We start from the raw sequence: 71,708 nt of genomic DNA, 5'->3' as shown, positions 1-71,708 counted from the left end.
ATCTTCACTTTCTTTGGGGTAGATTTTTCTTTTAATCTTCCCCTTACACCCTCTGGGTAGTTTGCTGCCACCAGGAATATATTATTCCAAAATATTTTATTCAAATTTCCCCTTTGGTAACGTGTTTAAGCGTCAGGCTCCTTCGTGGTTCTATGTGGCCCTGAGGATATGAATGGGATATAGCAATGACAGCTACACTGGGATATAACGAAACAAAATAAATGGTTATTTTTCAAGAAGCGTATTGGTTTCATAAAAGTAGTTCTTAGTTCTTAATGTTACTTCATTTAAACTCATTCACACAGATCTCTTGTAAGGCTTCATACACACTTAGCTTCTTTCTCTAGGCTCTGTATTTCTCTCACATAAAACTCCTCAGGCAGCACACAGCTAGCCTCTCTTTCTCTTATTCACAGAAATATTAAACCTGCTCAGGCAGCACACAGCTGGCCTGTCTTTCCCTGACTGAGTGTCCTTTCACAAACATGCTCAGTTCAGGTTCCACACAGGTTATATTTCTCTCATGAAATATCTTCTCCAGCTTTCGGAGCTGGAATGGCTCCCACGTTCTTTCAGTCCAGCTGTGGTCCACTCAGTATTCTTGGGTTTTAAAGAGCTGATGGTGTTGGTCTGAGTTGATATGTGGATTAGGAAGTCAAGCTTCGAGAGCACCAGTCCTGGCTGCTCAAAAATACTTTCCACTGTTTTAGCAGTTAGGAAAGAAGGTTCGCTTAGCGTATTATCAGCATGTTTGACATTTCCTACATCTTCCCTTAAAGAGGAGGAAGGGTTTTCACATTCATCTACAAGCAAACTATCACTTTGGGAGACCTCAGAGATGGGAGATAAAGCTGCAAGTCAGTTTGAGGTAAAAAAGTTTATATGTGGGAGAGTTGGCAGCAGGAAAGAAGTCTCCAGTCTTGCTTTGCTTTGAAGTGGGGGGGGGAACAGGGAGGAGAGATTGTCACCTGAATCAGACGGGCGCTTTTGAACCCCCGTCACTTCACATACTTTGTTTCCAGTACAAATGCCCCTCCTAAGATGAATCAATGCAGCACTGCTAGAGAAGTGTGAAAAGAGAATGCAAACAATGCAAACAGCTTATTCAGAAATTCAGATGTCAGGAATGTTTGAGGTTCTCTTGTTATAATGCTGCAATATTAGCTGTGAAGTCTGAAGCTAACTCTTGGCAATTAAGTTCAAGCAGCAGTCCGAGAAGACAGCTGAAGCTGGAGAAACACCCGATTTCTAAGCCCAGGGTGGACACGTCCGGATTCGATGTCGATCTCCTTGTACTGAATGCTGCGCTCCGGTACCAGGTCACAGCGTGTCTTCCAGTTACTCAGAATAACAAGGCCAGGGGAAGTTCCAAAGTCAGCTCATTCAGGCTGAGGTGAGGTCTTCCAGCAACAAGTCTCTTAAAATAACAAGCCAGAGAGGGGGTATCTGAAATTCAGAGTCGTTCAGGCTGAGTTCAGGCCGTGGAGCAGTACCAGGTCATTGTGGTTCTCGAAGCATCGCTACAGCATTTGTCAGTTGCTGTGCCTGGCCTTGGAGTGCTTGGTTCTGGGCATCCAGGTCTGCTAGGGCTGCAGCTGCGTTTTACATACTGCTGCTATGTGAGGTGGCTGCAAACTGCGGGTTGCCGGGCTCCAGAATCAGGTTGCAGTGTCTCTTCCAGTAATTCAGAATAACAAGGCCAGGGAAGTTCCATGGTCAGGTAGGTCAGTCTGTGGTCAGGACTCCCAGCAATCGGTCTTTTAAAATAAGCCGGAGAAGGGGTATCTGTTCAGAGCCGTTCAGGCTGAGGTCAGGTCTTCCAGTAACCAATCAGGAAGTGTTGGCAGGTCAGTGTCTCAATGTACAGGTTGCGTCCATGCCCAGAAGCATCTCTCTGGAGGCTTTATAGTGTGCACGCCCATATGTCATGCACCTAGCTGGCTTCTCAGGCACAGTCCTGTAAAGCCTCATCTTCACTGTGGGCAGGCAGATGGCGTCAATCCAACAGGCCCACACGGTGCCTTCTTGCCTGTAATTCTGCTCTTAGTCTTCTTCATACTCTCTCCAGTTGACCAGGTAATGGAAGCACCCATGTCGTTTTCAGGAGTCCAGGATCTGGGCCACTTCAAACTCCTCACGCCCGTTCACCAAGATGGGCGGCAGAGCTCAGGATGGGGGTTGGAGCAGATCTGGAGGAGCTGCGAAGGCGGAAGAGAACGATGGAACACTGGATGTATTGGGAGGGAGGGAGGGAAGAAGGGAGGGAGGGAGGGAAGTGTTCGGCCACAGGGTTCACTTGTCCTGTGACTGGGAAAGGTCCCATTAAACTGCTCTAGCACACTGGTTACGTGGTTCAGCTGTGAAACAGCACTCTACTGGTTTGAATCCCTCTACTGCCCTGAACTCAGTAAGTGGCCTTGGATAAGCCACTCCTCTGAACTCCAGCTCCCCAGCTGTATTGAGGGGAAAATAATAACACTAACTTGTTCACCACTGCGGGCTGAGACCCTAATCTGTCTAGAAGAGTGGTATATAAGTGCAGTTATTATTATTATTAACCGAGCATCTATCATCTGGGAGAGACATTGGCTCTGGAGGTAACGTATGGAAAGCCAAATCTGATCTCGAAGGTCCTCACTGGCTCGACATCTCCGGTCTAGGCCCACTTTATACACTTGCTTTGCCTGTAGCAGTTTTTCCCGGAGGACGGTGGACAAGGCCTGAAGTTCACCTACAAAGTCATTGGCAGCAGAGACGGCTGAAGCTGGCAGGAACTGTGGGTGCTAGCCATGATTGGCCCTAAGGTGTGTCTGGAGATTGGAAGCCTGCATTGCATTCTTATACGTGAATTTGGCATTCTTATATGTGAATTTGGCAAGGGTAGCTAGCCTGACCAGTCATCCTTTTGGTGATTCACATAAAACCGGAAGCATTGTTCTAACGTGAAATTAGTCCACTCTGCCTGACCATCTGATTGGGGGCGGTGAGCCAATGAGAGGTGCACTCAGGTACCCAACAAGGAGTGTAGCGCCCTCCAGAAGTGGGGTGTAAACTGTGCCCTATGATCTGATACTAGGTGTGCCGCTAATCCATGGAGTCAGAAGATGTTCTGCAGGTGCAGCTGGGTGGTTACACATGGTGTGGGAAGGCAAATGCATGGGATGAAATGAAATGGGACAGAACAGCCCCAATCGCGATACTGGAGGCACCCGTTTCCATCATGAACAAGTAGGCTGGGGTCTAGGAGGCGCAGCAGAGGCTCGGTGGCAAACCTTCCTTTTAGATCCTGGAAGGCCTGCTGGGCAGCTGGTGTCCACTGGAATGGCTCCTGAGGCTCCTGTAGCAGCCTGGTTAGGGGCACCACTAGGGAGGTGGTAACCACAATGCAATCATTGGCAAAGCTCAGGAACAGCTGGGCATCTTTGGGGTGGTGAGGAGCCTGCCAGGACAGTATTGCCTCTGCTTTGTTGGTGCCATCTGAATTCCCTGCGGCGAGATGCAGTGGCCAGGTGATTCCACCGAGGACAGGTCAGAGGCCATGTTCGGCATAAAGGCCATGTTGCCACAGGCGTCGCAAAACTGTCCAGACGTCTTCAGGGTGCTTCGCAGGATCCTGGGAGTATATCAGGATATTGTAAAGGTATATGATGACAAACAGGTCCACCAGGTCTTGGAAGATATCGTTCATGAACCTCTGGATCATACCAGGGTGCTGGACATGCCAAAATACCAGGCATTCAAAATCCCCATACTGGGCGCAGAATACAGTCTTCAACTCGTCCCCTGCCCGTATGCCCGGATCAGGGTGTAGGCCCCACAGAGATCAAGTTTGGTTTAAACGGTGGCCCCTTCAGTTGCTTCTGCAACTCCGGAATCAAGCATAGCGGTCATGGACCGTGGTCCTATTAAGAGCCCAACAAGCGTTGCACAGGCGCAGCTCTTCACTCTTCTGTTCACGAACAAGACGGGTGCCGCCATTGGGGAGGTTGATGGGTGTACAAAATTCTGCTGTAGGTTCTTGGTCAAGAAGTCCCTCAGTGCCTCTCATTCTGGCCCAGGCAGGGGATAAAAGCGCCCAGCAGTCAGGGGTGCTCCTGGTACCAAATTCATTGTGCAGTCCTAGGGTTGATGTCGGGGGAGCTGATCTGCCCCCTTCTCCTTGAAGACCTTCTGGAACTTAGCTTGGGTTTCGCCCATGACAGGGCAGAACCCGCCCGCCAATGTCCTGAACTTGCATGAGGGTCTCTTGGCAGTGTAATGGGACCTCGTGTTGTTCAGCAAAATTGGCATCCTTATAGGCGCGCGATGCCTCGGAGTCCAGCAATGCGTGTATCAGTATCCAGCAGTCTTCAGGGGAGCCTTACTGGGACCAGGAGGGGTCGAGGACCTGAGCTGGGGGGAGGCGCTTCTTGATTCGGCTGCTCTCCCTCCCCACGTAGCATGGCCCGTGCCAACTTGGGGCGTGGAATTTAACGCTTGCTGCTGGGACTTCTCTTTCTCAGGGCAGCAGCTTGCATGGTGCCCTACGCCTCTACAACATAGACACAGATTCAAGGAACGGCGCCTCTCCTTCTCCTCCCTTGAGAGCTGCAGTTGAACAGCTCCCAGCTGCATGGGTTCCCCTGCTATCTCCGGGGGCAGGAGCAGGCACAGGGGCTGAGGGAAGCCTCTGCTCCACTGGTCTAGGGTGAGTCGCGAAGGGGGCCTGTCTCTGGTTCTCCAGGCTCCCGTCAATTCGCATGCAGGTCTGGATCAGAGTAGCAAGAGTTGTGGGGGGTCCCCTGAGCCACTTCAGCCAACACCTCCTTGGACAGCTCCTCTAGGTACTAGTCAGTCAGAGCAGCCTCATTCCACCCCACGTCTTGGGCCTGTGGCTGGAGTTCCGTGGGATAGTCTGCCACCGAGCCTCTCCCCTGATGTAAACGTCCTTCTGAGGGTCGGCGAGGTCTGCACTCAAGTGGTTTAGAAAGTCTGAAAAGCTTGTCAGCACTGGGGAGCTGGATCGAAGCAGCGGAGTGGCCTGATTGGCTCCCTTCCTCTTTGAGAAGCTCAGAATGAAGCCGACCTTGGTGTTATCATTAGGAAAACGCCTTTCCTGAAGCTTAATGTACAGTTTGCACTGTGTCAGGAAAGCAGAAAATTCTTCTTCAACACCACCCCCAACTTCACTGGGGGGGCTAATGGGGTATTTTCCTTGGGGGGGTGCAGCAGGAGCTGCAACAGAAGCAGCAGCCCCAGGCCCAGGCCCAGTAATAGCACCTTGTTCTTGAAGCACAGCTACAGCATCCGTCAGCTCCTGTATTCGGCCTTGTAGTGCTTGGTTCTGGGCAGCTGCATTTTCCATACTGCTGCTCAATGAAGTGGACGCAAACTGCACTGGTTGCCGGGCTCCAGTATCAGGTTACAGGGTCTCTTCCAGTCTGCCTTAATAGCAAGGCCAGGGAAAGTTCCAAAGTCAGGTCATTCAAGCTGAGCTCAGGTCTTCCAATAACCCGTCCAGGTAGCGCCAGCAGGTCAGCATCTCAATGTTCACGTTGCCTCATCCGGAGGCTTTATAGTCCGCATGCGCATACATCACGCAGCTAGCCAGCTTCTCAGGCACCGTCCTGTAAAGACTCCTGTTCACTGTCGGCCGGCAGGTGGCGTCGAGCCAACAGGTGTGCCCTGTGCATTCCTGCCTGTAATTCTGCCCTGTCTTCTCCTATAGCCTTCTAGAGTCACTGGTGTTCCCGGAGGGCTGGGAGTGGCCAGCTGGCCGTCACCTGTTGGGCAGAGCTAGAAGATGGAGGTGCTTCTGACCCAGCTTCTGGCTGTAGGTCCTGGCCTGCCTGTGCCTCCTCCTGCTGCTGACTGGCTCCTGTCTTCTCTGGGCTGGTTATCTAGGCCCCCTCCTCCTCTGAGGAGCCCTTGCGTTCACTGAGCCCTAGCTGCACATGACACTCCTCCCCAGTTGTTTTCAGAAGGCCTTGCTAATAGAGTGGTTGATGTCTCCAGTATCTGCATGTCTGCAAATCCCAGGCAGGCAGCTTCTTACAGCCACAAACACAGGATGAAATAGCCTGTCCTCAGACACTTCCTGGATGGAAATATTTATCCACGGTCTCTCCACAACTTTTGTTAGGAGTGTTATAGGTGTTCTAAGAGTGCGCTTGGAGAATAAACGTCCATCATCATTGCTGGAGCTCCGCCCTCCCTACTACTAAATAGCTATTAAACGGGGGACAAACTACTAAACGACTACTAAATAGCTAATTAAAGGGGTTCAAACTACTAAACTACTAATAAAAAACTTTAAAATACTACAAACTACTATACTGAGAGCCAGTTTGGTGTAGTGGTAAAGAACACGGGACTCTAATCTGGAGAGCCGGGTTTGATTCCCCACTCCTCCACGAAGCCAGCTGGGTGACCTTGGGCGAGTCACAGTTCTCTGGAGCTCTCCCAGCCCCACCCACCTCACAGGGTGATTGTTGTGGGGTAATAATAACACTTTGGAAACCGCTTTGAGTGGGCATTAAGTTGTCCTGAAGGGCGGTATATAAATCAAATGTTGTTGTTGTTGTTATACTAATACTATTGAAGCACTAAATCTACTTCTAAAATATTTTTTTATATTTTTTGTTTTATTTTATCCTAAACACTAAAAACTAACTACTACTAAATCACTAAATCTACTTCTGAAACATTTTTTTTATTTTTTTTATTTTTTTTATCCTAAACACTAAAAACTAACTACTACTAAAGCACTAAACCTACTTCTGAAACATTTTTTTATTTTTTTTTATTTTTTTTATCCTAAACACTAAAAACTAACTACTACTAAAGCACTAAATCTACTTCTGAAACATTTTTTTTATTTTTTTTATCCTAAACACTAAAAACTAACTACTACTAAAGCACTAAACCTACTTCTGAAACATTTTTTTATTTTTTTTTATTTTTTTATCCTAAACACTAAAAACTAACTACTACTAAAGCACTAAACCTACTTCTGAAACATTTTTTTTATTTTTTTTATTTTTTTTATCCTAAACACTAAAAACTAACTACTACTAAAGCACTAAACCTACTTCTGAAACATTTTTTTGTTTTTTTTACTTTATTTTATCCTACTTCTAAAACATTAAAAACTACTACTATTAGAAACTAACCACTTAAAACTATCTACTTCTAAAACTCTAAAAACTAACTACTAATCCTAAAGGGTTTTTTATTTTTGGGGGCCAGGGAGCCACTCCATTTCTTCGGGATTGGGATTGGGGGTGGGAAAAGAGAAAAGGAGGGAAGGAAGGGGTGGTGGAGGGTTGGGTTGGGGTCCGGGAAGCCACTCCATCTCCTCCTCGGGGTGAAGGGGGAGGGTGATGTGGGCAGAGGGGGTGGATAGTTGGGTGCTGGGATTGGGATTGGGGGTGGGAAAAGAGAAGAGGAGGGAAGGAAGGGGTGGTGGAGGGGTGGGTTGGGGGCCTGGGAGCCATTCCATTGGCTCGTCTTTAATGGGCCGCCATCTTCTTTTCTGTTGGGACATAAAATTGGAGAGGAGAGAATTGAGAAGACCATGGGACACAATGAGTAAAGATCACCTGCAAGGAGAAAAGCTCTACCGTCCCTCTGCCTCCCTATCTCTCCCATCAGCCCACCAGACATATTTCTGCAAACTTCTTGAGATCTCCTGCCTACGACTTCAATTCACAAAGCTGAGGCCTAGCCTGCTTCATCACAGGTTATGCTGTAATACTTCCTCCAAAATTATCTGCATGGACATACCTGAAGAGAAGCCCTTAAATGCTTTGAGATTATTTCAGGAAAACTCTTCTTTGGGAAAACTCTTTATTTTGTGTATGCTTTCCCCACATAGAAATTGACCTTGGGACTTGTCCTAGACCAGTGGAGCAGAGACTTCCCACAGCTCCTCAGCAGGGCAGGCGAGTAGCGCAGACGGCCTCCCACCCTCCTTGCCATTCGCCTGCCCGGCTGAGGGGGGGGCCAGCTTGACGTACTCCCTGTCTTGCGGGGCAGGTGGATGGCGCGGGCTAGCCCTAGGGTTGCCAGGCCCCCTCGGTCTCCCAGCAGGCTGTTACCTTGCAGGAGCTTGTGTGCGCACGCGCAAAGCGCGCATGCGGGCACTCCTGCAAGCGTGATGACGGCACTTCTGGGAGTGACGTCATCATGCAGCCCCCATTTGGGTGCAGATTGGGCCCGCTGTGGGCTCCTGTGCTCCGCAGGGGCCCCGATCCAGGCCAAAACAGGCCTGATCCTGGGGCTGCTGTGCGCGGGGCCGTGCAGCACTGCAAGAGGGCGCGCATGGAAGGTGCGCACCCCCCTGCTGGCCAGGTAAGTGCAGGGGAGGTCTGGCAGCCCTAGCTGGCCCCCACCTCAGCCAGGCAGGTGAATGGCAAGGAGGGCTGGGAGGCCGTCTGCGCTATTCACCTGCCCCGCTGAGGGGGCTGCTGGCTGGCTGTGCTCTCTGTCTTGCGGGGCAGGTGAATGGTGCGGGCAGCCTCCCAGCCCTCTGCGCCATTCGCCTGTCCGGCTGAGGGGGTGGTCGGCTTGCCGTGTGCTCCCTGTCCTGCTGGGCAAGCAAGTGGCACGGAGGGCTGGGAGGCCGCCCGCGCCATTCGCCTGCTTTGCTTGACTGTGGAGCACACGGCGGGGAGGTGCAGGCTTATGCCTGCACCCCTGCCATCTCATTTGCCCACCGGTGTCAGGGCCGAGGAGCTCCTCAACCCTGACAATAGCAAGGCAAACAGACCACCCGTTGGGGAGGCTGCAGTCTCCGACACCGGCAGGCAAATGGGGCAGCAGGGATGCAGGTATAAGCCTGCCCCTCCCCGCCATGTGCTCTGCAGCCAAGCAAAGGTAAGGGGGGGCTGGGGGGCTGCGTGTTGTGAGGTTTTTAAAGGGCCTTACGGCTTGCAAGTGGCAAGACAAGGCCCTTTATACTATCAGCTGCCAGCTGATAGGGAGGGAGGGCTAAGTGGGGGGAGGTTGGGAGTGGGTGTGGGTGTGGGTGCTGGAAAACCCGGCCCCCGGAATCATTTTGGAATGCTCCGAATATTTACGGAGCATTCCGAAGTGATTCAAATACCCGAATCCGAAGCGGTGCACACCCCTAATTCAAATCCTCTGACAATTCAAACACCATTTGAGTTTTATAAGGTTCTCCATTAAGAAGAGAAACACAAAAAGGCCACATACCAAGAGGTCTCTATACCTATATGAAAACGGAAGGGCTGGCGGAACGGGAGCCTGATCAGAAATAACAATTACATCTGTGTCTCAGGCTACAACCTGGGGCAGCAAAGAAGCCTAGACAAGATCAGAAACAAACGAGATGCGGCAAGAAACAAACGTCTAATCTCTGTCCCTTGGGTGCAAAATACGCCAAGCATCCCTCAGACAAGAGCAGCTGAAGGTGTGTTTGAAAACACACGTTGATCCAGGCACTGGTCCCTGGTTGCATTTGTCAAAGGAACGCATGTTGTCTGTCTTGTAGAAAGAGGTGTACGCAGGGGCATGGCAGGGTGGGCCTCACTCAGCCCTAACACTCCAGGTAACTTACAGATCTCCCACATCTGGGCATCTTGAGGAACTCAGTCAAAAAATCCAGCCAACGTTTTCCCTAGTCTGTAGCTCCTCTGAGCCCAACGGTCAACGGAAGCATCTTTCAGAGTTCTCTGTCTCCGTGGAGGCCGGAACCCTGGCATTGTGACCTTGTGTCCAGGGAACGTATCCTCTGGAGGGAGGGATCTCTGAGATCAGAGGCCGTGAACTGAGTTCTTGGGAATCAAGCGGGGTGACGATTGCATCCCTACGTGAGGAATGCAATGGAGGTGGTTTGCTGTCTGCATCCTGCTTTCTCTTGGGCGATGTGGCTAAGCTCACTGAAGTGACATGGAACCATTTTGGTCAACACGTGCCATTGGAGATAGGCCTGCTCTCTGCCTATGGCCCACTGTGGTCCGGGCCAGAGTGCATGCGCTGGTTGACCTGGACATTGGGTGGAATCACGGTCTCTGGACTGTCCTGCTTTGGGAGCAGGCGCTTGGGTCAGAAAGTGTATTGCTCCTTTCCCGTCCTTCTTAGAAAGACTCTAACAGCAATGCTTCATTGGTGAGGGACTTTTTCTTACTGCAAACCGGCATTTTGTAAGAAGACAGGCGCTGCCTAAACCTGCAGCTCTTTTATTTCTTACAGCAATGAAGCTCTTGCCTTAGTGCTTCACTACACGCTGCAAAATCTTTGAAAGGTTTGGTTCTTGTACACCTCCTTGCAAATAGAAAATAAGCAGCAAAAGAAGAAGACCTTTCAAGCACTCACACCATAAGGTTGCCAGACTCCAGGTCGTGGCTGGAGATCTCCCAGAATTACCATAGATCTCCAGGCCATAGAGATCATTCCCCCCCCCCCTGTAATGATTTTAAGTAAATGTGCGCATGTGCCATTAAATGCTTGGTGTGATATAGGTGAAGAGAGGGGGTGAAAGAGGGGGGTGAGTGAGTGATATGATTGGTTGATGACTGAGAGGGTGGGTGGAGTGAATGCAGTTTTTAATGACTGAGAAAGGAATATATGTAGTCAGGGCAAGAGAGGCAAGCCGTGTGCAGCCTGAGCATGTTGAAGCATTTCTGGGAGAAATATTTAGTCAGGGGAAAGCAGGCAAGCCGTGTGCAGCCTGCGCTTGTTTCTTCTGTCTGAGAGAAATATAACCTGTGTGGAAGCCTGAACTGTGTGTTTGTGGAAGAACATCCAGCCAGGGGAAAACAGGCAAACTGTGTGTGCGCCTGAGAAAAGGTCTTAAAAGTGAAAGATGAGGAGGAATTCCTTGTCGCACTGGGAATGATGTCAACAAGGAAATCTTCTGGAGCACATGGGGCACACTGTGGGGTTTCTGGACCCATTTCCCCATGTCTTTCCCCCCACCGGCCGGGTGATCTGTGGTGGGGAGGAACCAGCAGGAGGTATGGCACCTTTCTTTTCTACTAGAAAATGACTGCTCTGCAGGGGGTCATGGCCTAGCAGGAGAAGCAGCTGAAGCCCCCTCCCCGACCCATGAGCTGAAGACCACCATTCCACTGCACCTTTTCAAAGGCTCACAGCACCCTAGTCAACCCTCATGAACTGGGTTACAGAAGGCTTGTCATGTAGACACAACCTTGTCCCCGTGTCAGGCTCCATGATGCACAGTGGGGGATCAGCCACTTAAACGTCATTGTCAGGGAGGACTTGAGAAATCACAGTTCCTAGAAGGCAGCTTGGAAGAGGCTCCACGTCAAAAGTCTGCCACGTCCCGTGTCCTCCTTGGCGCTAATGAGGCTTTGTTCAGCTCAGCAGATGCTCCCTTGCGAAGAAAACTCACTCGGACTCTGTTCCTGACCGGCACACGATGAGCTCTCCGGTACACGTCCATCAAAATCAAGCGGAGAAGCCGCAACTACCTTCTGCCTCTTAGAATCACACAAGGGGCCATACAGAACCATTGGTAATGCTGTACCTTGATTTCATTTTGCAAATGCTCTAACCGTCACTTTCGTTTCTCTTGCAGCCTGAGAACACAGCCGTCTTATCTCTTTTCTTTGAAGCTCACAGAAGTGACCTTGCACTGTCCGAAATGTTACAGTTTACTCTCATGCATTCCTAGACCATTTCCCACGCAACACTGTGGTCTAGGTGCGAGGGGGGAAATGAGTGGGTATTTAGAGGTGTACTTTCTTCAAGTTTCTATTCCTATCAAGGAAACGTGTACTGCTTAGATGGTCTTTTGCCTCTGAGTAATTCTATGGACATACATATGGAAAGGATTGGATTTCTGAATAAAACCATTTAACCAAGAGCTTGGATTTCTTGTTGCAATGGTGCAGAGACCTGTCTACCATATCCTGTCATCCATAGCCTGAGAAATAGCTTGCTTTTCCTGTCCCACCTTTTGGGGCTGGCTGTCCACACTCCTAGCCTGGGAAGGGTCACGGTCGTGACTGTGGCACCCTCTCTTCACTATGAGCTGTAAATTTTTCCCTAGGCCTAGTTTGTCTTTAAAATGAAAGAGATTTAGTTGTGATTTGGACAAGGGTTGAGTTCTTTCCACGTGTTTTTTCTTGTTCCTGTACTTCCTCAGAAAACCAAATGCGTCCGTTCTCAGGTGTTGATACGTTCTCGTGCTGGGAAGCTGCACTGCAGCACAACCTCTGGCATATGGGCCAGTATTAAAATGCAGCTTGCAATGAATTTGGTACTCTCCGTGCAAACGGCGTACTGAAAGCAGCTTTATGCAGGTCAAACAAGACAGCGTACCAAAAGGGGAGGGGGGCTGCACCTCCCCCAATTCTGTTGGTGGAACGACTGTTCCTTTCCCCGTCCCCAGACTTTCTTTATGCTGCTTTATATTATCCTCGAAACCACATCCTACTCCAGGCATCTGCACAAGGTTCCCAAGTACCTGCTGGTGGTGGGCAAACTCCTGGGGATTTGCCCCCTCATCTGCCAATCACCCAGCAATTGGTGGGAGGGGGCAAATTCCCGGAGCTTGCCTGCCAACGGCAGGAACCTCAGGACTGCACACCATGTGTGTGCTCCCACCTGGTGCGGCGACATCTCTTCCCTAAGTAACATTATTGCATTGGCCGCAGGAGTGTCCTTGCACTCTGTTTGCAGCCGATTTGGGCTGCAAACTGGCTGAATCAGAGCCGTGCGGAGCGTGGGAGCGCTCTTGTGGCCAGCTTGACGACATCACTTCTGGAAGTGACGTTGCTGCCCCCTCCATATGGTGACATCACTTCCGGAAGTGACATCATCATGCCAATGGGGGAGCACGATGATTAAAACTAGACCTGCAATAGATAACTGCCAGGTCCAAATACTCTTGGATGGAGGGTCCCCCGCTATCAAGCCCCCCAGACCTGGCAACCCTAGATCTGCAACACGGTGCCTGTAGGCACAATCGTGCCCGTTAACACCTTTTGTGCTGCCCCCCAGGGTTGTCAAAAAATGCGTGGGGCCAGGGGGTGCTTCTGGAAAGAATGACTTCAGATTGACCATTGGACTATTGATTGGCTGTGCAGATTATAAAAAACATTGCTTTGGTGGAAACTGCTTCCACAGCACAGGCATCTTCATTGTGTGACTGAAGGCAAGCTGTAGCAGCCATTTTGTGACTGGCTCCACCTCTGGTAGCAGCCATTTTGTGGCAGCCATTTTGTTGCTGAGCCCACCACACTGTGTCAGAATTCCAAATATGCCCACAGGCTCAAAAAGTTTCAAAACCCCTGCCCTACTCCATCTCGTTGGAATTTGCTGTGTTCCCCACCCCACAGTTGCATATTAATAACATGCATTTTTAGAGAAAAAATTATTTTAAAATGGTTGGAAAATAAAAGTTGTTTTTTTTAAATCCAATAAAACCTGACATTTTGCTTGGGTTTTTAACGTTTCTGTTTCTCCTTACTCTCTGAATCTTTCATATAAAACTGACATTTTATCCAGCCCTATTTTCCAGAGGGGGCAGAGGAAGAAGGTAGCTTTGTGAATCATCCCAACCTTCCGTTAGATGACCCTTATCTAGGGAGAACGTGGGGACGAGAGTTGGGGATTTTGTCGGTGCTGGTTAGGAACCACCTTGTCTCCTGCACCATCTGTGGCCACCTGCAGATTTATGGGCCATTCCATTCCTCCTTCCCATTGTGGTTCACTTCCCACCTGTCACAGCCACCTTCCCACCATCTCCTGCCCCATTGTGGACAGAGGAAGCTGCCTTATGCGGAATGAGCGCCTCGGTCCATCATCGTCGGTATTGTCTACTCAGACTGGCATTGGATCTCCAGGGGCTCAGGCCGAGGCCTTTCGCATTGTCTACTGCCTGATCCTTTCAACTGGAGGTGCCAGGGATTGAACCTGAGGCCTTCTGCATGCCAAGCAGGTGCTCTGCTGCTGAGCCACAGCAGAGGTGATGGTGAGTGACTTTTTTGTAATCGTTTTAACCCCACATGTACCAAGTAGATCTCAAAGCGAGGTGCTGAGATGCCTCCAGAAACTTCCCCAGAAGCCCCTGCAGTGTTTTCAAGGCTCTGGCCTGGGAAGAGTGGAAAGAAAGCTGTTCTCTGGCTCTTCGGTTCCTCCACTGCCGCTGGATGCTGCCTACATTGCCAGTGTGAGCCTCTCCAGTTGGTGGAGGGCTCTCTTGTATGGAGTGGGCCATAGCAGGCGCCCACAACCGTGGCAGCCTCTAATGCTGACTGTGGGCACTTTGGGGGGCTGTGTGGTCAGTACTAGAAGCTTTTGGCTCATGGGTGAAGAAGGACTTCTGCTTTCTTATTTGTTTACATCTGGGTTGACGTACATTTTTACATTTACCCTCATTCCCGGTTAGGGTTGCCAGTTCCAAGATGGGAAATTCCTGGAGATCTGGGGGGTGAAACCTGGAGAAACTTGGAGAAAGTAGGGTTTGGGGAGGGAAAGGACCTTGGCATGGCAAAAATCCATAGAGTCCACCCCCCAAAGTAGCCATTTTCTCCAGGTGAACTCATCTCTGTGGCCTGGAGACTGGTTGTAATTCTGGGAGATCTCCAGCCACTACCTGGAGGCTGGCAACCCTATTCCCGGTGATACAAGGAAGGGAAGGCCTCTGCGCAGGGCTGATTTGATGAAAATTAGCCCCTTGGGCTGGGCTCCAGGGGACCTGGCAACCCTAAGTGTGGGTGACAGGCCCAAAGTCTCCCAAGCCAGCCTCCCTGGCAGAGCTGGGATTTGAGCCTGGTTCTCCCAGATCCTAGTCCTGAAGTCTAACCTCTGTATCTCACTGTCTCTCTACACCACAGGTCAAGTAAATTAGATAGGCTTCATGCTGAATGGATTAAAGCTTAAGCAATAATTAAATATGTGTTTTAAAACATGTCCATAGAAGTTACTATCAAAACAAACAACCTCCCTCCCATTTTCAGTCACCTGTTAGTTTAGGCAACCATTCCATTCCCCTGGGCATGTCCATACGTGTCCATTTTTTTTTATTTTCACAGTTTGGCAGATTTTCCTCCAAAGTTCATTCCTACTTTGTCCGACTTCGACTGTCTATCATACAATTTTTGCAATCAAGAACAGGCTCGTAATAAAGCACTTTTATATTGTAATGTTGGATTAATTCCAGCAAAATTACTTCAGAATTGTTTCTAAGTTTATAACCTGTTTTTTATTGTTGGTGCTGAATGTTTTAAACCCTTCTTATGGTGGAGATCCCCTACAGTACCTGCGTATTTGGGCAGTGTTCTGTCTATCCATCAAATGCATTTTTATCCCATCCTGCCACCAAGGAGTTCAGTTAATGTTAACATTATTCTCCTTTCCCTACGTTATCCTCACAACAACCTTCTCAGGTAGGCAAGGCTGCCAAATCGCTGCTGGCTTAAGGCCACTCAGTAAGAATTTGAACTGAGGACTCCCAGATCCTTCTCAGGCTCCTTAACCACTATACTACCCTGTAGTGTAATCCCATAGGCTCTCTTAGCTGGCTCCCTGTTGTGGTCCAGCTGTTGGGAGTAGAGTACAGCCACCTACAAATTGTTGTTTGTTCACATTGCAGCCTATGGGATTTCTACAGCTTCTATGAACTGAAAATTTAAGTAATGATTTATGAATATGTTTGTTGTTGTTTCATGTAAATAATGCATTTACACAGTGAAGATTTTTGTAACACTTTATTCATTACGATTTGATTAAATTTTGTTACTATTTGCATTTAGTTAGCTTATCACAGGGGATTATTTCCTGATTATACGGCCTCCAGGAAGGTCCTTGAGGTCAGGGGCGTAGACTTTCCAATTTCAGGGGGGGGCTGGGGCTGGGGCTGGGACAGAGGCATTGTATATCTGGTCCTTAAAAGAACCGGGGGCCCAGTGACATCATAGGGAGGAGCCAATGACATCACAGGGAGGGGCTTCCATTGCCACCATCTACAGAGGCGGTGGGAGTTAGCCAGTGGTTATAGTGGTATCTCAGCGATCTCCTGCTGTGTCCTGTTTTTGAGATTCACTTTTAGGATAGTCACTTTAAGATCTACAAATATACATATATATAGGATCTACAAATATACATACATGTATAGGACAAACTAATGGTCACGCATTTGACACTAAGAAAGGCAACACAGAAAAGCCTGTAGGGGAACATTTTTAAAGTTTTCCTGGACATTCATTTACAGGAGTCTTGATTCTGCCTTATTCATAAGGGTGACTTAGTACTGAAATTTACTAACTTGTGGCATCGCAGATGCCTCCATTTGGTAAATGTGTGGTTGAAATCTGAACCAGGGCAGAATACAAAACAATTGCTGTGCACTCGACTTCTGAGCAATGTACAGAGTTCAGAATAGTAGCAATCTCCTTCTTCTCATTTCAAACTCATATCCTATAAGTGAGTACAAGCACATTTTGAGGCAATTCAGAACAGTGCTAGTCAACATGACCCCAAAGAAAACTCACAGTTATACTACTTAGGATTGTATATGCCTTGCTTTCTTAGCACACTGTTTAAAAACTCCATCTTAAAAACACAGACATTCAGATCACATTATTAACAAAATCACAGAATTCAGTGCACATTCCTTGCCAATGTTCTCTCCGGGCTGCACACAGGACAAAAGGAAATTTTAAAAAGGCCTCTGATCTGCATTCCCCACCCCACCCCACCCCAGTCTTGTTCATGCAGATGGGCTTTCTCATTGTTTCAGAGAGACAGCTTAGGCTGCCATTTTAGGAATTGTCCTTTTCTGCAATAGATACCACCTCTCCATTTAAAAATGGCATGGAAATGGCCATTTAAAAATGGCTCGGGAAAATGGCCTCGAGCTGAAAGCTGCGTATATCAGCACTCCGCAAGTCTGTGTTTTAAACTCTTTTATTTGGCGTATCAGTAATTGTTGCGGCAGCTGTTTGTTCTCTCCAGTTCATTGTGTTTCTATACTTGGGCTGATTCCGCACACGTTGGATAATGCACTTTCAATGCACTTCATCAATCGTTTGAGGTGGATTTTTTGTTCCGCACACAACAAATTCTGTTCCAAATGATCTATAAAGAGGATTGGAAGTGCATTATCCAACATGTGCGGAATCACTCTTGGTTGGTATTACTAGCTCTGGGAAACCATGTTTCATTAAACTGTTTCTGCATTTTCATTACGTGTTATGGTGTTTGTGGTTGTGCGGTGGAATCCTGTGGATCGCTGGAAAGAGATGCAACTCCTGACCAAATCCTTCCAGGAATGTCGATCCTGGGATCAAAGATCAAAAGAGTCATCCTCCGATGGGAAAGGTGCCGCAATTGTGATCTCTCAAAAGATCTATCATCACTGCCTCAAATGCAGGTTTTTTGCATGCCTAACTCTGAATGATTCCGCACATGTTGGATAATGCACTTCCAATCCTCTTTATAGATCATTTAGAATGGATTTTTTCGTGCGCGGAACAAAAAATCCACCTCAAACGATTGATAAAGTACATTGAAAGTGCATTATCCAACGTGTGCGGGATCAGCCTAAATTTCAAGAAAATGTCCTCTTCATCAAAGGGTAAACTTGAGCACCATCCTTGACCATAACCAAAACAGGTAGGGGGGTGAGGGGCTACAAAGCTCTGGAAAAATAAAAAAAAACAGAGGGTGGATTCCCTGAGATGAAAGAGCAGGCACCGAGTTAGAAAGCATAACCGTGGGACACATCAACACATCCCTACCCTTCCTCCCTTCCGTCACTTTTTCCTTAAAACCCAAACAGGCGCTTTGGCGTGTGTGTGCCATGTTGCAGATCACACATGATTTTCCTCTGTGGGCAAGTCTATTTTTTTCATTCTGAGACGCCGGCAAGGGAGGCCCCTCGCCTGTGATCATGATCCTCTGCAAGTATTATTTGTGCCTCTGAAATCGCCCAATGTATCCAGAGAAAAATTTCTTTCTCTCCTGCGGTTAACCCCACCCCTGCCCTGTGAATACTAACTGTCCAGCAACAACAACAAAATTGCCCAGGATTAGTAGAAACATTCAGACACACCTCACTTCTGGAACCCTTTATCATAGCACCTGAAGGGCTCACTGAGAGGAAATCTTTGGGTTGACAGCAAGGTGGGTTTCAAATATTCATTCAGTTTCAAATAGTCATTCATCCTGTGACTTTGCCCGTGAGTATCCGCTGCACTAAAAGACAGCCCACGGCCACCAACGAAGTGATCGCAGCATAGTCCACACTTGAATATGGCACCCTTGACTCCAGCACCAGGAGGGCTTGATGGGAGGGACTGCTTTGAGTCAACTGCATGATCTTGTCAGTGGGATTCCCCCCCTTTCCCCCCCCAAATTTTGAACGTCAAAATTTAAGCTGAGCCAAGTGGTTGCCAACGCTTGGGAGTTATTTAACACAGGGTTCTGCATCGCCAGATGCACCTGGGTCGTATCCAGAACTCAGCATAAGACGCCTTTTACACTGTTCTTCTAAAATGAACAAGCCCTGCGTTCAAAATGAACCGGTTCACAGACACCCCTTGCGCTGAGCATTGATTGGTCCATTTCTGGACATGCTCATTGTCGGTCCCGCTTTTTTGCGATAGACCATTCTTCCTGCTGTAGAAATGGCGGCACCGCACAGAGGGGTCTTCTGGAAGGACGAGGAAGTGGAAACCCTTCTGATGCTGCTGCTACAGTCGGGGAGATTAGGGTGGTTAACGTGCCGCACTCACTTCCCCACAAGGCTTATTTTTCGGAGTGCTGCCAGGAAACTCACGGAGCGGGGATTCCCAAGAACTTCGGAGCAGTGCCACTCAAAGTTCAAGAGGATCAAGGCCTTATTCTCTGATGCTCTCGAAGCATGGCAGGGTATCCCTCGCCAAAGCAGAAAACTGCTCCACTTCTCAACAATGATGAGGCTGTGGGAGAAAGCTGGTCAACCATGTTGGCGGGATTGCTGCCATGCCTGTGGGTATCTGTTAAAGTGTTTGTTTCTTTAACGAGGTTAACAAATGCAAATTAATTCCTCACAGTAAGCATTGTGCGTGGAAATGGTGACTCTCTGGTGCACGGCTTAGCACTGTTGATTTTCAAGCACGCCAGCAGTCCCTGGAAATGTATCTGACCTTACTATTCCACCGAGCACAAGTTAACCATGTGTTCCCTAATTCTGTCCAGCCTTAAAGACAAGGGCAGCGATCATGCTTATGGACACTGACAGGAATTAATTTTTTTTTGGCCCATCTGTGCAACTTAAAGCTCAATCAGCACAGTGGCAAAACACAGTGGTTCTCTTTTCAGCAACAGTATTTCCCATGTGTGCGGTTTGGCATTGACACAGTGAAATAGTTTCCTGATGTGTTTCTGACCGTGCTGTGCTCATCATTTTCTCAGCTGTGCTTCGAGGATGAGACAGGCCACTGCCGAAGAGACCGCTGTCGTGGATCAGCAACAACAGGAGACAGGCAGCATTTCTGAACTGGTGGAGCAGCCAGAGACAACAGGTGCTCCCACAGGTAGATTTTCTGCTTGTGCCTTTTCCACTCAACCACAATAGAAATCCGTAAACGAGATGTGTATTGTGTTGAGGTTTCAATGTGCACGCCAGTTTCCAACCCTCCCAACCCTGACGCAGCCTTACAGGCATAATAGTGAAATGGTTTTTGGCGCTTCATCCTGTGGAGGTCTCATACCCATTCAGTGCGTCCCTGGACTGAAGCGCTGGCAGGCCAGACAACAGCCAAGCCTCCGGTCCTGACGCCTGGGAGATACAAGCTAACATTTGTAAATATGACCTGCTTCTCGAACCTTTATTCCCCTGCCAGCATGTCTTCTGTCGGGTGTTTTCCTGGCCCTGTGGTGGCCACTGTGGCAACCCAGCAGTGATTTAGATTGTGCAATCGGCACAGTTAACACATTAACCTGCAATGCTAATGCCACTTCCATTACAGTGGCAGGCAGAAGACAGGAGTCTGTGTCACAGGAGCCGGCTGATGATGGGGCCCTGCCATCGAAAAGCACCCCCGCTGCACGGAGCCAGCCAAGGAGTCAGGGGATGTGTGTGCAACCATTGCTGGGATGGAGCAGTGCGTAATCCACAGGTGTAAGTAACAGGCAGGGCCATCAGTGAACACAAAATGTATAACACCGCAATCCAAAACAGGGTTACTCAAGGCTAAGCCCAGGTGGCCTGAGACTTGTGTGGCTCTGCTCAGGACTGAACAGAGAATCTTGTGTTCGGTTGTGGAATCCTAAGGGGTCACGTGTCAGGGTCAGAGGTCTGCCGGGACTTGATTCTGGATGTTCTCTTGGGCAGAGCCCGTCAAAGCTAATGTAAGATTCACCAGATGAACCCTTGAGTGTGGGATTTCCGGAGTTGCACGCTATGAACTGGTCTTTACCAATGACCTCCCTGTCAGTCTATGGAAGTCAGGATACTCTGATTTCATCTCCCACCCCTTGCAGCAAGAAATCCGAGGTCTCTTGAATCAAAGGTTATTTATCGAGAGAATATATATTCAAAGCACAAGTGTCCATAGGTATTCCAAAGGCTAGAGTAGCTTCTGGCTGAACAAACAGTCTTTGTTGAGAATGCTGTGTTAGTGACCTGTAGCAATATATCACAACCTCTTTTCCATCTCCCCCCGCCCCCGTATGCCCAGTTAGTATAGGGGTTAGGAACGTGAGAGTAGACTACTCCAAGGTCTCGGCGGTTAGCCGCTTCAGATAAGGCTGTCCTGGGAACCACGTCTGCTTCAGTGAACCTGCAGACAAAATAACGCTGAGAAAATACATCAGTACAACAGTGAAAAAACAAAATGGCAGTGCTCTGGGCAACAGACCTGACACCTGTCGGGTACCCCTACCTAAGCCAACATCAGCTAAGAGTCCCATTTGCTAGGATTTGAGCTCTGGGATTTGCATATAAGGATTTTATCATTTGGCAAAACAAAGGGCCAAAGCCCATATATTCCAATAATTGAATTAAATACTGGATTTCTAATCTGTCATATGCTTTTTCTGCATAAAATTAGAGATTCTATTAGAAATGACTTGCAGTGGTTAATGATATTGATTGTCTGCCTAACGTTATCAGCAATGTTCCTTTGGGGAATGAACTCCGTTTGGTCGTCATGGATGTAGTTCTCTATAAACGAATTCAACCTGTTTGCATCCTGATTACGTAGTGAGATTGGTCTAAACGACTCTGGAAGAGACAAATCTTTCCCTTTCTTAGGGATCAATATAATTTTGGAATCATACCAGGTCAGCGGGATCGAGCCATGGAACAGAACTGAGTTACGTGTCTCAGTTAAAGGATCTGCCAATATATCGATACATTTTTTATAGAATTCAACCGTGAACCCATCCCTGCCAGGGGCGTTGTTCAGTTTTAGCTTCTTCGCAGTGTCTACTACTTCTTGTTTAGAAATTGATTTTTCCATTAAGTCTCTATGTTGTTGTGTTAATTTCTGAATATTATTTCTGACAACATCAAAATAACTCTTAAAATTACATCACAATGAGAAGACTTTAAACACCAGCTTTATACTATAACTTAACAGCCATCCAATCACCATGAAATGAAAAAGTAAGAACCCTCTGCTATATACCACACACTAGAACACTGTGAAACTTTCTAATGATTTGTTCCACCATAACCTTGTCACAAAAAGAAAAAAAGCAAACCTTGAATGATATAAGATAACAACAGTGTCTTCACCAGTAATGGGATCCCCCACCCCCTACCCACTCCCACCCCAGATCCAATTCCCCACCCACCATCCCCCTCTCTCCCTCCCCAACCCAACCTTAGAACAACAAAACAAAAAGTGCTCCCATCAAATTAGGAGCCACGCTACACCCTCCTCAAGAGGTGTCTCTTCCAGGGACACGGTACAAAATCAGTGTCAAGAAGGGGGAAACACCCTCTGCCTGGAGGTCCCTAACCACTTCTGGGGATGAAGCCGAGATGCCTCCTCTCCCCCACCAGTATGCTTAAAAACAAAAAGGAGAAAGGAAAGCTATTAGGAAGTGCACACAAGACTTCATCATCTAAAGCATATTGCAGCAGGGAAGCCCAAAACACGTTTACTAATTATAGATACACAATCAGCATCACTGAATTTAGTCTCTCTCTCTTCTCAAGGTCCATTTTCAGGAAGATTTTCTTGCAGGGCGTCCATCTTTTTCCAAATCCTGGACCTCCAAGTTAAGGATCTCAAGGAGCTCCTTGCTAGAATTCGCAACCGAAGCTCGGATTCTCTTGCCTTGATGGATGACTTGGAAAGTTGTAGAAGATATCCATCTGTACCTGATGTTCTCTTGGTTAAGCCTAGATGTAAACTGCTTTAAACCTCTTCCGTGGGCCTCCTCAAAGCCCCGGAACCTCAGATTATTAAAATTAATTTTATTTTCCAAATCAATAAGCTCTGATTTGATCCAAGAGTCGTTCGCCTACAAGTCTTTCATTTTTGACTTAGCTGCTATGCCTAGCTGCAATGCTGCACCTGCCGTTTCAGCAACCTTTTGAAGAGGATTTTTGAACTCATCCAATTGATCAGTAATGGGTTTAAGCAAAGCTTCCATTCGATGTATTGTCGAAGGCTTTCACGGCCGGAGAACGATGGTTGTTGGGGGTTTTCCGGGCTGTATTGCCGTGGTCTTGGCATTGTAGTTCCTGACGTTTCGCCAGCAGCTGTGGCTGGCATCTTCAGAGGTGTAGCACCAAAAGACAGAGATCTCTCAGTGTCACAGTGTGGAAAAGATGTAGGTCATTTGTATCTACTCAGGAGGGGTGGGGTTGAGCTGAGTCATTCTGTAAGAGTTTCCCAGGGTGTGGAATGCTAATGGCGGGAGGCTTCACTGTAACCTGAGGAGGTTCTTTTGCATATGGATTGGTGCTTGATGTGCTAATCTTCTCTGCAGGGCTATTGTCGGGTGTGGACAACACTGATCGGTACTTACACAAAAACTCCAATCACCACCTCCGACAGAAAAGAGGCATAATGAAAACATTAGTGGATCGTGCAAGACGGATATGTGAGCCGCGCTTTCTCAATGAGGAAATTAATCATCTAAACCACGCACTTCAGGCAAATGGCTACTCCAGAAATGAAATCCGAAGAGCAATCAAACCCAGGATGAATCAAACAACCAAGGAAAAACAGTCACCTACAGGAAAAGTGTTTTTGCCATATATCAAAGGAATTACTGATCAGATGGGAAAGCTTATGGAAAAGCATAACCTTCAAGCAGTATTCAGACCCACCCGAAAAATACAACAGATGCTACGATCAGCAAAAGACAGCAGAGACCCCCTCACCTCTGCAGGAGTATACCGTATACCCTGCAGCTGTGGACAAGTTTACATCGGGACCACAAAGCGTAGCATCCAGACAAGAATAAAAGAACATGAAAGACACTGCAGACTTGGACAGCCTGAAAAATCAGCAGTGGCTGAACATAGCCTAACTCAAACAGGGCACAGTATCTTATTCCAGGACACCAAAATACTGGACAACACTTCCAACTACTTTGTCAGACTGCACAGGGAAGCCATTGAAATTCACAAGCATAAGCAAAACTTCAACAGGAAAGAAGAAACCTTAAGAATGAACAGAGCATGGGCTCCAGTTCTGAAAAACACCAGGCCAACAAAACACTCCACACCCGACAATAGCCCTGCAGAGAAGATTAGCACATCAAGCACCAATCCATATGCAAAAGAACCTCCTCAGGTTACAGTGAAGCCTCCCGCCATTAGCATTCCACACCCTGGGAAACTCTTACAGAATGACTCAGCTCAACCCCACCCCTCCTGAGTAGATACAAATGACCTACATCTTTTCCACACTGTGACACTGAGAGATCTCTGTCTTTTGGTGCTACACCTCTGAAGATGCCAGCCACAGCTGCTGGCGAAACGTCAGGAACTACAATGCCAAGACCACGGCAATACAGCCCGGAAAACCCCCAACAACCAAAGCTTCCATTCGTTTGGCAATTTTTTCTTCCAGCATCTCCTGGAATTTTGACAGCTATCTCATTCTCTTTGGCTTGCAGACCAGCCTCCCTTTCCCCCTCATTGCTAGCGGCAGCCATTTTGTGCATATTCCGTGCCTCACGGCCTGCGTCATTCTTGGCCGCCTCAGCTGGAAAAAAATCTTTGAGCGATGAGGAGGTAGGTTCAGCAGCCTTATCCTTGCCTCCCCCAGCCTTCCCCATCATTTATAAGTATTGTAGGTGCCTTTAAGCATCATTAAATCGGCAAACAGGGAGAGGACCGGTACAGCTCGAACTTCAAGCGTCCGGCATCGACAGCGTGGCGCCCTGCCCCCCCAAAGCTCTGAGTCTCATATTTGTGGCTCTTCGAAATGTACTGCCCGAGACCTTCTTTGTTCATTGAGACTGGGATCCTTGAGGGCAGAAATGAGCCTCTGGTGGCCTTCGCTCTTTTGAAGTCCCCTTCCGGAAATTGCAGGAAGCTTCTCATCTTTTACTGTCTTGCTGGCAACTGAAAGTGAAGAGAAAGAGAGAGAGAGTCAATCAAAGCATTGAGGGAAGGGGTGATGGATGTTGTTGAAGGAATTAAGGAATCACACATAGAGATGTTTTTTTCATTACATTTTATTGTTTTATATCCTATTAATTATTTGGGTTTTTTTCATTTTTTCCTATTGTTTTCTGAATTTTGTTCTGTGGCCGTGGATATGAGATGTGATTTGATGCTGAGTTTGGGGTGACCCTCCTCCCTTAAAAATTATGAGTACCTGGGCCTTGGACACCTGTTTTTGTGCCATGTCAACGTCCTGAAGGGGCAGATGAGTCGTTTTGTGTTGCAGTCTGTGGCTATGAATACGATACGTGATTTGTTCATGACTTTAGGTACACCGCATGTAAAAAACTTAACGATCCATGAGGATCTGTGCCTTGGAAACAAGTTTTTGCTCCATTGCAAAGTCACAAAGTGGTGGGTCCTTGATTTTTGTGTTGCAACCTGTGGCCACGGACACGCTGACTGATATGATGGACAAAGCAATCTCATACTGCAGCTGCAAATCGTCTTTACCTAGGAGGTCAGAACACTCTCCGGCCGCATTATACTGCAGTTTGCCTGAGCTGATCCACGTGAGCACTAGCTTCCGATCTGGCAATCGATTTAAAGAGTTGTTACTTACGTTTCTGAGTGAGTGCCATCATCTCGCTGTGCTTTTAAAAATAATTTCTTGGAATGCCTGGATCTTAAAAACAAAATAAAAACCAAATCTCTACAAAACTTGATTTTTGTGTTGCAACCTGTGGCCATGGACACATTGGCTGATATGCTGAACAAACCGAATGGGCAATGTAGCAGCAAGCAGGATTCATCTCGGAGGCCAGGAACGCTCAACTGCTGAGTTATATTTAAAGAGTTGCTACTTACATTTCTGCGCAAGTGCCATCATCCGCCTGTCAGTTTTAAAAAAGATGATCTTGAAGGGCCTGGATCTTCAAAACAAAACAAAGACCAAATCTCTATAAAACTGATGCAACGTTAAAGTACAGTGCCACCAATAAAATGTGTTTGTAACTTCAAGCATTAAAAACTAAAAATGGCCGATTCCACATCACCTTACCTCCCGCTATTTTTTCGCAATGATTGCATCATGTAAGATGGCACAATATCCAAGTGTTTGTCCACAAGACCTCTTCAGGCAAGCCATTGCACAAGGTGGGGCCACCACAGAGAATGTGTATGTACAGGCAGCAGCTGATTTTGCCGTTTGCAGGGCTGTATCTGCAGAAGGCCCTCTGCAGATGAGCCAAGCTGCCATGGCGGACCATATGGTGCAAGGCGGTTCTGCAGATATGCAGGGCCAAAGCCATGAAAGGCGTTCTAATTCATAGCCAAAACCTTAAATGGAGCCCAGTAACTGAGGAGTAGTCAATGGAGTGGCTGCCGAGGGGGAGTCATGTGCATGCTCCACCTAGCTCCTGATAACAACCGAACTGCAGCATTCTGCGCCAATTGGAGTCTCCAAGTTGAGTTTGAGAGGAGATCCATGTAGAGTGCATTACAGTAGTCTAGCCTCAATCTGACCAGATCAGCCTCATGAGTGCATGCTTCTACCCATCCGTTCCCAAGGGGCTGATGTCCAGAAACTCTAATTTCCTTTTAGCTAGCATTCATCCTCTCTTTACTTTTTTATCCTGTAACTTGAGTCTTTGTCTGCATTTTACTCTGGAGCGGGGGCTGTAGTAAACAGAGTTGTTTCTTGGAGACCTTTGCACCAATTCTTCTCGCACCCCCGACTGCAAAGGCAGGGCTACAACAATCCTTGTTGAGGAAGTTGTCCCCCTGGCCCAAGGAGAGATGCCTAAGGGGGGGGGGAAACATCCAGGGGCGGTGGCAGGCAACAGGAGGCTCCAGCACCCTACCTCACAAGGTCAGTGGGAGAGAGGATACAGCATGCACCTTCTCAACCACAGCTTCCTCGGAGGAGGCAGCATACTAGAGGGAGAAAGCCTCCCTGGTCGGGGGAGATGGACAGTGAACATTGAGGAAAGAGTTTCACTGCACAGAGGCCAAGGAAATACATTTTCGCCACCTTGATAAATCTAAAGGAATACCTTAAGCTGTTGATCTTTATAACGCAGCTCCTCACCCTTTTCTTTGAGTTGCTGTTTGAGCTGCTCCACCAGGTGTTCTGCTCGGGCCAGCTGCTCAGCCACAGAAGCCCCACAACCCTGGAGATAGGAGAGTTATTGGACTGGAGTCAAGAAAGATGCAACACAAGCTCATCTAGTTTGGGAACAGAACATTTTCTACATGCGGAGAAGTCTTTATGGGTTCCTTAATAACAAGGGCCCCGCCCCAGCCATTTCTGAAACAGGAACGGACACAAACGGTGAGATCCCCGGCCGGCTCAGGCTGCCCTGGAAAGAGCAGATCCAATGATGTGTGTGGAACCACCCGCTGCCGATGAAACGCTTTACAGCATGTTAAGCGACTCTGTCTTTTAGAACTGAAGTATGAACTTACTCAACTTTTAAGGTAGTTGAAACCTTGTCAGTCTTTTGTCTGTATGTCTCAAACACTTGAATGAATGAGGTTTCTTCCAAGGGCTATCGTGCACAGCCCTGAATATTAGCTCAGTTTTTAAAAATTAAGATACATGACTTGTTTTTTATTTTTATTTTACTTCATTCATACCCTTCTTTTATCCCCAAGCAACCCCCCCTCTCCCCGTGAGCATCCTGGCTTCAGATATATTTAATAACTGCTTATGAACTGAAGTCATAAGCCCCTTTGACTCTAATGCGCTTCTTGCCGCAGTAAGCCCAACCTCCTAACAGAGAGCACAGAACTCATCGTCAGCTCCTGGCCAGGAGACTGGAACGCACATCTATGTGCATGGAATACCGAGGAATAGGGTGTCACTTTCTCCTGCCACCCAAGCCTCAACACGCGGTTCTATAGACAAGATGGGTGCTTGAGGGCTTTACCTAATCTTATTTCCCTCTGACATTCCAACATCCTCTTTCCCATGGAGCACGCCTTAGCTAAAAGCCTGTCCCGCGAGCAAGGACTGTCAATCAGTTCTGATAAGTTTAGCTGCTTCCTGGGAACATCTTATCATAAGTCTAAATTCAATCTCCCACCCCGGAGAAACCCAATCAAAAGTAGTTTCTTTGTTAGGCACCAGGAGCTAGCAAGCTACCTCTTTGTCATGTCCTGATAGCACCAATTAAGGTACTCAAACCTTTTGTCCATCCCAGGAGATGACATTTAAAGTCCTTTGTCTTCCCAGGCTGCAGTCACTCTCCAGCCTAAGGGGCTATTTTCCCTATATAAATACTGGCTCTGTGCCAGCCAAATCGTGCAGTATGGTGTGTGCCTGTTACTGCTCCCTCAGAGAGACCCTCCGATCCTCTCCAGGCCAACAACGCAGGCGTTGTAAGCCCTCTTACTCCATGGATGTCTTCTCGTTTGATAGTAACTATACTCCAAATCCCACACTCTATTCCACACTCTAGCTAATTTTCTAGGACTCTCACGTGGAAGCAGCTAAGCATGTAGAAGGTACAATTCTGTAAAAGTGGTCCCATTTGCTGAACTAGGACAAAAATAAGAGGGAATTACTTTTTGTAATAAACAGAATGTTGCTAAAAAAATCAAGACAGTAGTTTGTTTGTGAATTTTTTAAAAAAAAATCCTTAAAACTTTATATAGTCTGTTCACAACAGTTTTCATCCTGGAAGCAATGCTTAGGAATGTAAGCCTAAGTACCAAACAGTGCAATCCTAAGAACACTTTCCTGGGAGTAAGCGCCACTGAATAAACCTGAGTAGAATGCTGAGTAGACCTGTTTAAGATTGCTCTTGAAGCCTATTAAGAACTGTGTCAGTTGATTTTTCCTAAGAGGATCTGTTGTTTGCCCAACATTGGGGAGAACATTTGTCTTTAAGGACTCAACCGGATGGGAGATTCCACGTTCTTAATTAAAGCAGTAATTCACTTGCAAAACCCCTATGAGAAACACAAGTGTCCAATATGGTTCAATCACTTGGAACACCCTTGGACGAAGCACTGCATCTGCCGAACAGTCTATGCCCATTTCCTCAGAATGAGTCTTAAAAGTAAATCCCAAAACATCTGCATAAGCCTCAAAGCCCATAGAAGTGATTAACACACAAAACACCAATCCTGCCTATGTTGATTCATAAGCAAGGCCCACAGATTCTAGACCTGTGCATGTAGGATTCCTGCCCTAGCTACAAATTAGGCTTAATTCTGAGAATGTAATAAGAAGACTCTGGCTTGGACATTTCCTGAGACGTTCTCCCCGAATCTTGGGGATTTTCACTGCTCCGTTTATTCATCTGCCTCTCTGAGGTGCTGGTATTTTATATGCACCACCAACATGACAAAGCCACTGAGGATGCAGGCAGAGCCAAAACCCAGGAAAGTGATGCCTAAGAATGGATTTTTGCCCCCTACCCAGGAAAGTGTGCTAAAGATGACCTTCTTGCTGCCGTGGAAAGAAAGGACGGGGTAATTGCAGGTGATACTGAGGGAGTAGCTGCCCTGGGGCGGTTCTGTGGAGAAATTGCCCAGGCGGACATGGGAGTACAGTTTGCGGAAGGTGGGCAAAGGTGGGCGATCCTCATCCAGACAACGAAGTCCTCGCTGACAAAGCCCGTGCTGTTGGGGTTGCCTTTGCCCAGACAGAAGGGCAACCGGGCTGTTTGGTGCGCCCCGGCTCTGTCTCCGAGGGCCCAGGTGCCGGAACGAGCAACCCGATTGCTCTGCCCGGGCTCCGGGGTGGCTTCGCTTAATCCTGCCCAGTGGGAAGGCGCAAGAGGCCTCACTTCGGTTGCGGCGCCCACACCGTCTCCTGCGCCCTCCCGGCGAGCTGGCAGCGGCCCTTCCTTCCCCGGGGGCTTTGAGGTGCAGCGTCCGGGTCCTGCCCGGCAGAAGCGCCCCGGGCTGGGCGGACCTGAGGGAGCCTCTGCCCTCCCCTCGGGGCAGCTCCAGAGGGAGCGCCGGGAGAGGCGCCACAGACGCGAGTCCGGGCAGGGGCGCCTTCAGACGCGGTCCAGAGGCAGCCGCCTCCGTGCCCCGGAGCCGCTTCTTCACCCGCGCCTGAAGCGGGGCGCCTTTCGCGGCCAAGGGACGCTGGGCTGCGGCCCCGTCAGGCTCGGGGGGCTCCGGGCCTACTCGTGCGGGCCCGCGCTCCTCCGGGAGCCTTCTGGGCCGCTGAGGCCCCGGCGCCGAGGAGAGCCCCGATGCAGAAGGCGCCTCACGGCTTCCGGGACGAGGCCTGCGCGGGCGCCGGTGCTGGCGGGAACCGGTCCGCGATCCCTGGACGGGAGACGACGAGCCTCCCTGCTCAGCAGCGCGGGAAACGGCGCTTCGGACCCGGGTCGGCCTCCCACCGCCCTGCCCTGCCCTGCCCTGCCCTGGGCCGCTCCCGCAGCCCCCCCCCCCACACCTGCGCAGGTGAGGCGGGGCGGGGCCAGGGGGGCAGGTGCGGCGGCCTCCCGTGGTGCGCCTCGCCTCGCGCGCGCCGCCCGCGCTTTCCTCTCGGCCCCAACCGTCGCGCCCTTGGCGGGCAGCAGGGGGCGCCCGCCTGGCCTGGCCTGGCCTCTCGCGCGGGGGCGGCGGGTTTCTCCTCAGCGTCTCCTTCGCCGCCTCGGGGCTGCTGCCGGATGGCGCCTTTTCTGGCACGGGCGCGTCGCCGGGCGAGCCGTGGCGGGCAGGAGGAGCCGCCGCCTTCGCTGGTAGCCCCCCCCCGCCCCCGCCCCCGCCCCCGCCCCCTCATCTCGCGGTCCTCATTTCCCCCCCCCCTCCGGTGAACAACGACGACGTCCATTTTATGGGCTGCCCCTCAGGACAAGGCAACGGGCGCCCAGAGCCGCCCGGGCCTTCGCAGCCGCCCCTCATGGAGAGCTCCCGGTCCCTGCCGGCTCTCTCACGGGGCCGTGGTTTTGGGGCGCGACTTTCCGGGCAAACGCCGCCTCGGGTGGGAGGTGGAGGACCCCTGGGTTTTGAACACTCTGGGGACACTATTTTACCTGGGGAGGTAAAATAAAATGCAGTTTCAATAAAGCTGAGGTGTGTGTGTGAAGTGACCTAAAGCAGAGCTCTTTTGGCCCTTACTGTATATGGCTTAAATACATTGGGGCAATAATGAAGCTCCGGAGAAACGACACTAAGCAAGGTGCTTCCTATTTTAATTTCTGCTTAAGGCAATAGCCGCATGAGCAGTACTAGATAGATGGATGGATGGAGGGAAAGACGGGCGGATGGATATAACCCATTCCGTACATAATCAGTTGTTACTCATGGCTTTATCCACCAAACCAATGTGCCTTGAGCCCTTCTAAGGAAGAGACAATAAACTATTTCCTTTTGTTCTGAAACAAAGTTCATGTGCATTTTGTGGAAGGGGAAGCAATTGAAGTTACCTCAGATCCCTCTTTTACCTCCCCAGGTTAGCAGCACATAACCCAGCATAGTTATTTATATTAACCTTGGCTCACTGAGCACTCACAACCCAGACCGTAGCGAAATCCACTCAGTGAGGGTGGGGCGCCAAGAAAGCATCTGGCTGTCACAGCTCCCCTTTGGAGACAAAAGCCAGGTACAAACGAACTCAAAAATGTAAAAATAAATAAAAACGTTGACTATCAGGTGGGCATTAAGCAAAAATGTCAGCAAATGGTTGGTGTTTGGCTGCATTTATGCAGTGTTGCCTGAAATGCAACCATGCTGCTAGCCAAACCAAAGATTCACCCAGAGGTTAAAAATAAAGTCACATGTATCCTATGCATTTTTTTTAATATAGTAATTCAAAATGCAACATTGCTATCAGTGTTCATATATACATATACATACATATATACACATATACACACACACGCACACACACACGCACACACACATATAATACTGATACAATTGCTATCAGTATACACACACACACACATATATATGTATGTATGTATATGTATATATATGTATATTTGAAAAAAAGTCCAACTGGTGAATAAGCATGAAATAGAACTGGTAAATATCCGTTGTTTGACTTGAATCTCTCATATATTTTTGAAGGTCATTGATGCTGATGTAAGCTGTTAATTGAAGTGACCTCCAAGGGCTGCTGCAAGATAGGAGAGCACCAGAGCCAAACGCTACATCAAAGAGCCAACAGGTTTGGGCAGCATATTTTCAAGTCACATTCCCGTTTCGTCTTCAACTTCGTCATAGGTTTTAATCTTACAATAAATTGATAATCGTTAGAAATTCAGTAGCTCAACACCATGTTGGTTAGTTCTGACAGAATGGCATTGTTCTGTCTGCTGACGTTAGTGCTGACGGAAAGACATTTTGTGTGTGTGTGTATAGAATACTGATAGCACTTTTGTACTTTGAATTACTATATACAAAACGTAAAAAAATTCATAGGATACATGTGACTTTATTTTTAACCTCTGGTGAATCTTTGGTTTGGCTAGCAGTTTTGTTATGCCCGGTGGAGCCCTTTTGGTTAGCGTGAAATGCAACCATGGCTAAAGGCTTGCATGTTGGGTTATAATGTGGACTTGATCCTTAGGTGCCACATGCTCCTTTGGAAGTGAGGCAGCTTTGGATTTGGTGTCTCATAACCAGTTACCATGATGTGTGCTGTGATCGTATCTCCGCCTTGTGCCTTTGTAGTGCCTTTGCTATCCCAGAACCTGAATTCTGATGATCAGGAGTTGGTCCTGAAGGCTCTGAAGCGTGTGCCTGAGACGCAGCTCCACAAAGACGGACTGAACGCACTGAGGCTCTCTCTTGTGAGAGGAAACAGCAAAGTTGCCCGTGCAGCCAGGAGAGCATTGAGCAGCTGGCGTACGTGAACCTAACTGATAAGGAGGCTGTGTGGGAGTTAACCAAACAGAACCTGAGGCTGTGCAGTGAGTACCCTGCTGCCTGGCCAAGAGCCTCTCCCCCTCCCCCCGTACCTTAGCAGGTGGCTTCTTTGGCAGCTTGGGAGGAGTTGAGGTAGGGCAGGTATAGGTTCATGCCCTACCGGGAAGCTGTACAAAGCCTTTGCTAGCCTCGAGGTGGGGTGGGGGCATAGAAGTTGAGTTACCCCTGCCCCTCTGAAAACATGAAGCTGTCTTATACTGGATCAGACCATCATTCAAGGTAAGTATTGTTTACGCATACTGGCAGTGGGTCTCCAGGGTAACAGGCAGAAAAGTGTTTTCACATCACCTATTGCCTAGTCCTTTTTAACGAGATGCTGGGGATTGAACCTGGGATCTTCTGCATTCCAAGCTAATGCTCTACCACTGAGCAATAACCCCTCCCCTTTGCTGGGTTTAATGGCTGAAGATAGACTACCCTCCACCTCCTTTGCCCTCTGTTGCTGTTCATTTGGGAAGAGCTGATGTGGGGACCTCCCGGTGGAGAATGCTAAGCCATCCTTGTTTATCCTTTGTTAGATGGCACTGAGATCCATCTGATTGGCTAAGTAAACCTCTGAGTTATGAGGTGCCTGCTGCACAGGTCAGGATGACGTTGGCCAGTTTGTTTCCCCCTCCTCATCCCACCAATGAGTCCACCCAGCAGATGAGTACAGATGGAGGTGTGTATGTCCATGTGGTTGGCAGTGAAGGCTGTTTTGAAGAATTCTCTCTTAGAACTTTTCCAATGTCTATGTGCCAAGATACCATCATGATGATGATGATGATGATTTATTTATAGTCCACCTTTCTCACTGATATCCAAGACAGATTACATAATGCAAGTGAATACAATATAATCTATAGCTTGGACATTCATAGAGCAAAAATACTGTAGCTAGGATATTCAGTGAAAACAGATACAATAGAGTATATTAGCTGCAAATTTGAAAACTAGCAGAAAGCCAAATACATGGATGAAACCTTTCTGAAGTGAAACATAAGTAATTAACACGACATCTTTATCAGCATCAAACTACGCAGCAGGAGCACATTTACATCAGCAGACAGTACCCAATAGCCTAGTCTGTAGTCCCTGTCTCTTACCAAGGTAGCTCTTTGAACTCTTATGATAGCTCTCCTGAATAATTCAGTCTTGCATAGTTTGTGGAAAGCCAAGAGAGTGGAAGCTTTCCTGACCTCCACAAGCATGCCATTCCACAAGGTGCCATGACAGAGAAAGCATGTGTACGGGGAGTTGTTGATTTAGCCCAGCTGGAGGGTGGTATCTGCAGAAGGCCCTGCTCAGATGAGTGAAGCTGCCTTGGCGGGACGTAGGGAGAAATGAGGGGCCAAGGCCATGAAAGGCTTTGGAAGTAATATTCATGACCTTGAATTGAGCCCCATAACTGATTAATAACTAATGGAGCGACTGCAGAATGGGAGTGATATGCATGCTCTGTCTGTCTGTTCATCAAGCATGCTGTTACTACTGTACTGAATAGTTTGGCTTCATAATACCAGAAGTGGCCTCGGTTTAGAAATGGGAATACATATCCAGCCGTGCATGTTTGCGGCACTTTTGAGAGCACCGCTTTCAGTTTCTCAGAGGCTTTACTGTGTAGCTTTACTTCAAAGCAGCCCCACCTCCTTTCCACAGAGAAAGCAATCAGAATCCACTATGACAATTCAAAAGTTGCAGGTATCTTTAGGGGAATTACATGTCTGGGTCAGGATATTTTTAGTCAGAATATACAGTGAGGACTTTGAGAATGCCACTGTACAATACGGCTGTCTCTCAGAATGTGCCTATTAACACCATACAAAATCGTACGTTATCTCCCCTAACTTTTCCCTGTAGATCAGAATCGACATCTCTACCTGCATGTGAATTGCTTTTGATAGTGGATTAATTGTTACACATCTCCATGTGATCCTCAGCAGATAATGAAGGTTCCTATACATCCACAGATAAGAGTGGAAGATGGACAAGAGGTAGAGCGATCTAATCCTGACTCTCAGGGTAAGTACAAATGTGAAAGTCTGGGTATGGTATTACGTAATTAATACCATATTTCTGTTTTTGCTTGGGTGCCCCCCCCACCTTTACCTTTGCACCCCACCCCTGTCTTCACCATTGCAAAGTCAGCATTGCACTGGTTTTGTGAACTCCTGCCTCGTTCATTCCACAACAGGAGATGAAAATGGTGTGGTGATCTACCTGCCAATGATCCTGGGAAGCTTCAGAACAATTCAGGCTAACCTGCATGTCACTCATCCTTGACTTGGGAAAATGCCTTCCACGTTACAAACACCTTATTGTGTAGATACTGGGCATCAGACAAGTGTACGCACATTAGATACTGTGATGCTACTGTAACCATGTCCCGCCACACTTTTTGTACAAGGGAGTGTTTGTATCACATTTCTTTCAGTGCAGATGATAAAAAACTGTGCTGTGATATTCATGCATCTATTTCGTTGCTGGTGCGCAAAAGAAAATTAGGTTCAGTTGTAACTCTTTGTTGTTCTGAACAACAAATGCCTTTCACATTTCAAACATCAGTCCAAGAGTATGGCTGTCATGGCGGTTTGAAATGTGAGAAACTTGTCACTTCGTTTCATTATGGTTACCGTAGTTTTGTCTGCACAGTGGCCACCCCCCTTTTCTTTAAACATTTTCTATGTATGAATGGAATATTTCAGAGCTTGTTCAAATTGTTCAGCAGTTGTTCAGTTTGTCAGCAAATCATGCTGTATCCCTGCAAAAAGTGTCAAATTTCATGACATGCTGTATCCCTGTAATTTTAACAAAGTTAATTTACCAAGTATAAATCCTCCACACATGACCTCCCCTTACTGCTTTGCATAATATTAACAATTTATTGCTATTTCACGCAAAACAGAGCTGCAGAGCAGGGCAATGTACTAGTGATATCCAATGCTGAACTCTTCCCCAGCAGCTCGTCTTGCCGATGCCAGAAACTTGAACAGACCCTTTGCGGTGGTTCAAGACATGGCAGAGAAATGGATCACGCAATGTGAGAGGGAGGAGCCATTGAGAATCATATCAGGAGTTATCGGGGGTTATCGTCAAAACAGTGTCGCGCTGTTCCCTCTGCATCACAAGGCCTCACCTCATCGAGACCCTCCACAGGCTGACACTCCTCCTCCTGCATCATCTGCCCATGGAAAGTTTCCTACCCATGGCCCTCTCTCTGAGTGCCAATGTACACGGCACAGAAAACAGCAGTAATCTCTTTCCTGCGTGTGGTAAAGGTCTGTTGCCTCCAGTTAAGAAGTATGGTTGCATCACGCTGTTCGGAGGTTGCCCTGTGCATAGGTAGAAACTGTTTTTCTATTTTCCATTGGTACTATTGTTGGTAGAGAAACAGGTATTCAACTTGTTCCCCATGTGGTTTGACTGGTTTTGTGACAGTAAAGCACAATAACTACAGTTTTCTGGTTTTAAAAAAGATCTTTTTCAAAAACTAGGCAAGGCAAACAGCGTACAGTGCTTAGAAAACATAATTTCTTTCCAACATTCACTCGGTAATAAATAACAGTCATGTAATAAGAAAGATCTAAACAATCAAGGAACATCTGGAATCTTCCAAGTATTTACAGTATAGTTCCTCCCTAGAAGCTGAGGGTGCGGTACTGGCTGAGGCACTTTCCATGCAGGCCACTCTTCTTTCAAGCTAGGCCAGTTTTGACTTGATAGCAAGTAAGAATCTTGTTATTAACTCATAAGGCTGTATATGTATCCAACTTTAGTCTCTCCCATTTGATTAGCAAATCCAAGTGAAAATCTTGCAGTTTATCTAGATTTCTTGCAGCAGAAGCAAAAGGGGTTATTCCCCATGACAGCTTTGTACTAAACTTATCCCAGCATTGTAAAAGATTATTCATTACAAAATTGTTATACTTCTAGAACTTTCCCTTTTCTGTTTTCTTAATCTACAAGTGATGGGAAGACACTCCTCAATCCACGCTTGCTCAGTTGCAATTTCAGAAGGGTCCTCAAGTTCTAACACCCATCTGCTGGTCCAAGATGATAGTGGTGCAGTGTGAGATAACTAAATATTAGGTACACAACAAGGCACCCTAAATAAGGACCTGAGGAATTTGGATTGGGTTGCTTCTAGTTTAGGGAAATTTCTGAATAAGCATATCTATGAACCATACATGAGATGGGATAATCACCTTATCCTTAAAGTCTTTTATTGCATATGGTATATGAGACCATATACCATAAAAGAATTTTAAAATTGCTACACTCACTCTTTGGGCATTCTCAATTACATAGGAAAGCTGAGCGTAAGCCAGATGATTCGGAAAACTACTTCTAAATAATTGAATGTTTTAACTTGATCAGTCTCATGACTGTCAATCTGCCACCTGTATTTAATATATTTTTTGGAGAAAAAACAATTTTGGTCTTGGAGAAATTGATGGTTAACGTCTCCTCCTAACAGTAAGGCGTAAATGTCCAAAGGGCTCTTCTGAGCCCTACGTTGGAGTATGATAGAATGATCATTGTCTGCCTGGAATAGTGTGGCAGTTGGTCTGTTTGCCAGATTGGGTGGATGGAAATCTGGATTGGTTAAGGTTTGCACAATAGAATGTATATAAAAATTAAATTACAAGAGAGCCAGGATACAGCATTGCTTCACACCTCTCCTGACAGGGACCAAATGGGACAAATAACCTGATGGGTTGCAGCTCATTGAAAAATAATTGTTCATCTTCGTTCTGTGCCTCCACACATGGGACTGCGCAGGCTCAGGCCAGCCGCCGGAGAATTTTCTAGAGCTTCCATGGCTGGAAAGCGGACACCACCTTGGGCAGGAACCCCAGGCAGGGACGCAGGACCACCTTGTTGGGATGAAACACAAGAAAGGGAGGGTCAGACCGCAGCGCCGACAGCTCACTGACCCTTCTGGCCGATGTCACAGCCACCAAGAATGCCACCTTGTAAGATAATACATCCAAGGGGCACGTAGCCATAGGTTCAAATGGGGGCAACATCAGACGCGAAAGCACCAGGGACAGCGACCACTGAGGCACTGGTGCCGACACAGGTGGGTAAAGGTTGAACATGCCCTTAAGGAACTGGCGGGATAGTGGGTGAGAAAATACTGTAACACCCTCAACTGGGGTGTGAGCAGCTGATATAGCTGCCAAGTGGACCTTGAGAGAGAAAACCTTCAAGCCCAGGTCCCGCAGGTGGCACAAGTACTCGAATACAACCCCTAGGGGGCTGCTGGCAGGCACCACTCCTTTAGCAAGTGCCCAAAGTTCAAACCTGCGCCACTTAGCCGCATAAGCACGCCTAGTGGATGGTCGACGAGCGTTCAGGAGGACCCTCTGTACCTCGTCAGTAAAAACTACAGGGGAGGAACGATCCGCCAAGCCGCCAGGTGCAGCTTCCTGGGGTCGTGGTGGACTAGGCTCCCGTTTAGGAGAAGGTCTTGCCGAGGGGGCAGACTGACATATGTCCGTTGGGACATTCGCAGGAGCTTCGGGAACCAAACGTGCCGTGGCCAAAAGGGGGCTACCAGGATGCAGTCCGTCCCGTCCTCTTCTATCTTGCACAGGACCCTGGGGATCAATGGGAACGGAGGAAACATGTAGTGCAAGCCCTGCGTCCACGTAAACTGGAAGGCATCCCCAATAGAGAGGGGGTCGCTCCCTGCCCTGGAACAGAACATGTGGGCCTTGGTGGTTGCCGCAGTGGCGAACACGTCTATCACCGGATGTCCCCACATCCGAAAGATCGGCCCAATGCACTCTACGTTCAGTTCCCACTCGTGGTCCAGCAGAAGGACCCTGCTCAGGGTATCCGCTCGGGCATTGTCTGACCCTGCCACGTGTATAGCACGAATTGTCACGCCATTCCTGATTGCCCACTGCCAAGTGAGCGTGGCTTCCCGGCACAGGGCCATGGACACTGTGCCCCCCTGCTGATTTACGTAGTACATGGCAGTCGTGTTGTCCGTCTGCACCAACACCTGGCGATTTTTCAGCAGTGCTGTAAGGGACACAAGTGCGAAACGAATGGCTCTTAGTTCAAGCGCATTAATATGGAGCGTCTTTTCCCTCTCAGACCAGACATCTTGCACACACACCTCACCACAATAAGCCCCCCATCCCAATAGAGAGGCATCCGTGGTAACCGTGACGTCAGGATGCTGATAGCCAAAAGGGGTCCCTTTAAACAAATGGTCATCAGACAGCCACCAGTCCAAGGAGGATAGGATGACCCTCGGGATAGAGAATTTGAGGGACGGAGGGTGCTGCTGAGCATCGTACCTCCGCACAAACCAGTTCTGGAGAGGGCGCATACGCAGCCTAGCGAAGGGCACCACAGAGGTGGCCGCTGCCATATGCCCTAATAAGCACTGGATAGTGCGCACTGACTGGAAACGGTTCCTTTTAAACATGGACACCAGACCCCTCAGGGACCGAGCCCTCTCCAAGGGGAGCAGAGCCTTACCCTCCACAGAGTCTAGCAGTGCACCAATGTAGGACACCTTGCAACTGGGCACCAGCTTGGATTTTTCAAAGTTCACCAGGAGCCCCAGGCGTTGACAAGTGCTAAGTACCAAGCCAATGTCCTGCACCAGCCTAGACTCTGATTCAGCCACGATGAGCCAGTCATCGAGGTACGGAAAGATGGTACAGCCCTCCTCCCGAAGGAAGGAGACCACAGGGGCCACACATTTCGTGAACACTCGTGGGGCAGTGGACAGTCCGAAGGGGAGCACCTTATACCGGAAAACCCTTTGCCGGTAAACGAAGCTCAGGTATTTCCTGTGCTCCTCCCGAATTCCCACATGAAAATATGCGTCCTTCAAGTCAAGGACCGCAAACCAATCCCCCTGCTTCAGCAAGGCGATCACAGCCGCCAACGAAACCATCTTGAACTTGGTCACCTAGAGGAAGGCATTAAGGCCCCTCAGATCTAAAATGGGACGTAAGCCTCCATCCTTCTTGGGGACCAGGAAGAACCTAGAGAAGAACCCCCTTACAGAGTCCTCATAGGGCAATTCTTCCACAGCACCCTTGGCCAAGAGCGACACGATCTCCGCATCCAGCTCGGCCATAGTATTATTGACAGCCGTCAGGGGTGAACTGCACCTAGGCAGCTCAACGAACTCCAGCCCATATCCCATTTCAACAATTGTTAAGACCCATGAGTCAGATGTTATTGACTCCCACTCATAAAGGAATGGACTCAGTCTGTCCGAGAAATTCGGGGATACGGCTGGCGTGACCCGTCAGTACTGCCTCCCGGTGCCCTGCTGATCTCTCTGCTGGGCCGGCGGCTGCGACGGACGAGGTTTAAAGGGCCTTCGCCTCCTCTGCTGCTGTGCAGGAGGGTATGACCGCTGCTGGTAAGCAGGATACTGGTGGTAGCCCGGCCGCTGTTGCTGGTACCTGCCCTGGAAGTGGTAAGGGCCGGATCGGGGGGCGTACCGTGGCCTGGAGGTGGGCTTGTCCGTAGGAGCCAGCCCCAAGGATCGCGCCGTCTGTCTGTCCTCCTTCTTCTTTTTCAGGGTCTCGTCGGTCGATTTCGAGAACAGCAAGTCCCCCTCAAAGGGCATGCTCTCCACCCTGGAACGCACCTCCTGGGAAAGGGCCGTAGACCGCAACCAGGAGTGGCGCCTGAGGACCACCGCCGAAGCCATTCCCCGAGCAGCAGTGTCGGCAGCGTGGCTCCCTGCATTCATCTGCTGCTTAGACAGCCTGACAGCCTCCGTCTGCAACAGGGACACCACAGCCTTCTGCTCAGGTGGGAGGTCTCGAGTATAGGATGCCAACTTCTCCCAGAGGTAGAGCTGGTAACCAGCCATGATGGTCTGGTAGTTGGCGATCCTCAGGCCCAACGAAGCCACCGTGTACTGGCGCCTGCCAAGTGCGTCAAGCTTCCTACTCTCTTTATCGGCCGGCACAGATGTGTGGCCCGACCGCCTGGGGTTGAATTCCTCAGTGACAAGAGAGGAAGGTGGAGGGTGCTTCACCAACGCCTGCCAGGTGCCCTGTTTGATCTTATACAACTGCTCGATCCGTTTGGACGTTGGAGGCTGGTCACAGGGCACCTTCCACACCCTTTCCACTATCTCCTCTATACCCTCGAGCATGGGGAAGCCGAGGGATGCCGGGTTGTCCCCGTAGATCCTCTTGAGGAGCTTGTCCTTGGTTTGGGGGGCCGCCGAGGAGATGTCCATCTCCAGGGCCTGAGCCATTCGTGCCATCTGATCGGAGTAAATCCGTAGGTCTTCATACGGCGAACCCGTAGCTGGCACCACATTGTCAGCGGGCGATGGCTCAGACCAGGACTCCGACTGGTAGTCCCCTAGGCTTTCGACATCCCCCTCGTCGGAACCGAGCTGGGATCCCTCACCGTGGACCGGAGGTGGGAACCATGCTTGCCGCGATGTTGAAGGCCTCGGTTCCGATGCGGAGAAACCCGTAGGTGCCCCTTCCCACTGGCAGTGGTACGACGGGGGAAGGTAGGAGGCCTGCCGATGTCGGGACGCAGTGGACCGGACGGATTGGACACTGCCCCCGGACCGACGCCTCTCGCGGCCGACAGCAGGGGTAGGTGATCGTCGACTCCGATGAGGAAGCGGGCTCGGTTCCGGTCCCAGCGAACGACGGGCAGGTGATGGCCGACTCAGATGTGGCCGCGGGCTCGGCTCCGGCCCCGAGGAAAACTCCACCTGGACAGTCTCGAAGGCCATCGGATCCGGCACCGGTTCGGAGACCCCCTCCGGTTCGGGGGAACCCAGATGAGGGGAAGGCGAGCGGGGGAGAACGACGACCTCCTCCTGAGGAGCGGGATGCGGCGACCGGTGATGCTTGGTTTTCTTCTTCTTCTTGGCCGGCTCCGAAGAAGAAGACCTCGGAGCCGATGTGCCCCTCGACGTCGAAGGGGGCCTCCGCTTCGACCGCTTCACCTTGATCGGGATCGAACCGGTCGTCGGTTCCGACCGGGGACTCGGCACCAGGATCCTCGGTTCCGAAGCCGGTCTCGGATCCGACCTGGTAGATGATGCGCTCCGGGGTGGCCGTGCCGAACCCTGCGCCGGAGAGGCCGCTCTCGACGCCGAGGCACTCGGGGGATGTGGTTTCGACCCCGACCTCGCGGAGGCCACTGAGCCAGCTCTTGATTGCCGTCCGGCAGAGGGGCTAGGGCCGGCCTTGGGTGGAGGTAACGGGGCGCCCTCAGACATGACCGCCTGCCACAGTGAGGAGTTCAGTCGGGCCCTGCGATCCTGCCGGGCCTTGTTGGTGAAACCCTGGCAGATCCTACAGGCCGACACATTGTGGGTCTCCCCCAAGCAAAACAGGCACAGATCATGGCCATCGGATTTGGCCATCTTAGTGTGGCATTGCAGGCAATGCTTAAAGAGAGCCGTAGAGGCCATCTTCAGGGGCACGCGAAAGAAGGGTCAAAAACAGTCCGAGTCGTAAATACCGAGTTCACGTCAAGTCCAAATCAAGATCCGAAGAATGGTCAAGGTCCGAAGTCCGAAGTCAAAAAGCCAACGATCAATCAGTCAGAAGCAAGCACAAAGCACAGAGCACAAAGCTCACGTTCTCTCCAAGCGGCGGCAAGAAGAGAACTGAGGGAAGGGGCCGTTGGTCGCTGGAGGATCACGTGACCGTTTAGGCGGGAAAACGGTCGCTGAGGCGCGCGACAAACGGCCCCTTCGGAGCCATGGAAGCTCTAGAAAATTCTCCGGCGGCTGGCCTGCGCCTGCGCAGTCCCATGTGTGTCAGCACAGAAGAACTCGATGAACATAAGTTACAGGTATGTTAACCTTGTTTTTTCATGTAGTGTGTGTATAAGAGAAAACAGTCTATGATCTATTGAAGAAGCTTCTAGTTTTAACTGTAGTCTGTCTCGTGAGATATTGTCAAATGCCATTTTGTGGTCGACAAAGGCTGTGTAAAGTGCTGTATGAGACCTGGCAGTATATTTCTCCACCAGATGATGTAAAATCAGACACTGATCTATAGTGGAGCAACCGCTACTAAATTAAGAACCAGGAAAGTTAAAGAAATCCCAATCCATGGCCCAAATATTAAAATTACTAAATATATAACATAAATATATATCAATATACAAATATACATGTATTTATTACAAGATAATGTAAAAAGTATTACAGGTCCAAATATAACCTCAATTCAGATTAAAGTCAGACAAAAAACTCAATCAAGAACCTTATGTGACCTTCACCAAGCGTGTTTCGGCCATGCGGCCTTCTTCAGTTGTCAAGGATTACACAGTAACTGTAGACAATGCGATAATATTACAAGAATTGATAAATAAAAGTAATATAGGACCAAGTTGGAATTGTGCTAGAAAGGCAGGGGGGAGAAGAAAATTATTGATTATTAAACTTGGTGCAATATTTTTACTACTTTTACTATTATAACATAAACATGTATTTTTCTTGCAAAAGTTATTGAAAATAATTTATTTCCAATTAATATCAATAACTCAAGGCGTCAATAACTCAATATGTACTTTAAAAACCTCATTTGGAATCACCTTCGGCCCTAGTCAGGTACATGCGTCTTGGTTGGTAATTCAACTGTGTACTACTAAACTGCTACTAAAAAGCCGTTAAAAGCAGTACAAACTACTAAATTATTACTATACAGATGTTTAAAATGGTACAAACTACAAAACTACTCCTATGAAACAGTTTAAGAGGGTACAAGCTACTAAATTACTACTAAAATCAATTCAAAGGGGTACAAACTACTAAACTACCACTATAAAACTGTTTATAACTCTTTAAACTACGACTACTTCTCTAGGAGTTGAAGGAAGACGGCATCTCCTCCTCCTCATTTTTGCAGGCCGGGGGGCCGCTCCATTTCCTCATCGGGTGTGATAGAGAGGGTGATGAGGGTAGAGAGGGTGGAGGTCTGGGCATTGGGGGCAGAAGAGGAGGGAAGGAGGGGGTGGTGGAGGGGAGGTTTGGGGGTCAGGAAGCCACTCCATTTCTGAGTCATCACTGGAAATGGAGTAAGGGATGGGGACAGAGGTGGAAGTGGAGGAGGGAAGGGAAATGGGATGTGGCCCCGGAAGCCACTCCATCTGTTCCACCCAATGCCATCTTCTTTTCTGTTGGGATATGAAATGTGGAAAGGATGGAATTGAGAAGACCATGGGGCACCCTGCAAGGAACAACTCTCTACTACCAGCCCTCTGCCTCTCTAGCTCTCCTATTGGCCCTCCAGACATACTTCTGGAAACCTCTGCCTACAACTTCCTTCTTCAGGTCAGGAAGCTGTTCACTAGCCTGCTTCATCTCCAGTAATGCTGCAATAGCTATTTCCAGACTTATCTGCATGGACACACCTGAAGAGAAGCCCTTAAATGCTTTGAGATTATTTCTGGAAAACTCCTCTTTGGGATAAATATTTGTTGTGCATATGCTCCCCCACCCTGCACAGATATTGATAAACAGTTAACTGAGCCATTTACATTTCAAAACAAACTTTTCTTAACCAATCTCAAATGTTAGATAAAGTTTTAGTTTCCCATTATTCAGTAATCCATATTCTAGCTGCTGTCAGTCAGTTCAGAATTGAAATGCTGTACTTTTGTTGGGGCATAAAAATAATTTCTCTGCCAGTGTGCCCAGTAAAGACACCACACACAATCAAATGAAGTTGATATGGGGCATAATAAACCTACCTCTAGTGTGGACACCTTACCTGATGGGCTGCCTGAGGCATGCTACCCTGCCCTACCTCCTAGCACAAGGTGGTGTTCATGCCCCTGAGATTTTGCTAGCCTGCCTACCCAAGGGATGTCCAGGGGAGCTGTGATTCCACCATCCTCCCCCTGCACTGATCAAACTAGCTCAAAGTGATGATGGCCCAGCAAGAAAACTTCACCATGTGGGTGACGTTGCAAAAGTGTCCTCAGTGATGGCAAGACAACCCCAAACAAAACTGCCTGGTGCACCCAATGATGACAAACTGGTCCAGCAGGTTTTTGAAGTTGTCATTCATGAACTTCTGGAACACCATGGGGAGCTAGACAGGCCAAAAGGCATCACCAGGTATTTGAACTCCCCATACTGGGTGCAGAATACAGTCTTCAACTTGTCCCCTGTCCACATGCATATCAGGTTGTAGGCCCCACAGAGATCAAGTTTGGTTTAAACTCTGCCCCCTTCTGTTGCTCCAGCAACTCTGGAATCAAGGGTAGCGGTCATGGACCATGATCCTATTAAGAGGCCAATATTTGTTGCACAGGGACAGCTCTTCACTCCTCTTTACAAACAAGTTTGGTGCCGCCATTGGGGAGGTTGATGGGTGTATAAAACTCCGCTGTTGGTTCTTGATCAAGAAGTCCCTCAGTGCCTCTCATTTTGACCCAAACAGGGAATATAAGCACCCAGCAGTCAAAGGTGCTTCTGGCACCAATTTGATTGTGCAGTCATAGGGCTGATGTGGGGGGAGCTGATTTGCCCCCTTCTCAAAGACATTCTGGAATTCAGCATACACTGCTGGAAGAGTCAATGGGGTTGAGAGAATAGTGGCCATCATGGTTGGCAGGGCTTTGTGGGGGCATGGGTTCCTGAACCGTATCTCCTGCCTGCCCTAATCGATCTCTGGGTTATGCATTTCCAGCCAAGACATCCCTAACACTAGGGGGAACAAAGGCACGCAGGCAGTGTCAAAGCAGAGTAGCTCCCAATGGTCCTGCATGTACGTAACCAAGGGCAGGGCCCATTACAGGACCAGATCACAGAAGCTGCCCGTCAGTAGCCTCAACTTGCATGGGGGGGGGTCACTTTCCAGTGCAACGGGACCTGCTGCTGTTCAGCAAAACTAGCATCCTTATAGGAATGCGATGCCCGCGAGTCCAGCATTGCCTGAATCAGTATCCAGCAGTCGTCAGGGAACTGGAGCTTTACTGGGAACAGGAGGGGTCAAGGACCTGCGCTGGGTGGGGAGGCTTTCCAGATTCTGCTGCTTGCCCCACATAGCAAGGCCTGTTCCAACTTGGGGCATGGAGTTTAACACTTGCTTCCAGGGCTGCTTTGAGCAGCAGCTTGCACAGTGCCCTTTGCTGCCACAATATAGGCACAGATTCAAGAAACAGCGCCTCCTCCCGTGACAGCTGCGGTGGAGCAGCCCCCAGCTGCATTGGTACCCCTGCTATCTCTGGGGGCAGGGGCGGGCAGAGGGCCTGAAGGAAGCCTCCGCTCCACTGGTCTAGGGTGAGTCCCAAGGTGGGCCTGTGTCTGGTTCTTCAGGCTCCCGTCAATTTGCATGCAGATCTAGATCAGAGTAGCAAGAGTTGTGGGAGGGTCCACCTGAGCCACTTTGTCCAACACCTCCTCTAGGTACTGGTCAGTCAGAGCAGCCTCATTCCACCCCAAGTCTTGGGCCAGTAGCTGGAATTCCACCTGCCACCAAGCCTGCCCCTGGTGTAAACGCCTGAGGTAGTGGTTAGTCCACTCCTCCTTCTGAGGGTTGGCAAAGTCTGCACTCAAGTGGTTTAGAAAGTCTGAAAAGCTTGTCAGCAATGGGGAGCTGGATAGAAGCAGTGGAGTGGCCTGACTGGCCGCCTTCCTCTTCCTCTTTTTTCTTTAAGAAGCTCAGAATGAAGCCGACCTTGTTCTTATCATTAGGAAAATGCCTTTCCTAAAGCTTAATGCACAGCTTGCACTGTGTCAAGAAAGCAGCAAAGTCTTTTTGAACACCACCCCCAACTTCACTGGGGGGGCTAATGGGGTATTTTCCTTGGGGGGGGGGGTGCAGCAGGACCTGCAACAGAAGCAGCAGCCCCAGGCCCAGGCCCAGTAATAGCACCTTGTTCTTGAAGCACAGCTACAGCATCCGTCAGTTCCTATATTCGGCCTTGTAGTGCTTGATTCTGGGCAGTTGTGTTTTCCTTACTGCTGCTAAATGGAGTGGACGCAAACTGCACTGGTTGCCAGGCTCCAGTATCAGGTTACAGGGTCTCTTCCAGTCTCTCTTAATAGCAAGGCCAGGGAAAGTTCCAAAGTCAGGTCATTCAAGCTGAGCTCAGGTCTTCCAATAACCAGTCCAGGTAGCGCCAGCAGGTCAGCATCTCAGTGTTCACGTTGCCTCATCTGGAGGCTTTATAGTCTGCATGTCCATACATCACGCAACTAGCCAGCTTCTCAGGCACCGTCCTGTAAAGACTCGTGTTCACTGTCGGCCGGCAGGTGGCATTGAGTCAACAGGTGTGTAGTGTGCCTTTCTGCATGTAATTCTGTCTTTAGTCTTCTATGGCATTCTTCTCATGCATTTTATGCCATCACTACCAAACAGGGAGATTTTGGTGTCATCACTCCAAATAATACTGTCCCATTGTTCCGCTGTCCAGTTAACATGGGTTTTAGCCCAGTTTAATCTTTTCAACCTTTGTTTGAGAGATAACCATTTTTTTCCCATGGAATTCTAGCATTAAGACCAAATTCCTCCAGTCTGCGCCGAACAGTCCTTGCACTCAACCTCACATTGAATTGCGCCATTTCATTTTGTATACACCCTGATGATTTTCTTCTGTCACCTAGGCTCAGTCTCTCAATTCTTCTATCATCCCTTGCTTGTGTGCACCTTTTCCTGCCTTTACCAGTCTGGTTTTGTAGTGACTGAGTTGCCTTATACTTCTTCAAAAATTTGGAAATGCCACCTTTGGTTAAGTTTCCACCAATTTTTCTTCTAATTTCTTCATAACTGTAGCCTTGTTCACTTAATAGTACTATTTTACATCGCTTTCTGGGTGACCAGTCAACTCTTTGTGCCATTTTTTAAATTTTACTACGTTTTACAAGATCACTGAAGGAAAGAACACAAAACAAATCAACCAACTTGATAGCAATCACATAACACACTGACAAATGACCTCCTCTCAGCTCCAATACATGACATCAATAGCTGAATCCTACTGTGACCTGATTGGCTCATTGCCAAAACAAGATGACACCTGATTGGCTCTCTAAAGACTCATGCTCATTGGCTACATTCAAATGAAGGAAAACTACTTCATATCAATGTAAGCAAGTTGTGCTTCCTTTTCCTGGTTATTTGGCTATAACATTTGATAGAATACAGATAATTGAACACCTTTATTGCATTACATTCTTGATTAAATTATCTTTCCATTGATATATAATTTTATGGTATTACTCCCCAAAAAAGGGGTGTTATGAGCCATCAAACCTCAAAAATGCACTTTTCCCGAAAGGTTTCCACAATTTTGGCCGCTAGTATAAAACTGTTTAAAACACTAAAGTCTACTACAAAAATACTAAAAACTACTACTAAAATCAAACCACTAAAAACTAACTGCTACCAAAACACCAAAAACTACTACTAAAACAACAAAAATGATTCCTAATTCTACAGGAGCATTATTTTTGAGGGCTGGGGAGCCACTCCATTTCGTCATCTGCAGTAAGGGAGAGGGTGATGTGGGTGGACAGTTGGGTGCTGGGATTGGGGGTGGGAAAAGAGAAGAGGAGGGAATGAGGGGATGGTGGAGAGGTGCTTTGGTGACTATCTACTTCTAAAACTCTAAAAACTAACTACTAATTCTAAAGGGTTTGGGAGGGGGGCGGGGATCCACTCCATCTCCTCCTCGGGATTGGGATTGGGGTTGGGAAAAGAGAAGAGGAGGGAAGGAAGGGGTGGTGGAGGGGTGGTTTGGGGTCCGGGAAGCCACTCCATTTCCGAATCTCTCCCATCAGCCCGCCAGACATATTTCCGCAGACTTTTGGTGTTGGGCTTGGGACTGGGGTTGGAAAAAGAGAAGAGGAGGGAAGGAGGGGATGGTGGAGAGGTGCTTTGGTGACTATCTACTTCTAAAACGCTAAAAACTAACTACTAATTCTAAAGGGGTTTTTATTTTGGGGGGCCAGGGATCCACTCCATCTCCTCGGGATTGGGATTGGGGGTGGGAAAAGAGAAGAGGAGGGAAGGAAGGGGTGGTGGAGGGGTAGTTTGGGGTCCGGGAAGCCACTCCATCTCCTCCTCGGGGTTAAGGGGGAGGGTGATGTGGGCAGAGAGGGTGGATAGTTGGGTGCTGGGACTGGGATTGGGGGTTGGAAAAGAGAAGAGGAGGGAAGGAAGGGGTGGTGGAGGGGTGGGTTGGGGGCCTGGGAGCCATTCCATGGGCTCATCTTTCATGGGCCGCCATCTTCTTTTCTGTTGGGACATAAAATTGGAGAGGAGAGAATTGAGAAGACCATGGGACACAATGAGTAAAGATCACCTGCAAGGAGAAAAGCTCTACCATCCCTCTGCCTCCCTATCTCTCCCATCAGCCCACCAGACATATTTCTGCAAACTTCTTGAGATCTCCTGCCTACGACTTCAATTCACGAAGCTGAGGCCTAGTCTGCTTCATCACAGGTTATGCTGCAATACTTCCTCCAAAATTATCTGCATGGACATACCTGAAGAGAAGCCCTTAAATGCTTTGAGATTATTTCAGGAAAACTCTTCTTTGGGAAAACTCTTTATTTTTTGTATGCTTTCCCCACATAGAAATTGACCTTGAGATTCATCCTAGACCAGTGGAGCAGAGGCTTCCCACAGCTCCTCTGCCTGCCCATGCCCCCAAAGCAGGCATGGAGGGGGCAGGGGAACCCTTAAAGATGGAGGCTGCTTGACCGCGGCTGTCTTTCAATGCATGCTAAGAAAAGCTGCGGGAGAGTGAGGTTGGGGCGGCCATGCCTGGGGGGCTTGATAGCAGGGGATGGGGGGTGAGCACACACAGGGGGGGATCGCTTGCGTGCATGTGCAGAGTGCACATGCTCTGGAGGACTTGCTTGTCGTGCCAGAAATGACACATGACAAGAATAGTGAGAAATCCATACATAAGCATCTGTAGGTTTCCAAATCTCTACAAATGAGAGACAAGCTACAAGTGACATTTTTCACGTGAAGGACACTTGATCGTTTTCTCAAGTCTTTCTGGGAACTGAAGTCCCTCTCCCCTGCCCCTTTTCCTTCTGTTCCTTCCCCTCTCTGTTAGAATCGCTGCCTGAAGAGACAGAGAAAGCCAGCAGCAGCAGCAGATTTTGCAAATCGTCTTGCTTGTAATTTACCCGAAAGACAGTTTTTTGCTGAATAAGTTGCATCTTATGATCCATAGAAATAAGCAGCGTAGCATTTAAGCCTTATCCCATTGCTTTGGAAAAATTAGGGCTCTAACTCTATTCCATTCCTTATTTGTTAACCAGCATCAAATATTGATAAATATTGTTGGTCTTGTTCTTTGTATAGATTAAATGATAGTTTTCAAAAATGGGGGAGAGGGACTCTGAAATCCTCAGTACTGCAGGGTTATATTTGGATATCAGGAAATGTTGTGATTGTACATATTGCTGTTCAACAGAAGTTGACAAATATCTAGACCTCAGCTGAGAGAATGACAAAAACTCATCATCATAATTTATCTATTGGTACAAAGTAAAAATCCCCCTATCTGCTCCAACCTCCCAGAGAAAAGATTTCCTACTAATTTTTAAAACTGGATTGGCCCGTTATGTTAATTTAGCAAGTAAAAATGGGTGAATTTGATATTGCCGTGTCATCATGTGCCGTAGGCTTGGGCAATAATTCTTCCTGTAATGAAACCAGTAGAAGCATCCCATTCAACAGTACAATAGCTGTTCCTTGGTTGATATTGTCAGACCAAGCCATTCCAGACACGAGAGTCTGCCTCACTCCCTTCTGCAAGAAGACAAGGTCTTTTGATTTCAAAAGGTTTTATTATGAAAGACAGCATTCAGGCCCAGACGTCCATATTCCAGGTTTTGAGATCCTGGCTGATCAAGGCATTGTTAGGAATGAGGTACAGAACTACAGTTGTTACATTTCACACTCCCAGAGCCCAGCCTCCCCCCAGAGTTCACATAGCAGGAGAGTTTTCTGTGGGAACACTAGTCAAGGTCGACTCGGTTCGAAGAAAAGATAAGATAGTATCCTCTCCCATGGAATCGGCTCCTTGCAGGTGGTGGGGCCTAGAGGGAAAAGAAGACTAAACAACTAAAGAATTAAACATGGCGTTACTAAGGTTGCTTCCGTTCAGGCATTATACAAACAGACCCTGACAGATATTCAGGTATTCTGATAATTCAGTCACCATTTGAGTTTTAAAATTTTCTGCATTAAGAAGAGAAACACTAAAAGACCACATACCAGGAGATCTAAACCAGTATGAAAATGGAAGGGCTAGAGAATTAGGAGCATTATCAGAAATAACAATTGCATCTGTGTCATAGGCTATAATCTGGGGCATCAAAGAATCTTAGACAAGATAAGTAACAAAAGAGATGAAGCAAGAAACGTATAATCTGTATCCCTTGGATGCGTGTACCCGCGGCAGTGCTTCCATACTCTGCAGCAGCCTGACTTGGCCCGAATCCAATGGCCATGAAGCGTGGGAGCACTGCCGGGGTGGTGCAATGGCCCCTGGAGTGCTCTTGTGCTCTGCTGCGGGCCTAATCAGGCCTGTTTCGGGCTGAAATTGGTCTGCAGTGCACAGGAGCGCTCCATGCCACCCTAAGAGCACGCCCAGGGAGATGCATTTCCCTATCTCCTGGGTGCCTGCCAGTGGTGAACTACCACTGAGGGGTTTGCTACCTCCTGCTGATTGCTCAGCGATCAGCGGGCAAGGGGGCAAATCCCCAGGAGTTTGGGAACTCTATTTGGGAATCTCATTTGGCCACTAAAAGAGACTTAACTAAAACCTTAGCATTCTTGGTTAATTCTATTAACCTTGGATGGTGAGTTTCCCCCCAAAACCTGAAAGCTTGCATCTGCAACCCTGGTTCATACCATGATTGACCTATGAAAATAGAAATTGGAGGTGCAAGCTTGGGATGCCAACTATCCCATTTTTGAAGTGAATTTGAAAGGAAAGTGTTACCAACAACAGAGTTTGGTCATTCCTTTGGATTATTCCAAAATATTACAGGCAAGGTTTTTGAATAAACAAAACGCTGCTCTATGTGTATCCAATCTAAAGTCAGAATTGGATTTAGGTTTTTTAATAGACTTGCTGGGAGTGATGCATCTCGATATAGTTTTAGATCTGAGTAACTTAGACTTCCCTGATTCTTAGGGCTTACTCAGTGTATTAAAAATAATTCTAGGTTTTTTTGTTGTTCCGTACAAAGTCATTAAAAGATTGTTGAACTTTCTTAAGAAGAGTTTGGGAGAGGATTTGGGAAAGTTCTAAAGAAAAAAATAAATTTATGTAGAGTAAAATGATTTAACTACACTTGTTCTCTAGCCAGGAAAATTGTAGACTGTTCCAATGCTTAAAGATTATACAAATGACACATGTCCAGGAAATTATGTTTAAACAAATCATTTAAATCAAGGGGGAATCTTGATCCCCAAATGATGCTAGAATGTGGAGATCCATTTGTAATCGTCAGCCTTCTTGATTTAGAAGGTAGTCGCTTAGGAAAGATGTGTAGGAAATATTTCTCTTTTATTTTGGTTAACTTGAAGACCTGAAATTGCTGAGAATTGGGTAAGTTCTGTGTCAACAGCCAAAATGGTTTGTAATGGGTCAGACAAATATATTACATCGTCTGCAAACAGGCTGAGTTTCATCTCCTTATCTTATACTTTGATACCAAGGATTTGGGGGTTCTTGTGGATAGCTATGGCTAGGAGTTCAATAGTCTAAACAGCAATGGTGAGAGTGAACAGCCTTGTCTGGTGTCCCATGACAGCAGAAAGTCTTTTGAAGATAGGTTGTTTATTCAGATTTGGGCTACTGGAGAGAAATAGGGGTCTTGAATGGTGCACAAAACACATCCCCCATATTCCATGAGACTCTGGAGTGAAATTAGGTATTTAGGCTCTAGTTTGTCAAAAGGCCTTTTCTATACCAATTGATAGTATAAGAGATTCAATTTTCTTTTTTCCTGTTTTAATTTATGATGTCAAGTGATTTAAGGATATTATCTGCTGTATTTCGTTTTGGCATGAACCCTGTTTGGTCTTGGTGAACATAATGTGTGATGAAAGAGTTTAACTTATTAGCAATGATGGGTGTAAATATTTTTGCATCTTGATATATTAATGACATTGGTTTGTAAGAACTTGGGTTAGTTAGCATTTTGGTATGACTACTATTCTGAAAAGCAGCCATGATTAGGGAACCCTGCCAGAGAATAAGACATCATTGCAAACCTTGACTAGGAAATCTATAAGGATATCTGCATATTTCTTGTAAAACTCACTTGGGAATACATCTCTGCCCCGGGATTTGTTGTTTTTCGAGGATTTGATAGCAGAGAAGTTCTTGAGCTGTAACAGGGACTTCCATTAGGTCTCTGTGTTCTTTTATAAGTTTTAGAAGGGCTGATTTAAAAAATGAAATACTCCCCAATCTGATGCGAGTTTGGATTGGAAGATGCATATAGATCCTTATAGTAATTAATAAATATGTTCAAAATTTGAGAAGATTTTGTTACAATTTTTTAATTAGGGCCAGTAACGTGGTTGGTAAAACTTGAGGATTTCTTTTGCTTGACTTTCTAGGCTAAAAGGTGCAAAGACCTGGTATGAGAATGCCAGTACTTCTGTTTTAGGAATAAAAAGTCTTTCTGGATCTTAGAAGTTTCCAATGTTTCCAAAATTTTCTTCTCAGTTAGCAACTTTGTATAGCTATTTTTTTACTTACTGTCAATTTATGCTTTTGTTCCAAATAGGTTATTTTGGAGATTATTTCTCCTCTTGCCCTTTCCTTCTCCCTTTTATAAGAAGAGGCCAAAGATATAATTTTTCCCCTAGTCTCAGCTGTCATTGTCTCCAAAACAGCCCCAGCCCCAGGGTTACCAGCGCCTGAGGCAATCCTTGCGTGTGTGATGACATCATCGTGCAGTGCTGCCAGGGCCATTCACCAGCGGGTGGCTGGAGCAGTGCGAGGAGGCCGCCCACACTCCATGTGCCATCCCTGGCCTGTGGCTGCTGCACCCGTGCAGCAGCGCAAGGCTGGCCAGCGGCAGCGCTGAGTGCGCCTGCCCCTAGCACCCCCTCCGGCCCTGTGGCGCCTGTGGCCCCCGCCTCACGGCCTCAATGGTGGCACCGGCCCTGCTCCCAAATTATTGCAGAACAGAGTCCACAGCATTATCTTTAAAATGTCTGTATAGAGGAGTTTCTAAACTTACAGTATTGTTATATAAGAATAAAGTGTTGAATCTCCATCCTGCAGTATTTGTATCATCCTTGCCCATTTTTAGTACACAGTCTAACCAAGAATGATCAGATCAGATCCTTTGGCCAATGGATGTAGAATGAACTAGATCAACTAGATTTCTAGAAATTAAGATGTAATCTATTCTGGTATGAATATCAGTGTACAAAATAGTAGGTATAGTCTGGTTCCTTAGGATGTTGAACTAGCCATATATCTTCCAATCCAAAGTTGTCAAAGATTTTAGTTCAGAAGGGCTTTTAGCAGTATTTATCAAATATGCTCTTCGCCTGGACCTATCTGTTGTGTTATCAACTATGAGATTAAAGTCACCGCCTATTAAGAAATCACCCATACCCAAAGTGATTAATTTAAGCGATTAATTTCCTTCAAAAAGGAAATTTGATTACAGTTTGGGGCATAAAGTGATGCAAGAGTAATTTGTCTTTTCCCCCAAAGAACCCGTAAGAAAGAGATAATGACCTTGCAGGTGTAATTCATTTTATTTAAGAGAGAATCTACAATTTTTGGAAAGTAGGATTGCCACTCCACCATATTTAGTGGACCCAGCCTCATGAAATTACTGGGCGAACCATGAAGTCTTAAAAATCTGGCTAGAGCCAGGGTTAAAATGTGATTCTTCGAGGAATACAATGTTTGTTCTTAATTTAGTTAGATTAGTTTGAATTCTTTTAAGTTTAATTTTATTGTTTAGCCCTTTATAATTCATAGATAAGAGTTTAACTTTATTAGCCATTGGCAAATTCATTAATAAGAACAGGAATCAAAAATTTTAACCATGTTAGTAATGATTGTATTGATAAATTGATTGGCTGTTGAAATTTTTGGAGAAATCTCTAAAGTTACTCATAATTTGTAAGGGAGGACCATTTGGATGCACCACTCCAGCTATATTCATTGAAGGAGGTTGTGATTTCTTTGGGGATATTTGATAGCAAGAACACTGTTCCAAGAAATTAATTTGCAAATAGGATTGACAGTAGTCACCAGTAAAAGGATGTTAATGAACTCATATCTGCTCGGTAGTGAATTAAATAAAACAGAAGGAAAAAATTAAATTGTTTGTTAAAATAGAATATACTTCTCAGTTCTATCAATGGCCAGAATTGATACGTTTATCTTTTGTATTAGGAATAAATAGTGGAAGGAAGACAGTAAAATAACTACCTTTAGATAAAATTTGGTTAATCTAATGAATTAGCAACCATAAAAGTTGAGGTGACCAACACGTAAAAAATATTGCAAAAACACCCAACAAGACTGGCAACATCAAACATTAGTAATAAACAAGCATATTACTGAATAATGAATTGAAAGGAACAGAATAAAACAATCTTTTATAACTAATAATAGGCTGACCCAAGCCCTCTTGGCTGTTAAGAGTAGTTCTCAACTAACCCACTGTGAAAAAGGAAACTTAACAACATGAAAAAACTAAAAAAAGGAATGCCCATGGAAGAAAACTCAGAGCACTATATTTAATCAGGAGAAGATAATCAGTATTCAAATTATGCGGAAGCCTGTTTGTTCCAATTTGCCCATAGATTAAGATTTTCTCCCATATTTGGAAAGGGATCATTTCCCCCTATTTTTATGTATTTATCTGGACCCTGAAGATCTCTATCTGGTGTCAAGATATCCTATTTTAATTGCACCTCTGGAAAGGTGTGGATGCTGGGTAAGATGGTCCTCTGAATTAGCCCAAAGGGTAAAATAAATTTTAACCCTTGGAAAGTTGTCTGAATCTTGCTGACCATCTGGGAATTAGATGTTCATTTATGATCTCATAACCAATTATGAAAACCTTATACAAGAACTAAAACCACTTCTCTTTTATCCTCATAGTACTAAATCTATGAAATTATATAACATCTCCAAAACATGATTTAATTCAAGCTGTGCGCCAGCAAAAAAAGTTAACACGTATCAACAGTATCTGATTTTTGAAGAAAAGAATAAACGGAAAAGTTCCGCTTCAGTTGCAGACCCAATAAAGAGAATACAAATACTATGCAGTAAGAAGGAATATGCTAGAGAAATATGGTGACGATTCAAGCAGCAAAGGTAAAAAATACATCCATTTTTGGGAAATTAATTACTGGTAAACTCTCTGGAATCAAGCCTTTAATATCTTCCTGTATACCGCCTGACCAATGAACCTCTTTTTTCAAAGAGTTAGCTGAGGATGCTGTGCAAAGTTCATTTCCATTACCTATAGACCATACATCTAAATGGCTCCCTGTAATCTCACATGAGATCAAATCCCACATAGAGCGATTGAAAAATACCAAAGTGCCAGGATATGATGGTATTTCACCAGAACTTTTGAAAGAAAATGTCGGGCCGCGGGGTGCCCCCTGGCGGTAGCAGCGACGGGTCCGGGGGGACGGTCCCGGCAGGTCCGTTCTGGGTGCCTCGGCGGGGCCGGCAGGTACCCTGGTCGGCGGAGGCTCCTTCCCAGGTGGCCTCAGATACACGGGTGTCCTTTATCTGAACCGGGGGGGGGGGGACTGGTCAGCACTTGGCTCCACCCAGGCCAGCTGCGCCTTCACGCTCAGGACAGCCTGGCCTCCTTCAACAACGTCAGCCACGTTCCCACTGGCAAACCTTCCTCCTCGGCCCGCCTCCAGAGCCTCCTTAAATCCCTCTTCACCCTCAGCTCCACCCCCGCTCCCAAGTGCCTCCACCCAGCGTCATCCCCGCCACCTGCGGCCATGCCCACTGCACCCACCTCCCCCTGGCCCATTGGGGGGTAGCCTGTAGGGTCGTCTCGCCTCCCTCCTGCCTTTCTGCCTATTGCCTGCCTCCCCTGTGGCGGACAGCCGCCCCTGCCGGCGCTGCCTGGGAGGCCCGGCTGCCTCCTGGTTGGCCGTCCCAGGCGGGCCGGCCCCTTCCCCCGCCCTGCAGCCTCTGGCTGTCGCCTGGGCCGGCCTGGTGCACCGGCGTCTGGCGGCCCCGCCCGGCCTGGCGCGGCCTCCCCTTGCGCCGGGGCTTCTTTGCCGTCGCTGTGCGGCCGGCCGCGCTCCTGAGCCTCTTCCTCAGCCGCCGGTCGTCCTGCTTCCTGGCGCTCCCGGCGGCGGCGCGGCGGCGGCTGGCGGGCTGGCGGGAGCACCGTGGCTCTCTGCCGCCGCGGCCTTCGGGGCGGCGTGGCTCTCCGCCGCCACCGCGGCATTCAGGCCCCCTGCGGCCCCCGTTGCCATGTGAGTGGGGCCGGGGTCTTCGTCGGGGAGGGGGTGGGGGTGGCCGTAGTCTGAGGCCGCCGGGCCGGGCCTCGGACAGAAAATAAGACTAGTGGGCCTCTTTTTTGGCCCCTCTCTTTACTTATATTGATGACTCAGGCTGTGCACCTAAACAATGGGGTCTGGCCATAATATTTCCCTTTTATAAAAAGGGTAAAAGCGAATCTATCAAACTACAGTCCGATTAGCTTGTTAAATGTTATTATTAGTAAATTATATACAGGGCATCTCTTAGATGAATTTTTAGATTAGCTTGGTCAAGAGAATGTTTTAGTAGTAGAGCAGGCGGGTTTTAGATCAGAGAGATCAACACTCGATCAATGTCTGATTATTCAACATCTTATTGAGAAATACTCATCCAAGGGAGTAACTTCACTATACGCTGCTTTTGTGGATTTTAAATCTGCATTCAATTCCATATTAAGAATTCAGCTATGGGACAAATTGTCAAAGTCATCCTTAGACAGAAGACTCCTATATTGTTTATGGGCACTGCATGATCAAACTCTTTTAAGAGTTAGATGTAGCAGACAAGGGCATCTTTCTGAGCCTATTCAACTTAGACAAGGATACTTACTAGCTCTGATTTTATTCATTTTTTTATATAAGCAATTTAGCTAGCTAGCTTAATACCCCTGAACTCCATCCCCCTAAACTTGGGGGTGATCTGTATCAATGCTCCTGTGTGCTGATGACACAGTGCTACTTTCAAGAACTCGGGTAGGTCTTAGGAGAGCTCTTAGGAAGCCCTCTTCATACTGCGGAAGTAAATTCCTTACCATCAACTACCAGAAAACTAAAATAGTAGCTTTTGTGAATACACCAAAAAATAGATCATGGTCAATCAATGGTCATCAGATTGAGCAAATTAAATGTTTTAAATATTTTGGAGTAGTTATACAAGAATCAGGTCTAGGGTCAATCACAGTAAATGTACTGCCAATCAATGTAGTCCCGATCAAGGAGGAAGACTAGCAAGTACTATCACAAAATTCTTCCGATCACAAGGGCAACGTTGTGTCCCTGCAGCCCTTAAGCTATTTAGGGCTACTAAAGGGGTGCCCCAGTTATTGTATGGGACATTTGTAGGGCCTCCCACCTGATGTTTCGCCCCACAAGGAAGAGTGCAATCTAACTTTTTAAGGACAATTTTACAGATCCCCAGGCATGTATCTAATGTTAGGGTAAGACTGGAGACAGGTAGCATTAAAGTTGAAGCATGGGTATGTGTATCATCCATATACATGTGGCTGGAGGGACATTTTAATCCCGAAGGCCTCCTCCCATTTACACACAGAGACAGCTTTCAATCTAAGTCTCGGCTTAAGTCTGTTCAGAGTCATATTAGTAGAACTGGCTTATCTCTTTAGGTCCTTCCATCCTGTGGTTATGATCAGGCAAAGAGATTAGTAAAACACGACAGAGGATATAGAACACCAAACTGATATTGCTAGCTTACAAAATGAGTATGTGTGGTCAATTTTTCAAAATATTGTGAAGCAAGCAGTGTCCAGATTTGTTGTAGACAAGCGGTAAATTCATTATGACTGTTGCATCCTTGAGGGAAAGGGTCCGAACAAAGGGGGGAAGAGGACCATAAAACCTTTTAACACCTTCACAGGAAGCCTACAATAAAACTTCTGTATTGGAGGGGGGACTACAATTCCCATGAGTACCAATTGTTAAAGGGACAGTACATAGTTCTACTACACAAATACTGAGGCTTTCTAAGCTGTGGTTACAGTACAAGCAGTTTACTTAACATCCTTAGAAATAAATAGGTTCAGAAGAGGTGCCTGGCCCTTCCTTGCCTGGTACTCTAGCGAGGTGCCTGGCCCATCCTTTTGCCATATTGGAAGGCAGATGTAATCTGGAAAGACTTTGCTCCTGTCTGTTAAAAGAGTTGGAAACTATAGAGCATATGTTTTTTAGCAGCCCATATTATAGGGAAGTTTGTGATAAGATGATCATACCGTTATTAGGTAAAATTTCTGGTCTTACTGAAAAAGCTAGACTTGATTACCTTCTGTCTGATAAGAATGCCAACCTATCAAGTAGCCAAATAGCGTTTGGTGATATTCAGGTCTTGGAAATTTTATTGTACTGATTTTAATTCCAATCGTTTTATTTGTTCTATTTTATGTTTTGAATTCTCTTTTAGTACAATGATGTTATATGATTGGTCAAAAGACTGTAAATAAAGAAATGAATGAATATCCACGTGTGTTGTAGTATGTTATTGGGATTCCCAGACATGGACTTTGGGATCATGCCTGGGGAGTGGGAGAGGTGTAAGGAACATGCTGAAAGAGGCTCCTAAAGGTAAAAGTTTGATACTTTGGTTCAGGCTTTTGTCTTTGCAGGCCTGTGCTAAGCCTCTTTGGAGAAAAACGTACCTTAGCCTGCTAATTGGATACACTTGTGGGTTGTTCAGTTCTCTTGAGAAAATGTCCTTGAGGAGCTTGGAGCCTGGTAGCTGAAGTCATCTGTAATCTGCAATCCACATAGTTTCTCATGCTGTAATGCCAATTAAATGTCTGATCCCTGAATGGTTCCTTGGTTTGGTGGGCTGACCACCACAAGAACTCAAGAAATCTCATTGTCTCTAGGCAAAGTTCAGTACCTTTACCTTCCAGCCATTTTTGCCTACCACTGTGTAAGAAGAGGAGCTTCTTAGCTCTGTGCCACTCTGTCATAATAATAACAACATTCGCTTTATATACTGCTCTTCAGGACACGCCCACAGAGCAGTTTACAAAGTATGTTTTATTATCTCCACAACAATAATCACCCTTTGAGATGGGTGGGGCTGAGAGAGCTCTAGAAGAGCTGTGACTGACTTCAAGTGGAGGAGTGGGGAATCAAACCTGGTTAGATTAGATTAGAGTCCCGTACTCTTAACCACTACACTCGAGGCAGGTGCCACGGGGCCGGAGGGGGCGCCAGGGTGGAGGTGCATGCCACGGAGCTGGTGTGGCTGGTGTAACACTGTTCAGAGCACAGAAATCTACTACCAACCTGTACGTTCCATCCTTTTTCTTCACTGGCCAAATGGGTGCATTATTAATGCTTTCCATTTGAACTAGAACTCCTTGATTCACTAGAGATTCTATAATCTCTGCAATTGGCCCCTCTGCCTGTTTAGGAAAAAGATAATTGCCTCTGTGGTTTTGGGTCCTTCCCAACTATTAATACTTTTGCATCTATTTTCCCACACTCATTGCTGTTTTTAATTCCCAACTGAGGGAATTCTTTTATCCATTCCTCTTTCCCTTGAGGTTTTATCTCCTGAGGTTCTTTTAAAGCACTTGCTTTCTGCACTGAATAAATGGGAAGAGAGATGTCTCCCCCATTGGGCATCTGCCACAGGCAATCATTGGACAAGTCTATCACCAACTGGTGCTCTTTTAAAAAGGGGTTTCCAATGAATCCACATTCCTGATTGTTAGCTACACAAAATTCTATCTCAGTTTTCAACGATCCTATTTGAATGGGACAAAGATTCATTACTTTAGCAAAAGAATCATTTCCTGCAAACCCTGTCAACTGTACTTGGTCTGTTTCTTTCACTGAAAAGCCTTCAGGTACATATTCAGGTTTTAAAATGTTGACAGATGCTCCTGTATCTAACAAAATAGAAAGATGGTTGTTGTGGGTTTTCCGGGCTGTATTGCCGTGGTCCTGGCATTGTAGTTCCTGACGTTTCGCCAGCAGCTGTGGCTGGCATCTTCAGAGGTGTAGCACCAAAAGACAGAGATCTCTCAGTGTCACAGTGTGCAATACAGCCCGGAAAACCCACAACAACCATCGTTCTCCGGCCGTGAAAGCCTTCGACAATACAAAATAGAAAGAGGCTGTTTCTCCCCTTCCCCCAGCCTTGCCTCCAAAATAGGTCTCCCCCAACGATCAAATCCACAACTCGTTTGGGGTACTCCTGGGGAGGGCCCCCCTATTGCTGTTTGGAGGTGGAAGGGAGAGGATCCTTGGGCATGGAAGGGAGAGGACTCTTACCTTTCAGTCCTCTTGCACACGCTTGTGGTGCAGTCTGGTTCTGTGCAAGTGCACAAGCTGCATCCTCTTGCTGTTTTATTATTTCTGCCAGACCTTTAATCAGTTCAGTAGTGGGTTTCCTGTCCCATTTCTCTCTTGGTTCTCCAGCTTCCATCAATTTTTCCCATATCCCAAATCTAACTCCTTCATTCCAATCCCGTCTGGGTGGTCTTGGAGGGTATTCCCAGTTTTGCACCCCTGAATCCTCTTGAAACCTCCTAGGTGGTGCATTTCTTCCCCCTCTAGGACTGACCCATGCCATGTTAGGTCTGAAGTTACCTCCTGAGGTGTTTGTGTAATTGTTCTGAGGTGGATTGGGCCTGAGGTGGATTGGGCTGTGCATCTGGTGCACGATTCCAAGGTCCATTATTAGAGAAAGTTACATTATGCAGGACCCCATTTTTATCTTTTCCTTTCTTGCTCTCTACCTTCCTACTTTCCCTAAACAAGTTTCCTGCATCTTTGATCCTTTCCAAGAGCTCTGGATAAGTCATGGGTCCTACAACAATTGGTCCCAAAATCATTTTTGTCTGAACATTCAAGCCATCTATCAACTCCTGTTTGAACTCTACTGTATTAAAGTCGGGTCTGCCCCTGGGAAGTCTCACCAGATCACTGGCGATGCCCAAGAGCTCTTTACGTTTTATATATACTTCAGGGGATTCGCCTGGTTTTTGTTCCTCCTGATAATAGGCCTTTGAAATGCTTCTACCGGGCATTAATGCTTGCACAGAACTGGCAAAAAATCCTCCCACACTTTGAACACCATTGTTTGTGTGAAGTTGAATTGCTGCCCATGTCTCTGGGTCTGTAGACTGCCTAGCAATTTGCTTTATATCGTCTAGCGCAAGCTCGGCATGATGACTTACCTCAAAAAGCCATTGAAGGACCGTTTCTGCATTTAAAGGGCCAAATTTCTTTGCTATTGCTTGTAATTCATCAAACTTCATTGGGGCTATCTCTTCTATTTGATCAGTTGTGGCTTGGCCACCGTTCCGCTGTGTGCGGACTGATCTCCTGACCAAGGGGTTCATTGGGCATGGACCTTCCGTGTCACAGTCTTCTCCCAGCTCTTCTAACACTGCCTGTGTGTTGTCATCACAAATGTTTTGGGCTGCTTCCCAAATATCTTCCTCGCAATCTACAAGGTTCGGATCACATTCTGGGAAAGAATCCAACCCTTCCACAACTGCAGAAATCAATCCCCTTTTTGTAGCTAAAGCATTTTTCAATTTCTGCATATTCTCCTTGCATTTCTTATGTTCCTGGCCTTCCATAGGTGGTTTGTGTCCTGTGATCACACGGATTGCTGCTTGGGTCTCTGCTATCTTAGTTGTTAGAGCAGACACTCTTTTTTCTGCCTTTTCTGCCATGTCCTTCCAGATTTGGCAATCTGTCTCCTTTTGCCGTAAGGCTGCAGAGTTCGGCAAATTTTGAGCCACTCTATCAAGATATTGTGCTTTACTTAAATCTTGCTTGTCTTTCAAATCCTCAATTTGATGTTCTTGATCACTTAATTTTGTTTTGCAATCTTGAAGTTTATTATTTTGCTCTTGGAGAGTTATCCATAATGTCCATATTCCAAATTTGTCTAACTGCTTTTTGTTTTTAGTCAAACATTTCAGTTCTTTATAGGTTAAACTTGCTTCCTCCAAAGGATTTTCTCCCTGGAGCATTTCAGGTTTTAAAATGTCAATTTCCCCTTTTTTATCCACCCATTTCTGTAGCGGATCTTTCTCTGCATGTTTGCTTTTCTTCTTTGTCCAGGTAAACAATTTGGATTCCTGTGACTCTGGTTCAACAGAGGTCTTATTCCCCATGTTGAGCTAGTGGTTAAATTTTTACTGTTGCAAAATCATTTGCTCTCTTCCACTGGGTTTTTCTGTCAGTTCAAAGATATGCGCGCAATTCTCCACCAAATCTGTTAGCTTAACTTTCAGCTAGCAGGTTGCTATGCGAAAGGGGGGGGACCTTTGACATATCTTGAACTGAACAGATCTTTCCCAAATGAAGAGAGAGCAAGGATACAACACAGGCCGGGAGATAAATTTAGTAAGTTTTATTTAAATCATTTTGTATAGGTTACAGAAACTTAAAAATCCTGGTATAGCATAACTGAAAACTATTAGCAATACAATAAGGCATAATGAATTATCTTACCAATCCTGGAGATGTTCCAGAGGTTCACGTCAATGGAAAGAGTGGGAGAGCGCTTCGCCAATCTGAAAGGGAATGGAGAGAGATAGCAAGGAAGTGCTCCTTACTTTCTCTCCTCCTAGCTTCTTAGAATCTATGGTTTTTACTGCTCATTTTTATATGGTTTAGGCCTGCATCGTCCCACTCAAATCCACCAATGAGATTCCTCCTAGTCATCTGGCAGCGGAAATCACCTGAAAATTGTAACGTTTGCAAAATTTGCCCCCAAACCATAACATCTGCAAAATGGTCAGGTCACCCTGATCCCTCAATATTTGCTATCATTACTCATATGAATAACAACATGCGTCAACAAAAAGCCCCTAGATTTTAGCTTATTGCCACGTAGCTGTCCAAAGGTTCATTTGGATTCCATTTTGTTTGGTTCAGTATATCCTGAATTCCTTATAACTATATATGATTAAGGCCTATGTGATTGATATATGCATAATGATTGCTAAATTATTTCATGTAGAGTTGTGATAAGATTGATTGAACCGTGAATATATGGATATATGCATGCATGTATATGTATTTCCAGTAAAACAATCATGTGGTTAAATGTTAGTGAGATGTTAGAGTCAAGGCAGCATTCCTAAATGACTTGGGTTAACTCTGCAGAAAGACAGTTGGAGTTTCTTTTAGAGAGAACAGAAAAGGTCTTATTTGTTGGGGTTTTCATTCATTTCTCTCTTTTATTTGTGTTCTCTTAACTGTGCACATGTATTCATGGTTCTCCTTTTCAAGAAGAAAAGGGCAGATGTAAGAATTACTGTATTTTAATGTCTTGAATCTTAAGAGTCAGAAAAAAGGAAAAAAGATGGTCCTTTTAAATTGCGGCATGGATTCTATCAGCCCCCCCCCCCCCCACCAGTCTCTGTGACACTGTTTTAGAGAATGACCGAATTTTGGACAGTTTTCAAAATACTGACCTATTGATTTTGTCTCCATCCACAGCTAATGCAAACATAGGCATAGCAAACACTGCTTGTTCATCTTCGTTCTTCTGTGCCTCCACACATGGGGGACTGCGCAGGCGCAGGCCAGCCGCCGGAGAATTTTCTAGAGCTTCCATGGCTCCGAAGGGGCCGTTTGTCGCGCGCCTCAGCGACCGTTTTCCCGCCCAAACGGTCACGTGATCCTCCAGCGACCAACGGCCCCTTCCCTCAGTTCTCTTCTTGCCGCCGCTTGGAGAGAACGTGAGCTTCGTTGCTCTGTGCTTTTTTGTGCTTCGTGCTTTATTCTGACTGATTGCTTGGCTTTTGACTTCGGACTTCGTGACCTCGACTATTCTTCGGATCTCGTTTTGGACTTTGTTGTGGACTCGGTAATTTGACTCGGACTGTTTTTGACCTTCCTTTCGCGTGCCCCTGAAGATGGCCTCAAAGGCTCTCTTTAAGCATTGCCTCCAATGCCACACGAAAATGGCCAAGACCGATGGCCATGAACTGTGCCTGTTTTGTTTGGGGGAGACCCATAACGTGTCGGCCTGTAAGATTTGCCAGGGCTTCACCAGCAAGGCCCGGCAGGAGCGCAAGGCCCGACTGAACTCCTCCCTGTGGCAGAAGGTCATGTCCGGAGGCGCTCCGTTGCCCTCCCCCAAGGCCGGCCCTAGCCCCTCTGCCGAACGGCATTCAAGAGCTGGCTCAGTGGCCTCCGCGAGGTCGGGGTCGAAACCGCGTCCCCCGAGTACCTCGGCGTCGAGAGCGGCCTCTCCAGCGCAGGGACCAGTGCGGCCGCCCCGTAGCGCGTCATCTACCAGGTCGGATCCGAGACCTACGTCGGAGCCGAGGATCCTGGTACCGAGTCCCCGGTCGGAACCGACGTCCGGATCGGTTCCGATGAAGCCTAAGAGGTCGAAGCCGAGGTCCCCTTCGAAGGCGAGGAGCGCGTCGGTTCCGAGGTCTTCTTCGGAACCGGCGAAGAAGAAGAAGAAGACCAAGCATCATCGGTCGCCGCGTCCCGCTCCTCAGGAGGAGGTCATCGTGCTTCCTCACACGCCTTCCCCTCATCTGGGCTCCCCTGAGCCAGAAGGCATCTCCGTGCCGGTGCCGGATCCGATGGCCTTCGAGACGGTGCCCACAGAATTCTCGTCGGGGCCGGAGCCGAGCCCGCACCGTCGGAGCCGACCATCGCTTGCCCTTCGGTCGCCGAGGCTGGAACCGAGCCCGTCTCCTCGTCGGAGCCGTCCGTCGCCTGTCCGTCCGTCTCCACCTCCGGTCGGTCGTGAGCGGCATGGTTCCGGGGACAGTGTCCGATCAGTCCGGTCCACTGCGTCCCGGCATCGACAGGCTTCCTACCTCCCCTCGCCATACCGTTGCCAATGGGAGGGGGCACCTGCGGGCTTCTCCGTGTCGGAACCGAGGCCTTCGACATCGAGGTCGGCGTGGGCTCCCCCTCCACTCCGGGCTCAGGAATCCGAGCTCGGTTCCGATGAGGAGGAAGTGGAGAGTTTTGGCTACCAGTCGGAGTCCTGGTCCGAACCATCGCCAGCTGAGGAGCTAGTGCCATCTGCGGACTCGCCATTCGAGGATCTCCGCATCTACGCTGACCAGATGGCAAGGATGGCCCAGGCTCTAGAGATGGATATCTCTTCAGCAGTCCCCCAGACCAAGGACAAGCTCCTCAAGCGTATTTACGGGGATAATCCGGCGTACGTTGGGTTTCCAATGCTCGAGGGTATTGAGGAAATCGTGGAGAAGGTATGGCAGGTGCCCTGTGATCAGCCTCCAACATCCAAGAGGATTGAGCAGCTCTACAAGATCAAGCAGGGCACCTGGCCGGCGTTGGTGAAGCACCCTCCACCTTCCTCCTTAGTCACGGAGGAATTCAACCCCCGACGGTCGGGTCACTCCTCGGTGCCTGCCGATAAGGAGGGCAAGAAGCTGGATGCCATGGGCAGGCGCCAGTACATTGTCTCTTCACTGGGTCTGAGGATCGCCAACTACCAGACCATCATGGCAGGGTACCAGCTGTACCTCTGGGAGAAGTTGGCATCCTATACCCGAGACCTCCCGCCTGAGCAGAAGGCTGTGGTGTCCCTGCTGCAAACAGAGGCTGTCCGGCTGTCTAAACAGCAAATGAATGCTGGGAGCCACGCTGCTGACACTGCTGCTAGAGGGATGGCTTCGGCGGTGGTCCTCAGGCGCCACTCTTGGTTACGGTCTACGGCCCTGTCCCAAGAGGTGCGTTCCAGGGTGGAGAGCATGCCCTTTGAAGGGGACTCGCTGTTCTCCAAGTCCACCGACGAGACCCTGAAAAAGAAAAAAGAGGACAGGCAGACGGCGCGGTCCTTGGGTCTGGCTCCTGCGGACAAGCCCTCCTCCAGGCCACGGTACGCTCCCCGTTCCGGCCCTTACCACTACCAGGGCAGATACCAACTGCAGCGGCCGGGTTTCCAGCAGTATCCTGCCTACCAGCAGCGGCCTTACCCTCCCGCACAACAGCAGAGGAGGCGTCGGCCCTTCAAGCCTCGTCCGGCACATCAACCGGCCCAGCAGAAAGATCAGCAGGGCGCCGGGAGGCAGTACTGACGGGTCACGCCAGCCGTATCCCCGAACTTTTCGGACAGACTGAGTCCACTCCTCTCTGAGTGGGAGTCAATAACATCTGACTCATGGGTCTTAACTATTGTTGAACTGGGATACGGGCTGGAGTTCGTTGAGCTGCCTAGATGCAGTTCACCCCTGACAGCTGTCAATAACACTATGGCCGAGCTGGATGCGGAGGTCGTGTCGCTCTTGGCCAAGGGTGCTGTGGAAGAATTGCCCTATGAGGACTCTGTAAAGGGATTCTTCTCTAGGTTCTTCTTGGTCCCCAAGAAGGATGGGGGCTTACGTCCCATTTTGGATCTGAGGGGCCTTAATGCCTTCCTCAAGGTGACCAAATTCAAAATGGTTACGTTGACGGCTGTGATCGCCTTGCTGAAGCAGGGAGATTGGTTTGCGGTTCTTGACTTAAAGGACGCATACTTTCACGTGGGCATACGGAAGGAGCACAGGAAATACCTGAGCTTTGTTTACCGGCAAAGGGTTTTCCGGTATAAGGTGCTCCCCTTTGGCCTGTCCACTGCCCCACGAGTGTTCACTAAATGTGTGGCCCCTGTGGTTTCCTTCCTACGGGAAGAAGGCTGTACCATCTTTCCGTACCTCGATGACTGGCTCATCGTGGCTGAATCGGAGTCTAGGCTGGTGCAGGACATTGGCTTGGTGCTTAGCACTTGCCAACGCCTGGGGCTCCTGGTGAACTTGGAGAAGTCCAAACTGGTGCCCAGCTGCAAGGTGTCCTACATTGGCGCACTCTTAGACTCTGTGGAGGGTAAGGCTCTGCTCCCCTTGGAGAGGGCTCGGTCCCTAAGGGGTCTGGTGTCCATGTTTAAAAGGAACCGATTCCAGTCTGTGCGCACTATCCAGTGCTTACTAGGGCATATGGCAGCGGCTACCTCTGTGGTGCCTTTTGCTAGGCTGCGTATGCGCCCGCTCCAGAACTGGTTTGTGCGGAGGTACGATGCTCTGCTGCACCCTCCGTCCCTCAAATTCTCTATCCCGAGGGTCATCCTCTCCTCCTTGGACTGGTGGCTGTCTGATGACAACTTGTTTAGAGGGACCCCCTTTGGGTATCAGCACCATGACGTCACGGTTACCACTGATGCCTCTCTGTTGGGATGGGGGGCTTACTGTGGTGATGTGTCTGTGCAGGATGTCTGGTCTGAGAGGGAAAAGACCCTCCATATCAATGTGCTTGAACTAAGGGCCATTCGTTTCGCACTTGTGTCTCTTACAGCACTGCTGAGAAATCGTCAGGTGTTGGTGCAGACGGACAACACGACTGCCATGTACTACGTGAATCAGCAGGGGGGCACAGTGTCCATGGCCCTGTGCCGGGAAGCCACGCTCACTTGGCAGTGGGCTATCAGGAACGGCGTATCGCTCCGTGCTATACACGTGGCTGGGTCAGACAATGCCCGGGCAGATGCCCTCAGCAGGGTCCCTTTGCTGGACCACGAGTGGGAACTGAACGTAGAGTGCGTTGGGCCGATCTTCCAGATGTGGGGTCATCCAGTGATAGACGTGTTCGCCACTGCGGCAACCACCAAGGCCCACACGTTCTGTTCCAGGGCAGGGAGCGACCCCCTCTCTATTGGGGATGCCTTCCAGTTTACGTGGACGCAGGGCTTGCACTACATGTTTCCTCCATTCCCCTTGATTCCCAGGGTCCTGTGCAAGATAGAGGAGGACGGGACGGACTGCATCCTGGTGGCCCCCTTCTGGCCACGGCAGGTTTGGTTCCCGAAGCTCCTGCGGATGTCCCAACGGACATATGTGAGTCTGCCCCCTCGGCACGACCTTCTCCTAAACGGGAGCCTGGTCCACCACAATCCCAGGAAGCTGCACCTAACGGCTTGGCGGATCGTTCCTCCCCGATAGGCTTTACTGACGAGGTACAGAGGGTCCTCCTGAATGCTCGTCGGCCATCCACTAGGCGCGCTTATGCGGCCAAGTGGCACAGGTTTGAGCTCTGGGCGCTTGCCAGAGGAGTGGTGCCTGACAGCAGTCCCTTGGGGGTTGTGTTCGAGTATTTGTGCCACTTGCGTGGCCTGGGCTTGAAGGTGTCCTCCCTCAAGGTCCACCTGGCAGCGATATCAGCTGCTCACACCCGAGTTGAGGGTGCTACGGTGTTTTCTCACCCACAATCCCGCCAGTTCCTTAAGGGCATGTACAATCTTTACCCACCTGTGTCGGCGCCAGTGCCTCAGTGGTCGCTGTCCTTGGTGCTCTCACGTCTCATGTTGCCTCCATTTGAACCTATGGCTACATGCCCCTTGGATATGCTATCCTACAAGGTAGCATTCTTGGTGGCCGTCACATCGGCCAGAAGGGTCAGTGAGCTGTCTGCACTGCGGTCTGACCCTCCCTTTCTTGTGTTTCATCCCAACAAGGTGGTCCTGCGTCCCTGCCTCGGGTTCCTGCCCAAGGTGGTGTCCGCCTTCCACCTCTCGCAGGATATCTCACTGCCTGCATTCTTTCCTCAACCTTCCTCTAAGGGCGAAAAGGCCCTTCATTCCCTAGACTTGAAGAGGGCCCTAGCCTATTACCTGGATAGGACGAAGGAATTCCGCTCCTGTCCTCACCTGTTTGTATGTTTTGGGGCCAAGGAAAAGGGTAACAGGGCTTCCTCACAGATCCTGTCTAGGTGGATTGTGACGGCCATTAGCAAGGCCTATTCCCTGGCAGGGGTGGCTTGCCCGCTTCGTGTCAGGGCCCACTCCACGCGGTCCCAAGCATCCTCTTCGGCACTCCTCAGGGGGGTGCCCCTGGTTAACATTTGTAAGGCAGCCACATGGTCCTCTGCAGACACCTTTGTCAGGCATTACGCCATTGATGTCAATGCGGAGCAGGATGTATCTGTGGCTAGGGCTGTCCTACACTCCCTTTTTTCCTGAAGGAGTTTTGGGATGACCTTCTTGGCGTACCTGCTGGGTACCCTTGAGTGAAAGAGTGTATATATGTACCTTGGGGTGTATATATGTAAATATTGAGTATTTATGTGTCCTTACACAGTTTTTTACATAGATGTATATGTGCATATCTATTTGTTGTTGCTCTTGTTTGTTCAATAAAATTGTGTTGGACTTCACCCCCGCCTTCCTTATTGTGTGAAGCTTGGTACACTCCCATGTGTGGAGGCACAGAAGAACGAAGATGAAAACAGGGTTAACATACCTGTAACTTATGTTCATCGAGTTCTTCTGTGCTGACACACAACCCTCCCTCCTACCCCGCTGTGAATTCCAATGCACAATGATGTGGTGGCTGTAACGGAAATTGGTGTTTTTAAGGTGTTATGGCTGAAGTGTGTTGGTCAAGCGGCGGCAAGGGAGAACTGAGGGAAGGGGCCGTTGGTCGCTGGAGGATCACGTGACCGTTTGGGCGGGAAAACGGTCGCTGAGGCGCGCGACAAACGGCCCCTTCGGAGCCATGGAAGCTCTAGAAAATTCTCCGGCGGCTGGCCTGCGCCTGCGCAGTCCCCCATGTGTGTCAGCACAGAAGAACTCGATGAACATAAGTTACAGGTATGTTAACCCTGTTTTCTTCCCTGTTCAGAGAACATGTCATTTGGAATCTTTCCCAGATGAGACACAGCTTGTGTCAAATACAACTTTCTGGTGCTTTCCATACTTAAGATGGATTCCAGGATTGATTGATAGGCTGGCTTCACTATACAGGAATACAACACCCTGGCTAGGTGCAACAGCTGTGGGCTATGCACGACAGGCAGCATAGTCAGCATGCGCCGCCCCAGCCACCCGCTGGCCAATGGGCCCAGCTTTGCTGCATGATGACATCATCATGCAGTCTGGCGGGGCGCGTGCCACCTATGGGGGGAGGGGCTGCGGGCGCCAGAAACTCTGGCACCAGCAGTGACTACACTACACCAAACTGGCTGGCCAACAGAGCTGGCTGGCATGGATGGACTCTTGGCTAATGCCTTGGTAAGAACAACCAGCCTTGGAACCAAGTCAGATAGCCAGCTTGCATTATTTTAGTTAGATTGCGTTTAGAATAGCTAAGCCTTATTTGTTTGGGTGCCTTGCCTAAATGTCTGACAAGAGTGATTCCTGCTTTGCATACTCTTCTATGTTCTTTAATAAACGACAATTATAAATTTTACCCGCCTTATCTCCAGAGTTACTTGCCAAAGGTATACATGCAGAGTGGACCTGAGGCTGAAAAGTCTCACAAAACATAGACCAGAGCCTTCTGGGTACTCCAAGGAGTCCTGGAGGGCTGCACATCAGCGTTCAGGAATGGGAGTGAGGGTCTTAGGGACTTGACAATCCCTTTTAGCATTATAGGCACTGGTAATTTTAACTAAAGGTTAGCATTTTGATTGGTTCTTGAGGATTGAAAATGGCTGCTACTTCCATCTGTTGACAAGCGGGCGTGAGCCTTTTGAAGGAACTCCTTGCCTGGCAAGAAAGACCTTTTTTTTCTGTCTGCCTCTCAGTTGGAAACTCTGGCCTGGACTGGCAAGAATAGACTTTTAAGGGAACATTAGTGAGAGCTATTAATTTGGAGTTGATTTAGTGGGTACTAGAGAGATACGTTTGTAGTATTTTAGTTAGGTTTTAGTTTGAACAGTAACGCCCTATGTGTTTTGGGCCTTGCCAGAATGTTTATTCCACTAATCGAGAAATGTTATTGTATGTGGAATAGTTTTAATGTTTATTCATAATATTTTTATTGTTTTTAAACTGTGTGTTATAAATTGTATGTTGTTACACCGCCCTGAGCCCGTCTAACAGGGAGGGTGGCCTAGAAATGCAATAAATAAATAAATGTTGATGAAGGGTGATTACTGCTAGTTTACTGTCTTTTGATTTATTTGTCAAAGGTGTGCACACAGTCATAGGGACCAGGTGGCTTCTTATGTTATGGACTAGAGTCCCCCAGGTACTCTCGGAGGTCTTGAGCTGACTGGTTTCAGTAGTTGGGCTAGAGTGGGGGGGGGGGCTTCTAGCTCTATACACCAAGCCACTTGACCTCTCA

At 47.9% G+C, this 71,708-nt stretch overlaps 1 protein-coding gene across 1 annotated transcript; it reads right to left on the bottom strand.

The window, feature by feature from the left end:
- Nucleotides 1-23,955: 23,955 nt before the first annotated feature.
- On the bottom strand, nucleotides 23,956-41,162 carry LOC129335191 (serine/arginine repetitive matrix protein 1-like). The gene is made up of 5 exons (XM_054987629.1): nucleotides 40,712-41,162; nucleotides 29,952-30,237; nucleotides 26,587-26,703; nucleotides 25,400-25,464; nucleotides 23,956-24,490 (listed from the first exon to the last, which is right to left on the bottom strand). Exons 1-5 carry the CDS (start codon nucleotides 41,160-41,162, stop codon nucleotides 24,330-24,332), a joined length of 1,080 nt encoding a protein of 359 aa, XP_054843604.1. The 3' UTR covers nucleotides 23,956-24,329.
- Nucleotides 41,163-71,708: the final 30,546 nt, after the last annotated feature.

Source organism: Eublepharis macularius, chromosome 8 (genome assembly GCF_028583425.1).
Source record: "Eublepharis macularius isolate TG4126 chromosome 8, MPM_Emac_v1.0, whole genome shotgun sequence".
NCBI lineage: Eukaryota > Metazoa > Chordata > Lepidosauria > Squamata > Eublepharidae > Eublepharis > Eublepharis macularius.
This window is presented reverse-complemented; position numbering and strand designations above follow the sequence as displayed.

Coding starts and splice junctions, on each gene's coding strand:
- LOC129335191 (XM_054987629.1), bottom strand. CDS start 41,162: ATGGCCTTCGAGACTGTCCAGGTGGAGTTTTCCTCGGGGCCGGAGCCG. Junction 30,238..40,711: donor CAATGTGGTGCCAGCTACGG/GTTCGCCGTATG, acceptor GGGGGCTACCAG/CGAAGGCGGCGGCTCCTCCT. Junction 25,465..26,586: donor ATAAAGATCAACAGCTTAAG/GTATTCCTTTAG, acceptor TTTGTTTTGAAG/ATCCAGGCCCTTCAAGATCA.